The 56984-nt window shown below is 33.1% G+C and overlaps 3 protein-coding genes across 3 annotated transcripts; 2 read left to right on the forward strand and 1 right to left on the reverse strand.

The window, feature by feature from the left end:
- Positions 1-665: 665 nt before the first annotated feature.
- On the forward strand, positions 666-11002 carry LOC127701302 (uncharacterized). The gene is made up of 2 exons (XM_052205185.1): positions 666-786; positions 8614-11002. The coding sequence occupies exon 2, from the start codon at positions 8628-8630 to the stop codon at positions 10146-10148; it is 1521 nt and encodes a 506-aa protein (XP_052061145.1). The 5' UTR covers positions 666-786; positions 8614-8627; the 3' UTR covers positions 10149-11002.
- A 10642-nt stretch (positions 11003-21644) lies between these two features.
- LOC127701335 (uncharacterized) lies at positions 21645-37106 on the reverse strand. The gene is made up of 6 exons (XM_052205226.1): positions 36992-37106; positions 26376-26559; positions 25768-25929; positions 24460-24670; positions 22607-22802; positions 21645-22062 (listed from the first exon to the last, which is right to left on the reverse strand). Exons 2-6 carry the CDS (start codon positions 26547-26549, stop codon positions 21861-21863), a joined length of 945 nt encoding a protein of 314 aa, XP_052061186.1. The 5' UTR covers positions 26550-26559; positions 36992-37106; the 3' UTR covers positions 21645-21860.
- An 8872-nt stretch (positions 37107-45978) lies between these two features.
- LOC127701297 (uncharacterized) lies at positions 45979-53188 on the forward strand. The gene is made up of 2 exons (XM_052205171.1): positions 45979-45996; positions 50515-53188. The coding sequence occupies exon 2, from the start codon at positions 50519-50521 to the stop codon at positions 52169-52171; it is 1653 nt and encodes a 550-aa protein (XP_052061131.1). The 5' UTR covers positions 45979-45996; positions 50515-50518; the 3' UTR covers positions 52172-53188.
- The last annotated feature ends 3796 nt before the right edge of the window (positions 53189-56984 follow it).

Raw genomic sequence — 56984 nt, forward strand, 5'->3', positions numbered from 1 at the left:
TGTATGATGATAAAGAATTTGTATGCACACAAAAGATGGCGGCGTGCACGTGACATTTGTAAACAATCGTCGAAACGAACACGTGTCAGAAATTTCCATATCAATCCAAATTTTGAATTATTTCTTTACAGATTTTGCAAAACATACTGAATTTCCACCTATTTGTCTAACCAAATTTTTGTCTCGAACTAATATATCCATGAAACTTATTCGATGGACAATACAACATCATCTATATATTAATGATTAGTCCGAGATTACTCTGACGTCCAAAGGGTGGCAGGTATATGAAACTTACATAAATGAAGAGATAAATGAAAAAATGAACAAATTGAGGCCAGATTTATATAGATCCAAGGCCGTCAGTCGGCCCCAGAAGCAACGAAGCAGCGCATCCATTTTGGACGGGCAAATATCCACTTTTATGACAATAAAGATATTATATTAATAAACAAACGTTTGAATATAATGAATTCCTACTAATAACAGGACAATCGTCGGGTTTATGAAATGAAAAATACTATTAGGCAAACGTACTCAGCTGATCCTTTTAAATCGGTTTGAATAACACGTAACTAGAAGTATGTTTGAATGATATTTATATAGTTTAAATAATACCCTTTTCATGATTTTTTTTAAATATTTGTTATATGAATCGTATCATACTTCAAATTGGTGCATAGATTCATAACGAGGAAGTGAATATTGGAAATTCGTTGCGTTATCTCTTTTAAAAAGTGTAACTGGACCTGAACATTATAATCAACGTTGTTCTGACAGTTTGATGTAAGTGTAAATTTGATTTTTAACATAATTTATTTGATTCGGCCTTCCAATTGTTTTAATACAAGTGCGACTGATGAGTCTTATGTAGACGAAACGCCCGTCTGGCGTACTAAATTATAAGCCTGATATATTTGAAGAGTTTTACACTTAGATGTCATTAATGTACTTGGAATTTCCCGCATTTACCATGCTTTACCGTTATATTAATCAGATTGCTTAAAAATTCCCCTCTTAAATTCATTTTGTATTAACCATAATATCTGGGTGGAAATTAGATACTCATTCGGGCTCGCGGCTTCATGGATATATCATGTACGTGTACATATTCACATTTAGATAAGTTTCTTTAAAATCTGAAACCTAAATAAAAAATGAAAAATTGTGTAATCCATAAAAAAAATATGAAATAAAAAAGGCTAAGAAGCAAAATTTATTTGTTTTTATTAGGCTGACAACCAAACAAGCAAAATATACGACGTTCACAATGTGTGAATAAATCTTGTCTTATTCTCAAGATTCAGCAAAAAGTAAAATAACAAAAATACCGAATTCCAAGGAAAATTCAAATCGGAAAGTCCCTTATCAAAACTCAAACACATTAACCGAATGGAAAACAACTGTCATACTCCTGACTTGGTACATGCATTTCCTAATGTAGAAAATGGTGGATTAAAGCTGGTTTTGTAGCTAACTTAACCTCTCACTTGTATGACAGTCGCATAAAATTCCATTATATTGACAACAATGTGTGAACAAAACAAACAGACATAATAGGTAAAAATATCAAAAAGAGGGGTACAGCAGTCAAACATTGTGTTATAATCTTAATCACTATAAAAACAAACAATTATGTCGACAAAGAAAAACAAAATGGCATAAAGACAAAGCACATAAGCAAAATGAGTGACAAGAAAACAAAAAATGACCACAGAACAACAACACAATGGCGGGATGCATAAGTACCGAGGCACGCCAAAAGGAGATTACCAAAAATGAACTAAACAGTAAAAGATTTCTTGAATTTTTATCGACATGTGTAAACATTTGTTACTGTTTAGTTCATGGCGAAATATATAAAATGGTGATGGTTTGCAGAGGATTAATCAGTCATATGCTCATTGTTGAAGGTTAACTTCTTCGTCATTAGGTTTCTGGCGGAGAGTTGTCTCATTGGTAATAATACCAAATCTTCTTATTTTTATAGATAACATGTGAGTCTAAATATTCAGATTTGTATTTGTATTTTTCACCAAAATTAAATTTAATTCTATGCAAATTGGTAAGATGATGACTATGAGGTAATACGTTTTATTCTATTTCGACATTTGACAAACCAATTAATATATAATATGCCGATAACAATATTTGCTCTAATAATACTAAAATAAGGAAGTATTTAAACAAAAATCCTAACTATTCATAGATGACTTTAAATCTTTAAAAATTGAATGCATCAGTGATGATGTATTCCTATAAATAGACTTTTTTTATGGTGAAAATATTTGAGATACTCTAATTCAAAAGAAATATTGAATGATGCATAGAAAACTAAACATTCGTTGCATCAATGATATAAATTGTTCTTTTCTTAATAGCTGTCATTTGATTTATACATCTCTTCCAAATTATAGGTCTGAAAATTCCTGGTGGAGGGTAAATCGTACAAATTAACTAAAATTAGAAATTTTGAAACATTGCAAATAAAAAGTATTCAGGAAAAACAACTAATTCAACGAATAGCTTGTAATCAAGTCCGGACAATATGAAAATAAACAGAAAAAAACAAAAGAAGATGTGACGGTAACCAATAGATATATCGTTGCCATTTTGGTATCAGAAATCACAATATGACTTTAGAATATTGACCGGTCTGCCATTTTGCCAACCTAGAGACAATCTCCGACCGTCTTAAACACATTGTTCATTTAGAGTCTGTATTATTATCTTACCTCCTATACATTTCTAGGAATGTGATTGGTTAAAAGCGCCCTCGTGGAGACCGTGTATATTTCATATTAGGCTAGTAGGGAGGCGGGGCTTATCTCATACACGGTTAGTAGCGGTGTTACGTCCCTTTATATTCCTTATAAGGTAGTAGGGAGGCGGGGCTTATTTCATACACGGTTAGTAGTGGTGTTACGTCCCTTTATAAAAAACAAAACGGTACTGAGAAAAAATCGTAAAGGTTTCAACAGACGAAGAAAGTGATGATTAAGATTGAAATTAATTCATAAAACACATTTAAACCTAACAAGTTGTTATTGTTGGTATCTTTTTTTGTAGGATCAATGGAAGTAGTTTCTTAATGCTAACAGTATTGAAGACTTGCTCATTTGATAGGTCACTACATAATCTATATTTTCTATATATTTCATGTTCATATGCCGATGTAGAAGTCGATTTGTTTGTCAGAAGTAGCTTTTCATTTTTAAAGTAAAACGTAAAGGGTATAACCTGTTTAATTTAAAACAGTCGTGGTAAATAGTCATTACATGTCCTGACTGTATAACGTTATAGTGTAATTAGTAAATAGCCCCCCCCCCCAAAAAAAAACAAAAAACAAAAACAAAAAAAAACCACGCAGTCATTCATACAATCGTTCAGGAATTGACCACTATATACGCTACATACAGAGTGGTGATAATACATCTGATATGAAAAATGACATTTTACGATCTTTTTTTTCATATGCTTCAACAATGGAGAAAAAAAACCCAGTTTAATATATTGATCCTTTTAAGTGGTTCTCAAGTAGAAGTTCAAAAAGTGAAAAGTTTACGGACGACGGACGCCAAATGTAATACATCCGATATGAAATCTTTCTATCATATGCCTCAACAGGGGAGAAAAACAACAGTATAATATATTTTTATATTCACGATAAAAAAAAATCAACAAAACAAAATGAACACTGTTTGGAAAAGTCAACATTTGTAAAGCTAAATTATGCTGGAAACTTTGAAAAATGCATTTATTGTATCATTACATAATATATTTTCCTGTATCTTAGTATTTGTTTTGTACTCTACTTTGTTATGTTTTTCACTAAAACGTACCATTGAGATGTATTTTCCGGAATTTGCCGAATAACGCCGGAATGCCATGCGATAACGTTACGGAAAGGCATGCGATAATAGCCGGAAGCAGTTGATAAATTTTTCATATCATCCCGCTAAACACCATTTCGGAAGATATGGAATTCAAGTAAATTTAATGCTATTATCATACTGTAAAAATTAAAAGTTATTTACTCCAAGTATATGATAAATATATTTATCATATACTTGTAGAAAATAATAGTATAATTGTACCCCTTGATAAAATTTATTTGTACATATATTTATTCATTAAATTTGAGGAATTGTCTTAGCCGTGTGATATGACTTTCGTTATCAACTGCTTCCGGTATATATCAACTGCTTCCGGTTTATATCAACTGCTTCCTGTAATTATCGCATGCCTTTCTTTAACGTTATCGCAAAGTATTTCGACGTCATTCTGCAAATTGCGGAAAATAAACCTCAGTGGTACATTTTAGTGAAAAAAATAACCAAGTAGAATAAAAGAACGAATATTAGAAAACAGGAAAATATATTATTAAACAATGCAAAACAAATAATTATACAATAAATGAATTTTATAAAGTTTTAAAAAAGTTCTTCTTGTCTGTATGGCTTCTGCTGAAGTATATGATAAAAAGAACATAACATGTCATTTTTCATATCAGACCCCTTATCAGCCCATGGTCAAAATCATCCCTCGAGCCTGTCGGCTCTCGGGCTGATATCATGACCTAGGGCTGATACGGGGTCTGATATGAAAAATGCCATGTTATAATCTATATTTATCATATGTTTAGTACAAAATACAGCAATTTTGTATATCTAATAAAAGTTCTTTTTTCCAGTCTGTATCACCTACCCTGTATCGCATACCCCGTATCGCATAGCTAAACCCGTATCGCATACCCCGTATTTAAATATATGATAAACAGAATAATACATGAAAAAATCCGTATCGCATGCTGTATCACCACTCGACCAATATCAGCCCTCGGGACCTATATATCGGGACTGATATTGGTTCCTCGTGGTGATACAGCATGCGATACGGATTTTGCCATGTATTATTCTATAAAAGATAATTACGATTGAAAACAAGACCCTTTGATGGCCTTCGGCTGTTGTCTGTTCTTTGGTCGAGTTGTTGTCTCTTTGACATATTCCCCATTTCCATTCTCAATTTTATTCCTAATAAAACTTGACAAAATGTTTCTAATAATATCCACGTTCACGTCCTCCTATCCTTGTTCATCACTTATTACAAATTCGATTTATCACCGAACTTTTACTTATCATGAAATAACAGGGGAAAAACAGGAACTGCTTACCCTTCTGAATCACCCGAGTACATCACATTTATGTGGGGTTCCTCTTGTAAAATTTGTGCAGTGTTATGAAGACTTTGGCTTTTCGTCTTTTTCCTACTCACATTGGGTCATCTATCCTCTTTTGACCTACGATTTTGATTGCCTATTTTGTATCTTCTTACTCTCTATAGTTATAAATCTGTTTACATGTTTTATTATTTTAATTGTTTTTAAAGTATGTCATAGATATAATAAGGTCTGCTTCGTGTTTGAGCTTCAATTTATCAGTCATAATATATGAGCCACAGTACTAGTATTCAGTTTTGTTATTATATTTTTCCCCAAAATTTTATTGAATTCTTAGATCTTTTACATGAAAATTACACCTTTAAATGGGTAAGATAAAGATTATAAGGTTACAAATCTTACTTAGATATCGACATCAGACATAGGAGATGATTTCCTTCATAGAACCCTGTATGCAAAAGAGAGGCGAAGGATGCCAAAGGGACATTCAAACTCATAAGTCGAAAATAAACTGACAATGCCATGACTAAAAAAAGAAAATGACAAACAAACAACAGTACACAAAACACAACATAGAAAACTAAAGACTGAGAAAAACGAACCCCACTTAAAACTGGGAGTGATCTCAGGTGTTCCGGAAGGGTAAGCAGATCCTGTTCCACATGTGGCACCCGTCCTGTTGGTCAATTAGTACAAACCCTGTGATAAGTCTAATTCGGTAGGTCACATTCGGGAAAAATTACAATATTTGTTCTTTGTCAATATACCAAAAATAGAAAAAAATTTAAAAACAATCATAACTGTTCATATGTGACTATCAATTAAAATATTTACTGCATCAGTGATGATGTATTCCTATTCAAAGAGCTTTTTATGATGAAAATATTTAAGAAAATTTAAATAAAACAAAAGTGGATGAATGCATAGGGAACTAAACATTTGTTGCGTCAATGATATTTTTCTTTTTTTTCATAACATTTTTTACTGCATAGCTGTCATTGGATTTATAAATCTTTAGCTTTTCCAATTTATTGGCCTGAAAATTTCTGATGGAGGGTAATTCATAGAATTGAAAAATGTAAAATGAAATTAGAAATTTAAAAACATTGAAAATAAAAAGTATTTTATATGGGAAAAAATAATTCAACGAAAAGCTTTCATTCAAGTCCGAACAATATGAAAATAACCAGAAAAAAAGAAAAGATTGTAACCCATGGATATATTATTGTCATTTTGGTATGAGAAATCCCAATACGACTTTAGAACGTTGACCGGTCTTCCATATTGCCAACTTAGAGACAATCTCCGACCGTCTTAAACATAGTACTCTCATTTTTCCGTTTTGCTAAAACACATTGTGCATTTTGAGTCTATATTAGTATGAGGCAAATTCATTTAAGGACATATATAAAGCATATAATCTCTTTGCATTGATATCAACCTTTGCTAAAACGATGATGTATAAAATATCATTGTACCTTAACCTATGACTTATAACAAGTGAGTAGGTAAAATTGCTTATAGTCCAGACCGTAAAGAGCCTGTTTCATATGTTACTCATATGTATAGGTTAAAGTTAATGACCATTGAACACAGCTTCCTGACTGATAAAACATGACATAATTGCATTCTAGAAGCAACTTTCACGTATTGCTATCCTCGTTCATCACTTATTGCAAAATTTGATATATCACAGAATTTATACTTGCCGTGATATTACAGGTGAAACAAGAACTGATTACCCTTCTGAATCACATTAGGTCATCACATTTATTTGGAGTTTCTCTTGCAAAATCTGTGTAGTGTTTTGTATACTTTGGCTTATTGTCTTTTTCCTACTCACATTGGGTCATCTATCCTCCTTTGATCTATGATTTTGATTCCCTATTTTGTATCTTATTACTTTTTGTAGTTATACATTGTAGCTATATAAATCTAATAAAATATAATAAAAAATAACTTGTCTTCGTCTTTTGTTTGTTTTAGAATTATGCCACATATAGGTTGCATTTCTGTAAATATTGACAATGCAATTTCCCATAGGAACTCCTTTTACGGCTAAAACTGTACCACTCATACTATGAAGTTTTGAAAAAAATCATATCCTAGAATGGAAAGTTCATATGCACTACTATTTTTTTAAAGGTCAAAATATAGGGCTGTGCGGCATATTTTCAACGTTTATATGCCCCGAACTTCTAAGAGTTTAAACTAACACTAAATTTCTTAACTACCCCTACCTTAACTGTAGGATTACCACATATTTCAACATAAACAATATGCATATGTATATTTACTGGTAACATTCCCAAGTTATGTCTCTATGAGATGAAACATAGAGATCATAACTGGGAACCAGTATGTAAACAAAATTAATTATCTATGAATATTCTATATCTCCCCAAAAGAGGCGTGGTTTGAGAAACAGCTGTATTTACAAAGTGCAACCTATAACATGGTCTGTTTCGTGTTTGATCTTCACATTTGAAGTGACTGTTTTACCTTTTTAAGGCTGCAACTTCATGACAAAAACTATTGCCTCTTTTCGTGCAAACCTCTCATATACATTGAGCAGCGTTCCAATATTTTGACTATAAAGTAATTTTCAAGAGTTTTTGAACATGGAATTAAATGTCCAGATCACATGAGGACGAATCGATTTCCTTCTTTTAAATTGTATTACTATGTGTTTTAGGTGTCGATGCTTGAAACTCTTAACTCTAATATTTGACCAATTCTTATTTCTGCATTTTATTCTCGTAACCACTTCCCAACATTCATTTTACATATTATTTACATAATGAAATCATTCCAAAAGCACATGTACATGAAGTGTCTGTTTTCCTGTCAATACACCATAATCTGTATTTTCTGTCAGTTTTTTTCTAGATAGACAGGCGCTGTTGACAAATCCAGTTGTTATTAGCAAATTTGAAGTCATCAATGTTATAGTTGCAACCCTTAGCTAGTTTGTTAATCATTATAAGATATGTGAGTCTGATATTATCAATATAGGCAACGAGAGTTTACGATGTTCAAACCTCTGAGGCAATGGCAAACTCCAAAACGCTTTTCGTTTGTAATAGTCTTCGTTTAAGATTGATTAGTTGAATTTATCATAAAAAAACCGTGGAACAAATGTGTCTTACTTTTCAACTTAGTATTCTGGTACGTGTCACTAGATCTTGAATTTTAATAGTTCTTTTTATTTGATCAATTTGTTTTAATCTGCGTTTTTTTTCGACTATGGTCTTGTTTTCCAAATTACGGATTGAATTACATTGACTACATGTATTTAGATACTTGTATGTATGTGTAAAGAAGTCGTGAAGTCCTTTCAACTTCTCACGCGTTCGTGTACCGTGTGATGTTGCTTTAAACAAATTTTGTTCTGCATTTATCTGTATGTATTGATTTGGGTTTTTTTTCAGATAAAAATTTTTCAATGGCAGAGAAAAAGGGAAATCACAGCGAATTCACTTTTTTAAACAACCCATCGACTGAATCTGACGAATTGTTGTGCAAGATACACCAGAAGGAAATAGTCTTCTTTTGTCGATGTCATGATAGATTACTGTGCATGGTGTGTAATCGTTTGGATCATGCAAAATGTAAAGGCCAAATCATTGAAATTACAGTTGCAGCACAAAAAGTAAAAACATCAACAGCAATGGCCAAACTTGAACAGGACATATCAGATCTTTTGCAAAATATAAAAGAAGGTCTACAAATCCAGAAAAATAATTTATTAAGCTTACAAGAAGGTGAAGAAACAATTCAAAAGGAAGTACAGAATGTTTTGGTACGTATTTATCAACAACAAGAAAGTCTTCTGTGTGAATTGAAAACCCGTAATGCAAAAGTGAAACAGACAGAACAAGACTTATTACAACAGGAATCGAGAATTTGTAAATTACAGAAAAAAGTTTCCACCATTAAGCAATCTGGTACAGATACACAAATTTTTATTGAAATGAAACTGGCTGAAGAAAATGCATTCAGAGAAAAAAATTCCTTTTTGGAAGAAAGTAATAATATAAAATATAAAATCGGTTTCCAAGTTAATCCACTCTTTTCTTTGATGGAATATACATTGGGAGAGATCAAACTTATGTCAAAATTAAGATCATACTCTGCTTCCTCAACACAGGAAGCACAGATAGAGCTGCCGATGGCTCAAGATATTACCAAAAATGTATTAAAATGTGAACACACTTTTAATATACACCCATCAAAACACCTGATGGAATTATACGGCTGCGTTATATTACCTAATAAACATGCAGTATTTATTGACAGTAGTAATAAGCGACTTGTTATACATCATGAGAACGGAGCATATTTAAAGGATGTACCGCTAATTGAAAAGCCATTTTATATAACAGCTGTTGGTATGGATGAGGTTGCTGTGTCTTATTCGTCAAGACTGATAAGCATAATAAACATAAAAACCAAACAATCCGAGTCAAAATTGAGGAAGTATATTGAAAATTATAGTCGTGGTATCTGCTATGATGAAGGAAAGCTCTATTTTGTAGATCATAATGTTGGAATAAAGGAAGTAAGCATTGACAAAGAAGTGGTACGTAAAATACAAGTGGATTTAGCGGGAATGGGGAACATTGCTGTATATAAAAACAGGATATACTACACAGCTGATCACAACAATAAACTGTACTGTTGTGATACATCAGGAAAACAAATATGGATGATAAGTGACGAAAGACTCAAAGCAAAACAAAATTCAGCTCCGATAGCCGTAGATAATGATGGAAATATTTTCGTAGCAGGACCGGATACCGGGGTCGTTATAATGATTTCATATGATGGTAAGCATCAGAAGGTACTTGTTGACAAGACTGATGCGATACGACATCCACGTGGACTTTTCTATGACAAGCAACACAAGAAACTACTATTATGTTATAAGAAAAATGGATTGGCCCACCTATTTCGTCTTCAATAAATGATTACGAGTTAGAAGAACAAAGAGAGAAGAAAGCTTTAAACCAAATTCGTTACCCTTTTACTGTCAGTATAGTTCAGAAAGAATTACGATATTTTTTTTTACAAAAACAATATTTTAAGCCACTAGATTAGTTTTGAAATCAACACTTCCCAAAATTCTAAATAATGAATTAGCTAAAAAGCGTTTGTACATATTTATTTAAGCTACACACTGCTGTAAACAAAAATGCATTTCAGTTCAACGACAACCTGTCTTAAAATTTACGAAACTAGGTTTTTCACGCCTCTTTTTTTTACTGTTGTATATGTAACAGTACAAATTGGAATTCAGTAGAATCCAGAATCATCTGAATTCCAATATCTACTAGTAGAAATTAGGATATCTAGATATGTACTAAGAGGATCTTGGATTGTACTGGATGATTACTAAAGAAGACGCAAAAAAGAAATATTTTGTTTTTCATTATAATGAAATACACTAATATAATCAAACTTGTTTGAATAAAAAAAAAAGTACAGTCAATTTCATATGAATTTATTTCACAGCGGAGACTTTTGCTAAAAGTCCTACAATCTTTACCAAATTCACAGTAAATAAAGGCAACAGTTGTATACCGCTGTTCAATAGTCATAATTCGATTAAGCAAAAACAAATCCGGGTATCAAACTAAAACCGAGGGAAACACATCAACTATAAGAGGAAAACAACGGAACAACAGAAACACTGAACTACAACAAAAGCAAACGCCAAATACATAGAAACAGATTGTATGATAACAACTGCCATATTCCTGACTTGGTACAGGACATTTAAAGAAAAAAAATGGTGGGTTGAACCTGGTTTAATGGCTAGCCAAACCTCTGGCTTATATGGCAATGTTAAAAATGCCGCTAAAATGACAACACTTCATGACAGGAATACAGTACAAACAACCGCAAGAACACTCAGCACAGAGAAATACATTAATAAATAATATAATAATACATTACAACATGTAAACAGCAGAATAACAACGGACACCTCCCATGAATTTACGACAGCACACCAGGACACCATAAACGAAATATAAACTGCGCGTCACATGAATGGATCAACGTCACAAAAAGTGACGTATTTTTTTGTGACGTTTATATTATCACAGGTAAATTTCTAAAAATAACTTCTAAATAAAAAAAGCGGGATCGGTATACCTGTGTTCATACATCAGACCGTATTGCACTGGTTACCGGAATTTTGGATACACCAAACCAGGCACTTTATATCTGAGAAACTGGCAATATATGCCCTCAATTTTATAATTCATTCATACATTTTTGTATTATTCAAAATTATCAGTAAATTATGTGTTCTACAAGGATCACCAGTCCTTCACCATTCATCTGATACCTTAATTACTTAAATATATGCTACATAGTTTTAGATTAACACCTGTGCGTAGGAACTTTTTTGTTTTAAATGTGTATTACTTTACAGTATGTTCTTTTTTTGACCGGGCCCGATTAGGTGGTGTTACATCTTACAAAGTCTATCCAAATTTATATTTGCAAAGAATTCCTCTCATCACTACTGTAACAACAGCCCATGAAAAGGCCGTGAAATGTCTGTGAAATATCATATTTCTAAAGGCCGTGAAAAATATTTGATGTTAGAAAAAGACCGTGAAATTTCAATATCCCGTGAAAAGGCCGTGATAATTTGTCCTTTCATGCTTAATAAAAAATATCACGGCCTTTTCACTGGTTGTTGAAACCAGTGAAAAGGCCGTGATATTTTTTCATGTCAATTTTTTCTTATCCGAATTCAGATTTAAAACATCCCATGTGATTATTGTAATATGGTCTAACTATTTCCACTCACATTTTTCTAAATATCCTATAAACTTTTCATTATAAATATATGTCTGTTTAAATATTATTATATGCAATACTACTGTACAGGACTGACTTTTAAATGGAACCATTCATTGTTATAATTAATGACTTTGTGCCAATAAATATTTTGTATTTAAAGAAAAAGTATTTTGCTTCTCGTCTGTACATTATTATAAACAATGTAAACATTAATTTTAATTGGAGCCGAAACATGTAAAAACGAGAACTTCCCGGAATATCAGACCGTATCCGGATTCGTGTTTCTTTTAGAGTAATTGTAACATTTCCGCAAGGTTGGGAATTTGAAAGACGCCGAAGGTCGATAAATATTTACTTTATAGATGCAAGACGAGTGACAGCAGGTTTGAGGTAAGTTAAGTTATTAATATTTTATTCTTTTATGCATCATATCAGCAAAATGTTGATGACGTTTGTGAGCATTTCCATTGAACGGATTTTCACTGAATTTGCAGAAACCGCGCAAACATGCATGTGATATATTCACTTATATTTGAGTCTGTTGCACTTGATTCCTTTAATCATTTCTAAGACTTACCGGATCCGTTAAATTCGATTACGGTTTGTTTTGTTTATGTATTTGGGAAAAAAAGGGGGGTCCTTTTTCCCCACACTGGCCACATAAAAAAAATGACATTTATGTACAGTATACTACGTAGACATAGACATAGATAATTGGAAACGATTATAATAGCAATAAGTATCTCTGAAATGGAGTTCACTCTCACAATCAGAGGCGTAACCCCCTTTGAATGTGTCGGGAGCTATTTAAGTATTTTCTGACTTGGCCGTCGCGACACAGAGTTCAAAAGGGATTAATCAGATGCGTAGCAGGGAAAGTATTTAATATTTGTACGGCAAAATGACCTTTCTAGAAGGGTTTGTGCCATATCATAAGAATAATTGGTATGGCAATGAGGTGTTTAAAAAATAATTGGTATGGCGAATGTGCCTGCAGTAAAAGTTGCTACGCCCCTGGCCCCTTGTAAAATAAATAGCTGTGATTCATTACGGCCACTCAGTCTAGACAAGTTTGGCTTTAGCCATACATATTATTACTTCAAAGAAACATTTAAATTTAATAGTCTGTCTTAAAAGTGTCTTTAGTCTTTAAAAAAATCTAAAAAAAATAATATAAGTTGACAATACAGAACTTCGTTAACTAATGATGCCATATTGGATAGGGGCAGATTTTCTGGAAAATGGTATGAAAATATGGGAAAACCTATGCATGTTTCCAAGTGGCTGTTCTGTTTCAATGATGTTTTTTAGTATTTTTCATACCATTTTTACCTCCAGTATGAAAATCTGCCCCCTATTCAATATGGGGTCATTAACCGTGAAGTCCTGTATTGCATGGAATAATATTGTAGCTGTTTTAAGTACATGTATGTACATAAATGCCAAAAATTAATTTGAATATATAAATAGTTTTTTATATACATGTATAATATATGTAATGTTTCTTTATTTATTCTAGGAATGAAGAGCAAAAGGATATAGCAGTCTTTATATAAATAGTTCAGGAATCCAGTTGGAAAGAAGAGCTTTTCAGTTAAAAGTATTTCCTGGGAATTAACAGGAACTTCTATAAATGTTTTTCTGGAATAGTTATTCAAAAGGGCAGTGAAGTGAAGGATTATATTAGACAAATATTGCTGAAGTGGTAAAATCAGACCCAAGAGATGTACAAAATTTCTACAATACATGTTACAGCTGACTTTAGCTACTTAATCACATTGACATTTGTGTGCTTTTATGTTTTCTTTACATAATTACTACAGTTCTATTAAAATTAATATTTTTATTCTTTGTCACAATTATAACTAAAAAATAATACAGCATTTTAATATGGTTTTTCATAGTCTCACTTGCATTGTACTTAAATAAGTTGTCTGTAGATGTTTACACTAGGTTTTCAGGCATTTCACTTCACTTGATTGAAACAGCATTTAAATTTTTTGTTAAATTATGGCCTGAAAAATACATTTAATATTTTACAGGAGTTTTCACAATCAGTGAATGGCTGTTTATCACAGTAGTACATGTACATTTCACGGTCTTTTCACAATGGGCACATGATTTATCACGACTTTTTCACGGTGTACATTTTTGTTTTTTACAGGGTTTCTACGGTCTCTTTACCCAAGTTTTCAGTTGGCACCTTTTCACGGCCTTTTCACGACAAATAAAGGCATATACTGTACTATATCTACATTTCACGGTCTTTTCACAATGGGCACATAATGCATTATCACGACTTTTTCACGGTGTACATTTTTTTTCACAGGGTTTCTACGGTCTTTTCACCCAAGTTTTTTTGTGGCACCTCTTCACGGCCTTTTCACAAACTTTTCAAAGCCTTTTCACGACAGTCATTCCACGGCATTGTCACGGATAAGTTTCACGGCCCACCGTAAATTAACCGTGACAAACACTGAAAAAATCACCAGCATTTTTACGGACATTTTCACGGCCAATCTACGGGGCATTGTTCCAGTAGTGCAAGCTGGTGCTAGGGGCCGTCTCAAACTTGCAGTGAGGTGAGTTTTTTTTTGCTTCGTGTTGAAGGCCTCACTGTGACTTTGAGATGAAGAACAGCAATAAAAGCGCTGTTCCTTTGCTTATTGTGTGTTTTTTTTTGCTGTGCATGTACTGATTTTGTGTTATGGATGGATACCCCATATCCTTTGTTTTTCTATTGTGTATAAATAAAAAAATCCTGTGCATATAGTTTCTTTAAACTTAAAATCATAAAAATGAAGTAGCTGATTAATTATCTTAACTTTTACATACATATAGAAAATGAAAATAAAATAACTGTAATATAAGGCAAGATCTTGTAAAACCAAACAGAAAACACACATGAAAACAAACAACATAAAACAAAAACCCTGTAGATGAACCACGAGTAACTCGACTATACTGACAAATAAGACATACGTGAAATGTACCGAAAATACAGAATTCAAACAACAACTCAGCACAAAATGACCCACTGGACCCATATGTATAAGAAAGTAACAACAAAATGCCCGAAAGCGTGATATAAATACCGAACCACGTCATCTCAAACAGCGAATATAAGACATAACAAAATATCTAACTGGACTAAACATCGTAACTAAATACATGAATGTTGGATATATAAATACCGAGACACGTCTAATAGCATTGCGAATTCACACTCGGCAAAACAGTCATATTTGGAAATAGGTCAAGTTCGGTAATAAGCAGACCAGACGACGTAGATGGTAAACCACAATCTAAGACGTGATAAAAATGTCGTTAGTTAGTTTAGACACGGACACATCGTATAGACCAACCAATTCGTGATGGTGTCCAAAAACTTTACGGAGTGTCATTTTTAATCTTTCCTCCTCATAACTCTGTTGGAGCAGTTTCTGCGGAAGGAGCACACTCCTGTATATGAAGTCCGTATAGTGTGAACATGAACAAGCATAACGTATAAATTGAGATATGTAAACAACATATGACGGGGCAGAGGGTATGTTACTGCTGAGAAACGGGAAATTGATAATTGGGAAGCTGAAATCCTCCCGTGTGTCATTGATTTTAGAGTGAAGTCGTCCATCTGTGTCAATATTGAGGAAAAAATCAAGGTATGAAACAGTCCTTCTAGTATCAGTAGTATCCTTAACTTCAAGTTCACTGGGATACATGAGATGCAAGTACTGACTGAAATATGGATTATTCAGTGATAGGACATCATCAATATATCTGAGAGTAGAATGAAAGAATTTCGCAAGGTGCTTTTTCTTTCTGTCTTTAAGAAGGTTCTGAATGAATTCTGCTTCATACGAGTACAAAACCAAATCGATCAGTAGAGGTGCACAATTAGTACCCATTGGAAAACCGACTGTCTGTTGAAATATCAATCCTCCAAACTCCACAAATATATTGTCGATCAAAAATCCAGTATTTTCATATCATCTTCAGTGTATTTTCTGATAGAATCAGTGTGGTTCTTCACAAAATAAGAATTATTATAACCCAAAACAAGAAATTTATATCTACGATTCCCATTTTCATAGAAAAATCTATGTTTAATGAGATGGTGAAGGCGATCTTTCAATTGAGTAAAGGGAATAGTAGTGTAAAGCGTAGACAAATCAAAGGTCTTAATGTTGTTGCAAATTGCAGAGATTGTGATCTAAGATTTAGCATACGTTCATAAAAGGTACTTTAAGATTTTAACAATACTTTGGTGTACATGTATTCCATCACATATGATCAAATTATAGATACCTATATATGAGGACATAAGGACATTCTTAAAGAAATCCAAAATTTTATAAGAAGTCTTAAATATCGTCTATCAGATAAAAAAAATCATTCAATTATGTGATACAGAATTGAACAAAAACATGTTTAATTTTAATTAACGTCTCAAAATGAATATTCTCTAGAAAATTGCAATCTTGTTAATTTACGAAATATCTGTTTATGTTGTAAAGTCAAAATTGTCTGCTTTTGAAATCAATGTGAAACAAACTTTAACATTTTGGTTAATGCATGAGATTGCATGTTAGTTACGTAAGCGCGTCACTGTGATATCCTGTGGTGTCTGTGGTTGATGGAATATGTTCGTTGTTGTTCTGTGGTTTGCATGTTCTGTCGACTGTCATATTACTTCTTTGTGCGTTTCTCTGTGATGAAAGTTCTTACGTGCGTTTGTGCTGTATTTCTGTCACGTAGTGTTGTCATTTTAGCGATATTTTTTATATTGTCATAAAGCGGGAGGTTTGGCTAGCCATTAAACCAGGTTCAACCCACCATTTTTACTTAAAATGTCCTGTATCAAGTCAGGAATATGGCAGTTGTTATCAAATAGTTCGTTTCTATGTATGTTGGCGTTTGTTTTTGTTGCACTCCAGTGTTCATGTTGTTGCTTTGTTTTCCTCTTATAGTTGATGTGTTTCACTCGGTTTTAGTTTGTAACCCTGATTTGCTTTCTCTCAATCGATTTATGACTTTTGAACAACGGTATACTACTGTTGCCTTTATTTAACCCTAGACTGTATCTACTTGTGAGCTGTAAAAATAACTAAGTCCATTTATCAGTAAAATACGGAAAAATGAAAATAAATATTTTAAAAATTTTGCTCTGGATACTGTATTTTGGTCATTTACAAGCTTCTGTCCAAATTTCATAAAATTCCATGAAGGTTTGACAAAGTCTAAAAAACTTGAACCACTGACTGAACCTAAATGTTGACGCCGACGACGGAATCTAGGATCGCTATGTCTCGCTGTCGCAGGCTCGACAAAAATATGGAAGTTTGTATGTGATACTGAATGTATTATTATCATTATTATTATTAATATTATTACTCCCATTCCTCTTGGCATAGATAACTAGAAATAATGTCATTCGAGAGAATATCTGGGACAGTCGTTGTTTTAGCTCACCTTGCCGAAAGACCAGTGCAAGCTTTTTGATATCATGTGGCGTTTATAGTCGCCCATTCACTTCTATTTAAAATCTTCTTCTCTGAAACTACTGTACATAAAAAACCAAACTTGACCACAATCATCATTGGCGTATCTAAAAAGCTTTTAGTGTCTCATGATCCTGTCGGCCAACTTTCACGGCCATAAGGCTTAAAAAGTAAATGGTAAAAATGCAAGTGTTTTGTATTATTTTGAAAACTTTATAGATAAAGAAAATATGACAAGGCAAAAATGTTAAGAATACACATGCCTGATTTTTACAAGGGCAGGTTGAGGTTATCTCCGAGGGAATTACCAGCCCGGTAGTCAGCACTTTTGTGTTGACGTGAAATATCAATGATATGGTCATATTTAAAAATAAACTGTTTTCAAAACTTTGAATTGTTCGAAATACTTAAGATTTTCTACTCCGTGAATATATTACCTCAGATGTTTTTGGCAAAACCTTTCGAAATTTTGGGTTCTCATTGCTCTTCAAACTTCGTTCTTGATTTGATCTTTCAACTTTGTTAGTCTTTTGTAGACTGGCGTATAGAATTATATGCCTGGTATCTTTGAAGGTTTATTTAACCAAAATTGTCAGATGATGTCTTACAGTAAGTATTGCCCTAAAATGACAATTTTTTCAAAGTTTTTAAAAAAATAATATAGATAGAAACTACATAACGGAAAAATAATCAGCTAGATCAGATTTACAAATTAGTCAACTACCCGACATTGTCAGCCGACACCTTATAGGATTAAATGCTCCTAAATGACGATTTTTACTAGCTTTTTGTTTTATCTAAGAACAATATTAGACAAGAGAAACTTTATTGAACATAATCAGAAGGACAAGATCTATGAATAATTCAAATAGCTAAAATTGTTATAAATTATATGTAGACTCTTTTCAGCAGTTTTTTTTTATTATCTTAAATAACGTTTTTACACTACTATTCCCCATGCTCAATTGACATATCGACTATATCATCTCATTGAACGTAGGTACACATCATATTGCTTTGTGAAAAACCAAACTGGTTCATATAATGAATACAAGGAATATAATATAATTAAAATGCGATTTTTTTTTATCCACATAAAATTTGTTGAGTTCGGTGGATTGAAATTTCAGCAGTCAGTCGGTATTCCAATGGGTACAAATGTGCAACGCTACTGGTAGATAGTTTATATACTATCTGTAGCAGAATTCATACACAACATTCTCAAAGACAATAAACTGCTTCGCTGAGCGCAGCTGGATACGCCCGCAGAGGTCCAACCCTGAACAGTTGGGGCAAAAATGGACACAATATTCAAGCTTGATACAGGTCTGAATTTGGATTGTATTAAATATTTGACATATTATAGGTTTCTGAATAAATGTAGTCAAATAACTTGAAATTGGTTATATGAATTGAATTTATATTCAATTAAAGATTTCTTGCTGTTGTGCAATACACTGTGCTGTTGCGCAATACTTAGTAAATATGCTGTCAGACTATAAACAATTAAAGTTCAATTAATTCTCAATGTCATATTAGAAATTTATGAAAATGTAAATCAATAAATATAAACAATTCACCAAAGTTTCATGAGAATTGCTGACAGCATTTTTAAGTTATTGTCCGAAAACTGGAAAATCCCCCCTTTTTTAATGAATAAAACCCCATAACTCAGAAATATAAAATGTAAAATTTATAAAATTCTAAACGGAGCTTACATCAATAGATATAAACAATTCACCAAAGTTTCATAAGAACTGCTGAAAGCATTTTTGATTTTTTGTCCGAAAACTGGAAAATCCCCCCTTTTTTATGAATAAAACCCTGTAACTCGGAAACGTAAAATCTAAAATATTTAAAAATCGAAAGGGAGCTCATGTCAATAGATATTAACAATTCACCACAATTTCTTGCAAGTTGGTGAAAGCATTCTTGAGTTATTGTCCAAAAACTGGAAAATCCCCCTTTTTTAATGAATAAAACCCCATAACTCGGAAACGTAAAATCTAAAATTTATAAAAAACGAAAGGGAGCTCACGTCAATATATATAAACAATTCACCAAAGTTTTATGCAAATTGGTTCAAGCGTTTTTGAGTTAATGTCCGACATGTTGACGACGGACGGACGGACAACGATATACCATAATACGTCCCGTAAACGGGCGTATTAAAAGATAACAAATATCTTGCAAAGTTAATTAATTTCACTTTCAGATATATTAACGATGTCTTGTTAATCAATAACCCACATTTCAATGAGTGCTTACATCTCATATATCCCAGTGAACTTGATGTTAAGGATACTACCGTAGAAGGTATGCTTCATATCTTAATCTTTTCCAAGATATTGACAAATATGGACGACTTCAAACTAGAATCCATGACAAACGTGATGATTTCAACTTCCCATCTCTCAACAGAAACATACCCTATGCTCCGTTGTATGGAGTTTTTATAAATAAATATTAGATAATTCGTTACGCTCGTGCACGAGTGGGTGTCCTCTTACACAAAAACTACTTATACAGGAGATATGTTGAAGAATGATTGAATTCGACACAACACAAGTTTTACGGACACCATCACAAATTGGTTGACCAAAACGTTGTGTCGGTGTCTTAACAAAGTAGCGACAAGTTTTTGCGGTCTAATATCTTTAAATACTACTAAAGTCGTTTGATTTGTAATACTACCGATTGTGACATTTTGAGTGAGTGTTGATTCGAATGGCGGTTGATGCATGCATAGCAGTAGAGGCTAACCCTATCGAGGCACCCGAACTTGCTCCTTATGGAGTTCATCCGATACCTTCAGTTTTTGTTTGTTATATTGATAGGCTCTTCTTAATCGATTACAAAGACTTGAGCATTGGTAAACTACTATCGCAGTAATTTAGTGTGTTCAACCTTATTTGTGTATTGAGAAAGACAGTTTCGTTTTACTTCATTTTATCTGAGTATTGTGTATTCCTATAATGACAATTAATCATTTCTATTCTCTACTTGGGTCTCCATACTCTATCACTATAATGGACCAGTAGCAAATTACAAGATGCATTGATCATCATAAAAAGAAACCATGTGCTTAAATTGCATATTATTATATAATAAATTGTTAACACAGAGATATGTCTTGCCTATTTGTTATTTTGATAATGCAAATGTTGAAATTAAAATAACAATACTTTAACATGAAAGTTATGAAAATATTCAAAGTCAATGAACCATGACTAAAGTTACAGGGCTAAACAATCTCAATGGAAATGAGATGTGCCAATGCTAATACAACTGCATACCAAATACCATTGACTTTTAATAATTCGTTCATTTTAAAGAAACCTAAACACAAACATTAACTTGTAAACTAAGCAAAGGTTTGAAAGTCAATAGACTATGACTGAAGGGGCAGGGCAATATAATCTCCATGGAAATGAGATATGTTAATGCTTATACAACTGCATACCAAATATCATTGACCTACCACTAGTGGTTCCCCATAAACTGACCTAATCACAAACTAATACATGTAAACTAAGCAAAGTTTCAATGTCAATAAACCATGACTGAGGGGGCGGGGCAAAATAATCTCCATGGTAATGAGATGTGCCAATGCTAATACAACTGCATACCAAATATCATTGACCTACCACTAGTGGTTCACCATAAACTAGACCTAATCACAAACTAATACATTGTTGACTCCGCCACCGCCGACGCCGGAAACAGCATACCTATGTCTCGCTTTTTGACTCCGTCAAGGCGAGACAAAAATATGTTAGTCAACAAGACACCCTTGTACTTTCTAATATTGTCCATTTAATAAAATGCAAAAAAGAAAGGATATATCAAGAGAGCAATCAACAGCCATAACTGAAAAGAACAGACATCACCAGTACTAGACTTATTATATTAGAAATGATAATGAAATGGAGGTTGCAACGCATGCAGTGAATTATATTAGAAATGATAATGAAATGGAGGTTGCAACGCATGCAGTGAACTCTCTTAACAAAACACACATTATCTTGCGTTGAGCTAGTCACCACTACATAACCAAACTTTCTTATAAGCTTCACGTTGGAGATATATATATGTACACATACTAATGCAAAAATGCAATGAAAGAAGTTAATATGCTTAAATAATGAAGTTACATATATTTAATTATAACTCTCAACTTGTTCTAAGAACTGATAACATCCAAATGGCACTACAAATGTTTTATAAAAATATGTATAGTAGTTAATAAATGATCGTTGTTCGCATATGCTCCCCATAATAGGAATATTTGTCCTTCGGCATGTTTCAACTCTAATTCCAGGTACTTACTGGCACAATAAACGAAGTTTTGGCCATTATCAAGTCTTGATTTCAATGGAATCTGGTTCTATGTTATCAGATTTGATTTCAATTTTCTCATTTTCTTCATTCATGTGGTCATATAACGGAAACTCACAACAACAAAGACATTTCAGAAAATTCGGACACGCTCCATAGCATGACTGAGGTGAAGGCACTAAAGGACTTGTTCGGTTCTTGTATTCAATATATGACTCATTTCTGTAATTAAAAGAAAACAATTATTCAGTAAAAGAAAGATACAAATTTACATACATGACAAATTTAAGATGGAATCGTGTGATAACATACACAGAATTAGATCAAAACGTTATAATGGTATTATCTCATTCAACAATAAGAAAATAACATGTTCACTTCAAATGCAAATTTTTATTCCAATGGTTCAAAATACTAGTGTTTGAAGGGACAAATACATATGTACTAATATGGCTATTTTTCACCTTTATAAATATTTACAATTCATAGTGGGAAACCATCCCGAAACAAACGTAATTCAATGTACTAAACAGCAAGCAAAAATGAATATCACACTGTAAAAATGAATTAGGTCAAGAATTCTGAGGTAAGGTGGTGATCTGGTCCAGTCGAAACGGTACTTGTCTTATTGGCAATCATACCACATCTCCATAGTTTATATTGTTTCATACAGTTGACACGATTAATCCGTTTAAAAACAAATAATATGATTTCCTTGCCTTCCACACGTGTTTGTGAAATATTTAACTTTGAAATCTTTACTTACTTTCTATACCGTTCATCCGACTTCTTTTCCAAAAGAGGTATTCCACTAAGGAATAACAGTATGGTCATTGTGAAAAGTGGGCTTAATATCGCAGCCCACTGACCATATGTTAGTACACTTGTACTAATGATAAATACTCCCCACCAGATTACTATTTCTCCAAAATAGTTAGGATGTCTGCTGTATTTCCACAAACCTGAAATTAAAGCTAAACTAAAAGCACCTGAACACATACACAAAAGAAACAATAAACACACAATGGATATAACCTTTGCTCAAAGGATGACTTTTTTTTTTTCAAGCGTCTGCAGAATGAAATTTCAATGTCAGTTCAAAGTTTTTTACCTGATACAAAAGAAATTAAAAAAGCTGTCGTAAATTTTCTTGTCCTATTTTCGGAAGAGGTTGCAGCTTGGAATCCGCAAAATATCCATACACATGTAAATCGATATTTATTTCGAAATATATATTTGCAGTTATTGAACATGTTGGAATTGTAAATCAATTGTAATCAATGTAATCCATTCTGCAAGGGAATAAACATCTTGGAATTAAAAAAAATAGTATTTTTTCCCATTTTATTTAGATAGCATAGGGGGGAAATTGTAGTCCATTGTACACATTTTATGGACAGTATATTTTTTTACTGAAAAGAGCACAATTCAAAATAGACATGCAGTTTTCTTTAAAATCAGTTTTCGTTGAAATATTTCTATTATTATATCTCCATACAAAGATTTTTTATAAGTTAGAAAATAAAAAGAGGCAAATAAAGACAGACAGCACCATGACCAAAAGGAATAAAGGACGGAAAGACTAACAACAATCCATAAGGTACTAAAGAGATCCCTCTCCTCGAGCGATAAGAAGATACTAATTGGGAATCATATCAGAATCAGAAGTCGAATATTAAAAGAAAACACTGCGGCCTAAAAATTGGACAACACGAACACACAAAACAAAAGATGGTGAACCTAAAATTTGGACAGCTTGAACACACAAAACAAACGATGGTGAACCCAATAGCTTTTTAGGGGAATTCTTTCCTGTTCCACTGGTGCAACCCGTCTTGTCGTTCAAGACAGGTTACAGTCTGGTCATATATCACATTTGTCGATAGTCACAAACCAGGATCTCAAGATGATTAGGATAGATACTTTCATGATAGGCATTACACTTTTGATTTATTTAAGGAGTGGACATTATTTATACGGCAGAAGATCGAACTGAAGGATAATGCTAGCTTTGTTTCATTCATCTTGCGAAGCCTTGTTTGATTATGAATAAGATAACACATGGAGTATACTTCATCTAGACAGCAATCGAAGGACAAAAACAATCAGTAGGCAGTAGAACAACATACAGCCGTCTTCAGTATTAGACAGGTACAATATGCCAAGTTCTTTATCGGCCTGAGTTGAAAAAGTTTTACTGAGAATATCAAACATCTACTTTCAACATAAAATCCGCAAATAACAAAAACATTAAGTCATGAAAAAAGGCAACCATTGTCGAAGTCTGACTCACACATATATGATTAAAGGACAAGTCGGGCAAGAACAAAAGTGCGGTTGTTTCCCATTGAAATATCAACCTTCTGTTAAAAATATGTCACACTAAACATTACAGAAATGTTGCCATTCAAGTGTTTACTAATATATAAACAGTTTCAATTTACTCAATGAATAATTCTGCCAAAGAAATTGATGAATTCATGGTGATAACTTCCATTCAAACTTTAATGTTAACAGTTTTAATGACAGTAATCTTTCAATGATTTCTCCCTTCACATAAGTGCTCTCACAAAATTAAAAGAATTTCATCATGTCATTATCTACTTATAATATATTTACCAGTATCGCACCATTTTCCTTTGTTTATAGGATTGTTACGAAAATTAAACTTCTGTATATCAGCAAAAGCTTCACATAACAATCCTACAATAAAGAAGATACCGCCAACTATATCTTGTGGGGTCCAATTGTCATCTGGATTTAACTTAGTTGCACTAGCTGGTGCATTTACAAAGATAACTGGTAAACTTACTGTGAACACCCAAACTGCCTGGAAGATATTGAATACTATTAATTCTTTATACAGTACATTTATTGTGTCGAGATTATTTAAGGTCCAGTCAATTTCTTTGCCAGATTGTCAAGTGTGTGTGTTTTTTTTTAATACTTGAATATGCATGCGTTAGTCGGCATCTTAATGATTTTGAAACACGGTGCAAAGCGCAATAACACATTCTGTCAGGCTACACTTTCAACTTATTCTTAAGCACGCGGAAAAGTTACAAAAAAAACTAAAACACATAAACAGCATAAAATGACATTCCTCGGTACACTTTTTTTTTGTGAATTTTCGCGTACAAGGAAAGGAACTAAATCGAGTTATTTTTTCTCACTTATGAAACCACCGCTTTTATTATTTGGTAAATCAAAAAATGAAGAGCAAAAGCATCACACAGTATAGCATATTCACATGAGGCCTGATAACACATTTATAAGGAAGCTCTTATTTATAGTTCCCTAGAAAAATACGATCGAAAATTTCATACATGGCCACTATGTGTTAGAAAATACAAGTATTTGGTAAAGAGATGATGAGAAATGAATCTGAAAACGCGTGCTAACATAAAGCCTGATCTCGAATTTTAAGAAGCTCTGATTCGTAGTTTCTGAGGAATATGCAACGGAAGTTTCATGTGACGGACAGACAGACAGGTGTATAACAGTATCGTAATTGTATTGTTCTTAAAATGTTATAATTAATTAAAAACACTCAAAGTTCTACTACTCCTATCAAGAATCATGTTGATTCTTTTGTAGAAATAAATAAAAGGAAATTATATAGGCCCTTTATATAATCTATTACACTGCCCAGGTGCCAAAGTGAAAATCTAACTTGATTCAAACAAACTTCTAATACCGGCTACATGTATCATTACGGCAGATACAATATTATATGTGTTCCGATTGCAATAAAAACATTGTTTTTGCTATCGGGTATAGTAGGTTTTTGTCTGCTGTTCCGAATGCTATTGAAATACAACTGCTTTTGCTATCAAGTACAGCCGAGTTTGATCCGTGGTACCTAAAACATCTGCAGTACCGATAGCCTGTCATAGGCTGTGAACAACTACATGGTTCATTTAGTACCTGGAAAGTCCAAAATCCCGCAAAAGCTAGACAGTTTTCTCTTTTGTCATCAAATCTTTTATCTTCTCCAATTTTTATAATTCTGTATAGTAGATAACCAGACAATCGTAAACCCCAAATTACTATAAATGCCGTAAGCATAATTTGACGCCAATTCCATGTCTGCAAATTAAATGATACACATTTGATTTTATATATAAAAATTCACCATTCTATTGAAAAAAATAAAAAAAACCTAGCAAAGGTAGTTTGCGATTACAATAGCAAATTGCTTCTGTAACCTAATTTAGTGATTAAAGTCATTCAACTATTACGGAATTAACATGTATCTTGTGAGAAGGAGTCAAGAAATGAATGTCATCGGGACTGCATTTGAAGGAAATTGAAATCAAATTTACACACACGGATATAGTGGATTCTATAACGGTATTCAACCAAAATTATGTCTCTCAGTGGTCTACATTTCATGTATCACTGACTTAGTACTAAATAAATACTGAACTTACATGGGCGAAATAGAAAAGTAATGTAAACAAGCTCAATGAGCAGTGAAGTTCATAAAATTAACTACTTAAACATGATTACTATTAGCAATAATGTTAACTTACTGTTGCTAGACAAAATGTAAACACCGCTAAAACAACAAAATTTGTTCCACCAGCAAAATCTGTAACTTTGTCAAATTTACATGTACATGCAATCAAGAAGAACACGAACTGCATCACGACAGTTATTATGGCACAGATTGCCAAGTTGTTTTCATCGACGTCGAAGATAATCATGATTGTAATTCTGAAATTAAAAAAAAATTAAACTTGGATGCGAGTCATCAATAAAAGATATGTTTGTCATCGCAGCTGATCTTTGAATGACACAAACAAAAAAGTGTTACAAAGGACAAAGTCCATGTTTTAGTTTAGGGTACGCCTTAACATACATTCCCCCAAACTCAACTACAATAGCCTATGTATGGTAGAATATAGGTATTAAAAGAGTTGCCATATGTGTATATGCAAAAGTTCTACGTTTATACATAAGTAATATTTTTTACGCCATAATCATCTAAAATAAAAATGATTGACAATTTAAAACGTCCAGTGGAAAGTTTAACGTTCATATTCAGGTCGAGATTCAAAACGTGTATGAATGTTAACACTGCTTTGTACGAAACACTGAGCCAAGATGATAAAAAAAGAATTGGAGATGATATAAATTCCTTCATAGTTATGACTTTTGAACTTCCAGAAAAGTAATATGGCCAATTTCTCAGATGCTGCTCTTTTCTAGGGTTTTGTAATTCTATCGAAACTATTTTAGGAAACATTCACCAAAACTGAACCACAATAACCTATATATGATAAAATAAAGGTACAACATGTATATTAACGAGTTGCCTTAATAAAATATTCTTCAAATTTATACAAAAGTGGTATTTTTATGAGAAAATCTTACAATTACGACCAACTTGTTCTTCCCCAGCTTAAATATGCATCAATGTCAATTCCAAGTAATTTCAAAGAAAAACATTCCTAATACAAATTTCATTTGTGGTAATAAACAATTCTTGTATGGTTTTGTAAGTTTTTGTTTCGAGATATGTTTCATACACTTTGTTTTCTGGTGCTCTTTTAACCAAAACTCTAACGATAAAAATTGATCGTCAGTTGTACTGAAATGTTTTTGTAATTTTTTCTCGTAATTTTTTTTATGAAATAAGTCGCTGTGCATTTATTTTCATACTGTTGTACCATGATTCCAAATCATTTTGCAGTGTGTTGTTAATATCTTCAATGTTTTCATCATAAATATGCAATGCTAATTCATCAGGATATAATCTACATATGAATTTTTAAAATGAAATGGTAAATCATTTATTTAAGTAAAAAATAATAGACGACATAAAAGGGTCCTTGAGGCACTCCATTTTTACATCGCGATGACCGTGAGGGCATTCCTATGTATTGCTATCCGTCGCCTAGATTTCCATTACGTAACTTACGTTTTGGGTTTGTAACCGATCTATAAACATGATAAATACGCGGATATTAAAGAGTGCAAAATAACATTCCTTATCGTTTGTTATAAATACATCTCTTCAATGAATACTGATAACAATATTTTTGTTTAGAACATAAATTAATAATATGAAAATGTTTTGTCGTTAGATATATATATATAAGTAAATCAAAGCACCAAGGGCGCTATGGGCAGTTAATTAAATAAAATGCTCCGCTGGGGCGCAGCTTGATACGACCGCAGAGGTCGAACCCTGAACAGTTGGGGCAAGTATGGACCCAACATTCAAGCTTGATACAGCACTGAATTTGGATTGTAATTATATATTTGACACAGCATAGGTTTCTGACACAGAATGAATGTGGTCTAAGAACTTAAAATTTTTTAATTTACCAATTCAAACCATATCATTATTATTTGCTTTTATATATAAATCAGAAATAACCAATTTAAAATGGAAAATTTTAAAGAAAACAAAATCCCCCCCCCCCAAATTTTTTGAACCCCCTTATGATTCATCACTCCCAAACTCAATCCCAGCCTTCCCTTTGTGGTATGGTACCTTGCAGTACAATTTCAGAGAGATCCATACACTTGAACACAAGTTATTGTCTGGAAACTAGAAAAATGCTTGTTTTTTGGCCCCTTTTTGGCCCAAAATTCCTAAACGTTTAGGGCAGTTACCCCCAAACTCAAACCCAGCTTTCCCTTTGTGATATGGAACCTTGTAGTACAATTTCATAAAGATCAATACATTTACACACAAGTTATTGTCCTGAAACTAGAAAAATGCTTGTTTTTTGCCCCTTTTTTGGCCCCTAATTCCTAAAATTTTGAGGCAATTACCCCAAAATCAATCCCAACCTTCCCTTTGTGGTATGGTACCTTGCAGTACAATTTCAGAGAGATCCATACACTTGAACACAAGTTATTGTCTGGAAACTAGAAAAATGCTTATTTTTGGCCCCTTATTCCTAAACGTTTTGGGCAATTACCCCCAAACTCAATTCCAGCTTTCCCTTTGTGATATGGAACATTGTAGTACAATTTCATAAAGATCCATACACTTACACACAAGTTATTGTCATGAAACTAGAAAAATGCTAGTTTTTTTGCCCCTTTTTGGCCCCTAATTCCTAAAATTTGGAGGCAATTACCCCCAAAATCAATCCAAGCATTCCCTTTGTGATATGTAACCTTGTGGTACAATGTCAGAGAGATCCATACACTTACACACAAGTTATTGTCATGAAACTAGAAAAATGCTTGTTTTTTGCCCCTTTTTGGCCCCTAATTCCCAAAATTTGGAGGCAATTACCCCCAAAATCAATCCCAACCTTCCTTTTGTGGTATTGAACCTTATGGTAAAATTTCATAGAGATCCATTCACTTAAACTAAAGTTAGAGTGCGAAAACTAATGTTTGCAACCATAACTACCCATTTAAATTTACCATAGTGCTAACTTAATCTTTTTTATAATAGAATTTAAAATATAGTGTCAAATCTTTCATATGGATTTTTTTGTAAAAAAAAAAGATGCAACATTTGCAGATATTTTTACTGGTCTTCCTTTATAAATATGCATTTCTTTAAACATAATTTAAAAGCAGTGTAAGGGAAGTAACCAAAACGTTGTATTTGGATTACCTCCCTTACACTGTTTTAAATTATCTTAATTGTTCATTAACCATTACTTTATACATAATTTAAAAGCAGTGTAAGGGAGATAATTTCAATGATGTATTTGATTTATCTCCCTTACACTGCTTTAAATTATGTTTTGTACTAAAGTATTTGTCCATTAACCAGGACAACCTTGTTTTCCCCCTTTTTTGCCCCTAATTCCTTAACGGTTTGAGCAATAACCCCCCAAAGCAAATCCTAACCATCCCTTTGTGGTATGGAAACTTGTAGTATAATTTCAGAGAGATCCATACACCGTTCCACAGTTATTGTCTGGAAACTAGAAAATGCTTATTTTTGGCCCCTTTTTGGCCCCTAATTCCTTAACTGTTGGTACCATAACCCCCAAAATCAATCCCCAACTTCCTTTTGTGGTATTGAACCTTATGGTAAAATTTCATAGAGATCCATTCACTTAAACTAAAGTTAGAGTGCGAAAACCAATGTGTCTTCGGACGACGACGGCGACGACGCCGGACGACGACGACGACGACGACGACGCCAACGTCATACCAATATACGACCACACAATTTTTTTGCGGTCGTATAAAAACCCCAAGGCAAATGTGGCAGAAGCTTAAATTAAGATTAATATTGTAGAATTGGTTTAATTTTTTATCTCAGCTATTTCAAGTTAAAAAAATGTTTGTACCTTAATGTTTCCGCTATCCAATCCTACCATTTTCAAAAGTTATTTCTAATTTATCTTAAATATGTTTCCTGTAAAATGAGCCTTAAATGAAAATTTTTATAGGCCCAGACATAACTCAAAAAAATAATTAAAGTAAATTCAACCTAGACTTATTTCTTGCATCAATTAAATTCTATAATTAACAAGAAATAATTGTAACAGGATACTGTTACGAAGTCTCCAAACAAAGCTCAGATAATTCGTTGCCTGACATTGGGCCGAGTCCAGTACAAATTGGTTTGGTCAAGTAAAGTGATATGCATATGTAACGCCTAGGAGATTGACCCTGTATGTCATTCAAACATTATTGGGTTGACGAACAGGAATATATATGGTTTAGGGGTGGGGATCTCGACCTTTTTCAAGTTCTCAAAAGGTGGGGTTGATCCCCAGGGGACTCTCCCTTTATTTCATTTGATCCGTTTTAATGTCCCATACAAGAATATATATGGTTTCCGGGTGGGGATCTCGACCGTTTGCAAATTTTCAAAAAGAAGAGGGGTGGGGTGACCCCCATGGACTAATCCCCTATATTTTATTTTATTTGTTTTATTGTCCCATATATGAATATATATGGTGTAGGGGTGGGGATCTCAACCGTTTACAAGTTCTCAAACAGGAGGGGATGGCGTGACCCCTAGGGTCTCCCCTATATTTAATTTGATTTGTTTTATTGTTCCATACTAGAATATGTATAGTTTAGGGGTGGGGATTTCGACCGTTAACAAGTTCTCAAACAGGAGGGGGTGGAGTTGACCCCCGTGGACTTCCTCTATATTTCATTTCATTTGTTTTATTGTACCATACAAGAATATGTATGGTTTAGGGGTAGGGATCTCGACCATTAACAAAAATTCACAAACAGGAAGGGGTGGGGTTGACCCCCTGTGGACTCCACCTATATTTCATTTTATTTGTTTTATTGTACCATACAAGACTATGTATGGTTTAGGGGTGGGGATCTCAACCGTTAACAAGTTCTAACAGAAGGGGATGGGGTTGACCCCCAGGGACTCCCCCCTTTATTTCATTTGATTTGTTATATTGTCCCATACATGAATATATATGGTTTAGGGGTGTGGATCGCGACCATTTTCAAGATAAAATAAACTGCTTCGCTGCGCACAGCTGGATACGCCCGCAGAGGTCCAACCCTGAACAGTTGGGGCAAAAATGGACACAATATTCAAGCTTGATACAGGTCTGAATTTGGATTGTAATTAAATATTTTACATATTATAGGTTTCTGAATAAATGTAGCCAAAGAGCTTGAAATTGGTTATATGAATTGAATTTATATTCAATTAAAGATTTCTTGCTGTTGTGCAATACTTAGTAAATCTGTTGTCAGACTATAAACAAATAAAGTTCAATTTCTTCTCAATGTCATATTTGAAATATATGAAAATCAATAGGGAGATTATATTAATAGCTTTAAATAATTCACCAAAGTTTCATGAACTAAACCCCATAACTCGGAAATGTAAAATCTAAAATTTATAAAATTCTAAAGGGAGCTTACATCAACAGATATTAACAATTCACCAAAGTTTCATGAGAACTGCTGAAAGCATTTTTGAGTTATTGTCCAAAACAATGCTTCGCTGAGCGCAGCTGGATACGCCCGCAGAGGTCAAACCCTGAACAGTTGGGGTAAAAATGGACACAATATTCCAAGCTTGATACAGATCTGAATTTGGATTGTAATTAAATATTTGACATATTATAGGTTTCTGGATAAATGTAGTCAAAGAACTTGAAATTGGTTATATGAATTGAATTTATATTCAATTAAAGATTTCTTGCTGTTGTGCAATACACTATGCTGTTGCGCAATACTTAGTAAATCTGTTGTCAGACTATAAACAAATAAAATTTATAAAATTCTAAAGGGAGCTTACATCAATAGATATAAACAATTCACCAAAGTTTCATAAGAATTGCTGAAAGCATTTTTGAGTAATGGTCTGAAAACTGGAAAATCCTCCCTTTTTTAATGAATAAAACCCCATTACTCAGAAATGTAAAATCTAAAATTTATAAAATTCTAAATGGAGCTAACATCAGTAGATATCAACAATTCATCAAAGTTTCATGAGAACTGCTGAAAGCATTTTTGAGTTATTGTCTGAAAACTAGAAAATCCCCCTTTTTTATGAATAAAACCCTGTAACTTGGAAACGTAAAATCTAAAATTTATAAAAATCAAAAGGGAGCTCATGTCAATAGATATAAACAATTAATCAAAATTTCTTGCAAGTTGGTGAAAGCATTCTTGAGTTATTGTCCGAAAAAACTGGAAAATCCCCCTTTTTTTAATGAATAAAACCCCATAACTCAAAAACGTAAAATTTAAAATTTATAAAAAACGAAAGGGAGCTCACGTCAATAGATATAAACAATTCACCAAAGTTTTATGCAAATTGGTTAAAAAGTTTTTGAGTTAATGTCCGACATGTTGACGACGGACGGACAGACGGATAGACAGACGGACAGACGGACAACGGTATACCATAATACGTCCCGTAAACGGGCGTATAAAAACTGGAAAATCCCCCCTTTTTTAATGAATAAAACCCCATAACTTAGAAACGTAAAATCAAAAATTTATAAAATTTTAAAGGGAGCTTACATCAATAGATATAAACAATTCACCAAAGTTTCATAAGAACTGCTGAAAGCATTTTTTGAGTTTTTGTCCGAAAACTGGAAAATCCCCCTTTTTTTATGAATAAAACCCTGCAACTCGGAAACGTAAAATTTATTAAAATTTATAAAAATCAAAAGGGAGCTCATGTCAATAGATATAAACAATTTACCACAATTTCTTGCAAGTTGGTGAAAGCATTCTTGAGTTATTGTCCGAAAACTGGAAAATCCCCCTTTTTTTAATGAATAAAACCCCATAACTCGGAAATGCAAAATCTAAAATTTATAAAAAACGAAAGGGAGCTCACGTCAATAGATATAAACAATTCACCAAAGTTTTATGCAAATTGGTTAAAGCATTTTTGAGTTTATGTCCGACATGTTGACGACGGACGGACGGACGGACAGACGGACAACGGTATACCATAATACGTCCCGTAAACGGGTGTATAAAAATGCTTATTTGGGCCCCTTTTTGGCCCCTAATTCCTAAACTGTTAGGACCATAACCCCCAAAATCAATCCCAACCTTCCTTTTGTGGATATAAACCTTGTGTTTAAATTTCATAGATTTCTATTTACATATACTAAAGTTATTGTCCGGAAACCAAATGCCTTCGGACGACGACGACCAATAAACGACCGCAAAATTTTTTGCGGTCGTATAAAAACAAACTAAGCAGATGTCTCACCTGGAATTCTTCTTTTTGTAAAAATTTATTTTGTCCTAAAGCGTGTTAAAAGCAATATAATTTCTGGTGTTGACGCTTTACATCGAAATCGTATCTTTGACGTCACACTATCAAGGTTCCAAAAACGAGTACAATGGTTCGCGAAATTTTCGAGTTATGATATTTTTAACCCGAAATCATGTGTCTTCAATTTAGTATCTGTTAATTGTGCACTCCTAAAGTGAGAAGGAGATCAAAACTATGTTTTGGTCAACTCCTTCGTCACTGTAGGGAAATGAATTTAGCTTAAAACTTGTCCCCTATGGCCCGGTCAATAAGTTGCAAGGATTCCTGAACGTGCAGACAACATGGGACTCTCCCCACACGAGGCTTCGTCGGATTGTAGAAGCTCCCTACACGAGGCTTCGTCGGATTGTAGAAGCATATATATATATATATATATGTGTGTGTGAGACTATATTTCCATATTTTATACCGTTTCAGTTCACCAATGTTTTTTTTTTCTGTACGAGATGTAACAAGTGTATTCATATTGTTTGTACCGACATGCCTGTGAAGTTATAGAAACTTTAATATTCTATTTAATCCATGTCAATAACCTGACAAATACTTCGACTGATTTTCAACAGTGAAGTCATTACCGTTCCTTGATGCTGTAAGCACTTATCATTTCAATAAAATATATGCCGTCTCGGTTTTGGACTCTCGCTAACATTTCCTGTTACTTATGTTAATCTTCTAATGTTGGTCATTTTTCGATTATTTGCAAAGACATTGTCAGTTCGTTTTCGACTAATGAGTTATGAATATTACTTTGATATCTTTCGCCTCTCAGCTTGGACGAAAGAAAAACACTGAAACGTTATCCATGTATAAGACATGACTTAAATATTTTCAGGTTTACATGATTTTAATGATTTCAGCAAAATTGGATTGTACATTGCAACAAGCTTATAACCTTAAATTGATTGACACTTTGACAGCAGATTTATGTTTTAATTTTCCGGTCCTTTAGTTCACCTTCCGGTCACATCCTTCCGACTGACATGGAGTCAAGCGTTTCAGTCATGAGGTACTGCTCCACTAATCGTTCCGCTGAAGGTTTAGGATGTTCTCTTTATGTAATATACGGATTACGGCATCTGGTTTACCATTCAATACATCTTGTAAACTTATGGCTTAAAATTTAGTCATAAAAATCACTTAACACACGGTATTTTTGATATTTTTAAGCCCCAATATGTTACAGAAGATAATTTTATTTCTTATCTACGTGTTTTGACTAAATATTTGCTATGCCATAATAATCTCGCTGCATATAATAGTATATAAAAACGGACCGATAGTAAATCAAATCATGTCAATATAATATTTCCATGATCAAATCAACTAGATTAGACTTCTTATCATAGGTACCCGAGATATATTATTGCTACTACCAGATAAGTGATATTACTATAGAAAATACGTATATGTATACATGGATGAAACTTACAATAAATAAGATCCTTTTTTACGTATTTCTTCAGAAAACATTTATTGCTTAGATTGAGTCTTCAATCATGTCAATTCTCTTCAACTTCGTACTTTATTTTGTATTTTTAACTTTTTTATTAGAGAGCCACTAATGAGTCTTTTCGTCTCGAAAAGCGCGTCTGGCGTACACAAATTTAATCCTGGTATCTATGATGAGATTATTGACCTCTACCACTAAAAATACGTTGTACATTTATCAACACTTGCATACTAATTATCACTGAGAACAGTTAAATTTATTGGGGGTCTATTATTAATACCGAAAGCAAACGTGACTTAAATCAATATATCGCTTGAATGTAGTCTATAAAAGAATAAAATTCATAACTTCCGATTAAGTACCATCTAGAACATGTAGAACGGCAACAATTTGAGATACCCTATAAGCATGACATGTATGATCACTCAAATGTTACGAAATAAAACTGCTACAATAAATAATACATGTATATACATGTAATAGAAAAACAAAAGATATGGGGTATCCATCAATGAGACAAAATCAGTATATGCACAGCAAAAAAAAAAAAAACCACACAAAAAGCACAGGAACAGCGCATATGCCTATATGTAGCTGCTTGAAAACCTTTCGTTTGCCGAATTTTTCGGGTTCATTTAATATCGAATGTTAAAAAAGAACATGGAATTAATTTTCATTTATAGATGTTGACAAGTATGGGGAAACTGAGCAAAGTGTTTTTGTATGTTTCAGGTTTACAAGGTCTCAGAATTTCATAGTTACGACTAGCTGAGACTACTATAATACTGTGTTAATGTAGTCTCAGATTAGGGGTATTGAATTTTACACTTTTCAAATTTAGTATTATGTATCATGTTTATTTTGAAGGGCTATGGTGCAGAAAAAAAAACAGTCATTCCATTATGGTCGTATTATATGTTTTTGTGTGTGTGTAAAATTTCATGGATATGGAATATAATGGCGGAGAGAGAAAAAATTAAAAGAAACACACATTTACTATATTGAAAGTCGATTAAATTAACATAGACTTTAGTTATCTACTATGTACATGCTAGTTCTTTTTTTAGGGTGGGGGTGGGGGGCAACAGTCAAATACAAACGTTACCCCTTAAAGTTCATGTGGACCCTTTAGCTTAAATTGATGCATTTTCACCTCAAAATTTACTCATAGGACAGACAAACCTATGTATCTGGAAAAAAATTATGGCATGGCATGCTCTAGATAAATAAAATTCAAATACATTTTATGTTTTAGAAAAATAAAAACTTAACTGGATTTTGCAGTGAACTTTTTACATTCCTCCAGAAGGTGCCAAAATTAACGAAGTTAGGAAAGAGGTTTGAGAACTTCCCAAAGGTAATTTTTAAAATGAACTGTATTGATTGACATGGACAATAGAAGGACAATATATACCTGACAATAACTGGTGATTTAAACTATGTACCTGAGTGGACCATATCAAGTGAAACTCAACTGTTTGTTAATTTTATCATCTTCTGCAGGGACGAAATAAAAGTGTACAGCAAAATCCAGTTAAGTTTTAAATTTTCCAAAAGCATTTGAATTTTATTTATCTCGGGCATGATATGCCTTAAAACTTTTCCAGATGCACCGGTTAGTCTGTAGTCGGGAGTAAATTTTGAGGTCCTTTTAGCCAAAGGGTCCACATGAACCTTAAAAAGTTTTTTTTATTTATCTCCATGAAGCTTTCATGGTACTGTCAAATAAAAACTAAAGTTGTAGTGCGACATATCACAATTCGGTATCTGAACTCTCGCCTCCCTTCGTCATTTTCTTCAAAATACACATCTCTCTGCACATCATCTCAATTAAGTTCATTTATCACAGAAAAATAATAGATAAAAATAAAATATTATAGCACTACAGTGACTAGACTACACATGCAACAAGAAATCCTTTACCCACAGCAAATTCATCAAATTAAATCTTAAATTATATAGAAATAAAGACCTACCTTTAAACCGGTTAAACAAAATATTATATATGAAGTTGTTGACATTAAAGTTGTGTAACGATAAACATGTGTGTAAATACACGTGATTATCGTACTTCAAGTAACTGGTATCTTACTACCTAGCTAAAAGGTAACAATAAAAATAACAGGGAACGAGTATAATATTTACATAACAACATCGGGTCAGCTCGTTTGGATGAAAACGGCGTGGTTTAAAACACCAAAACAAAGATTTGTTTAATATTTTGCTTTATTTATCACAACTTGTTCTAGTTTTGAAAACCAAGTGGGCAAATATGAACAAGAGCCATAGCTTTATATAAACATTGAAAACAATAAAACTTACGAACACCATCAGAGAAATATGATATTTTCCCATATTAACTCATTTTCCAAGACAGTATTATAGCATATGTCATGACAGTTTACCGAGCGACTTTCACAATAAAAAACCAACAAAACTTTCAATGAAGACTTACAGGAAAAATGTTGGATGGATACCCCGTATCCTTTCTTTTCTATTATATGTGGTCCTATGTGGTAGAGTGGAATTTGATATAATTATGTTTAATTTTTTTTTGTAATTGTGTATGTACTGATGATTTGATTTCAATTGATATTTTAATGAATGTGATTGTATAGTCTCACAATAGTTTCAAATTAGTATTTTCTTACAGGGGCATTAGCTGTCAAATTCATCTTCACCGATTTGACTCAAATTATCATATTTGATTTATAACATACTAAAACGTATATCTAAATTACAAAAAGTCCAAAATAAACAATTAACAATGCATGGACTCGATAATATGTATCAACATTTCGTGTGTATTTTTGTCTAGACGTCATCTAATCAACCATCGAGATGACCTCCGAAGATTGCCGGCGGTCATATAACCCGATATAAACATAAATATAAATATAAACAGATATCGTCCACGTGCATATTTGATTTCAAATTGTAGGTTAAAAAGTATGTTTATCGTCGTTTTTACCTGTGTAAGAATCGAATCAGTCAACCAATTGATTCATCCTTGTTTCACTTTCAATGTTGACATTATTTTCCTTTTAAAAGCTGAATACATGCGTAACCCATCTCCAGCTAAGGGGTTAAATTAAAGGTCACACGAATACTGATTCAATGAGGTCGAATTATTCACTTGCGAGTGAATAATTCATCAGCGATGTTTCTTATTTTATTTTGACAAACCTGAACCAAATTGGTTGCTAAAAGCTTATTAGTATTTCACTATATCACTTTCTATAATTATTGAACAAAAACAAAATCATATTTTATTTTTTTTATCTCGAAGCTTATGCTATTAAATTTACTATTTTTATTTGATTACATTTGACTTGAAATAATATTCTTTTTAATTTCATTTGACTGTGTTTTATTTGAAAGTTGTACATTCCGTGTAAATAAATTGTTAAGTTCCATTTCATTTCAAGTTGTGTCTCTGTTCAGCCAAAATTTGATATCAGGTAACCCGATGATCGAATATGGACGAAGTACTAGCCACTACACGTCCTAGGAGATGTAGACACCGACCCCCTCCTGTTACAATATATTTTCAAATATTGTTAGTTGAATTTATTCAAATAAAATGAATTATGTTATTTTCTGTATATTTTCACATGTAGTAACAAATTGAATGATTTTCAATTTGCCCAGTATACATGTATATGGGTGCAGCATATTTTAGAAGAAAGAAAAAAAAGAATTGTGCAGGTGGTGTTCCAAGAGCTCATCACGTACAGGACATAAATTGACAATTACCGACTATACAGTGTGGGATTTTCTCATTGTTGAAGGCCGTACTGCTGCCTATAATTGCTTACATCCACTTCATTTGAATGTGGGTGGATAGTTGTCTCATTGGCAATCATACGACATCTCCTTATTTTAAATTAAACTTTTGATATACATTTTAGACTTTTAGTGCAGACGCTTTTTTTTTTTTTGCAAAGTGTAAAATTCCATTGCTGAATTGCTATAATTCGTTGGTTATTGCTGTATCTCGGAGAAACCTCTATTTTATTCTTAAGTCAATTGTGTATAATAATTCATTTCTCAAATTATTTCAATAGTCTAAGATATTCTACAGAGTATGCAAGATTTTGTAAAAATAACTGAGTGATTGGAGGAAGGAATCAGTGCATGGAGTGAGTCACTGACCTTCATGAATAATAAATACAATTAAATCACCATAAAATGCTAAAAGCTTAATGAATTATCAAAATACTAAATAATCCTAATCAAAAGATTATTATGGAGGAAAATAATATAAAACCGAAAGAAAGAATATTCTTATATATAAATGACATCTAAATAGTTAAACATTCATTTTAAAACCTTTATCCTTTTTAGCATCTGTGAAAATAGATTTTTATATAAAATAAAAGAAACTTGACTCATCAAACATACCATGCTTATAATTTTGTACGACAGAAGCGGGTTTCGTCTAAAAAACACCAAAAAAACTCACCAGTAACGCTCGAATAAAACAATTGAAAAGGCCAAATAAAGTACAAAGTTGGAGAGCATATTTATGTTTAATTTTGTTTATATATGTTTATTCTGTGGTCATATTATGAGGCCATATTTTAAACACTGAATACACCAGTTATAAACCATGATTTGATGTAAATATGAGTATTTATAGTGTTTTAGCCTTCAAATAAGCACGTCAGGTAAGAAAAGACTTGAATTATATGTTTTTTTTTATAATTTAATTAGTTGTTTGCTTATTTTGCTTACTAGACTTTGCTAAGTTGCTGCATGTAGTTATTTTAATGCTTTGAAGTATAATTTTGTATGAAATTAGAATATTTATTACCAATAAGTTTATGAGATGCATAAACAAATACATGTAAGAAACAAGTTTCATTTGAGTCTTGATGCAGAAAATACAGATGTATAAAATAAGAAGATGTGGTATGATTGCAAATGAGACCCCTCTCCACCAGAGACCAAATGACATAGAAGTTTACAACTATAGGTCACCGTACGACCTTCAACAATGATCTGATTACAATCTTATAAGGGTCTATGTAATACTGATTAAACTGAAATTAATGAGTGGTATCACTGATGCAGTTATTGCTACCTGAGTATCTATGTGTGAACATTTTCCTGAACTTTTGTGTCTATATTTTAATGTACAATTTGTGTCTATAAAAATAAGAATATGTGGTACTATTGCCAATGAGACAACTCCCAACAAGAGACCAAATGACACAGAAATTAACAACTAAAGGTCACCGTACGACCTTCAACAATGAGCAAAACCCATACCTCATAGTTAGCTATAAAAGGCCCCAAAATGACAAATGTAAAATAATTCAAACGAGAAAGATTTATGCACAAAACACTGAACGAAAAAAAAAAATGATATGCAACAACACACGACAACCACTGAATTACAGGCTACTGACTTGGGACAGGCACATACAGAATGTGGCCGGGGTTTAATACAATGTATGTTTGCGGGCGACCAACCCTCCCATAACCTGGACACTGGTGTAACAGCACACTATATGAACAAACTATAAAAATCAGTTGAAAAGGATTTAACTCATCAGATCGATACATGATAATGACCATATATTAGTTTTACTTAAAATGTTGTGTAGTGCTAAGTACTAGTACTTGTTTCATATGGGATGTCAGAGTTATCTTTCTTTTCACCAAGTATTTATAGTATTTTGTAGTTGATAATAATCTGAATCCTCTACTAATAAAGAATCTATTTATTCAACCGCTGTTCAATAGTCATAAATCGACGAAGCGAAAACAGATCCGGGTCACAAACCAAAACCGAGGGAAACACATCAACTATAAGAGACAACAGAAACACTGAACTGCTACAAAAACAAACGCCAACATACATAGAAACGGATTATTTGATAACAACTGCCATATTCCTGACCTGGTACAGGATATTTGAAGAAAAAAATGATGGGTTGAACCTGGTTTTATGGCTAGCCAAACCTCCCGCTTATATGGCACTGTTAAAAATACCGCTAAAATGACAACATTACGTGACAGGATTACAGTACAAATAAATGCAAGAACACTCAGGACAGAGAAATACATAAATAAATAATATAATAGTACATTATAACATGTAAACCACAGAATAAAAACGGACACCTCCCATGAATTTACGACAGTACACCAGAACACCACAATAGAATTATAAACTGTGCGTCACACGAATGTATCAACGCCACAAAAAGTGACGTATTTTTTATGACCGTTTATTCTATCCCAGTTAAATTTCTAAAAATAGAATATAAAATTGGGATTGAGTTTGTAATGGTGTTTTTTTTAATGTATTTTCTAACAATGACAAGAATTTTAAAATGGAATTGTGTTTGCAATGGTGTTATTATTTGTATTTTCTAACCATGTCGGTCTAAGTTATTTGATTCTTTGTCCTTATAGTTTCATTACAAAAGACGAAAATGAAGATATTGAGACGAATTTTGGACGGCACAAGAAACTTACAAAATGATATTGGGTGTTTTCTGGAAATCCTTCAATCTGAAGACATTAAATATTCCACGTTCATCTTTTTTCGTCTGTCTCTGCATTTTCCCGGGTTAATAGAAACCATGTGAAAGATAGACGGATGATAGTAAGTATCAACTACCAATCGACAATGTCTTTAAAATGAAAGAAAAATAAATAAAACTCCAGACAATAAACGAGGCAGTTTAAGTTTGGTTTGGGTGGTTTGACAGTAAAGTTTAAAATGAATCTTCGTTGTCATTCAAATGTTGAGAGGAGCGGGGGACCTGTAGCTGGTATTAAAGCAAAACGCTTTCCGATTACTTAAAGCTTAAGTCTAATCTAACAACTGGCACGCATATATCATAATTTCTTAATGTTTTCTAACTTTGATATGCGAATATCTACAAGTGATTTTAACCGAAGTTTTCAGTTATTAAGAACATTCTACCCCAGAAATATATTACCTTGGCCGTATTTGCCATAACCTGTCGGAATTTTGAGTCATCAATGCTCTTCAACATCGTACTTTATTTGGTCTTTTTAACCTTTTCGATTCGAGCGCAACTATCGAGTCTTTTTGTAGACGAAACGTGCGTCTGGCGTACACAATTTTAATTCTGGTATCTGTGATGAGTTTATTTACAACCACATGGTCGATTTCACTGCTGGTGGAGGACCCCCCCCCCCCCCCCCCCCCATGTTTCACAGATTGTCCGCCAAAGAATGAGTTACAAATGTTACATCCAAACTAGTTATTTTAAATCGTTAATGTATAATAACAGCCTGTAGGGCTCTGTTTAATTATTTTATATTCTATTTGAATTGATGTCGATATAATACTAACAAAAATCAAATTATAGAGATCTGCGGCAATATTATTTTACATAGACATATTTAGATACATTTTATTCAATTTTTCCAGTTTTAGATGATTGTTTTTTAAAAGGAAGCTTTCGAATAAGATATCAGAAATATATTTTTCAATATTTAGAATATATTTTGAGTAATGTTGACAAAAAAACCTTCAAGTAAGTTTGCATTACAGTTGACAAATTTTCCGTTTTTCTCAGTGTTTTTGGAGATTTTATGATTTTTTTTAATGTTTTTTCCTCAAATTATTAGCTTAATAATTTTTTGATATGGACTTTTGTTAGCTTCCTCATATACACTCATGTTTGTGGTGTTTCAAATATAGTTACATTAGACAAATTATTCAGCTTCCTCTTTTCGGAGATTTTATAATAAAAATCTTAGTATTAACATCAAACCACTTACTTAATAGTTTTTGGTAATGAACTGTAAAAAATTTATCAATTTCCTTATATACAATATCTTGTTTGCGATGTTTCAAAAATAGCTACGTTTGACAAATTTTCCGGTTTCCTGTTTTCGGAGATTTTATGATATAAATTTTAGTTTTCATCTCCAAATTTTTATTTCTGGTAATTAAATTTTATCATTTCCTTTGTGCAATCATGTTTGTAATGTTTCAAAAAAAGTTACATTGCAATAAAAAATGTTGCTTCATTAAAGACATTAATATTAAAATTTCTTAATTTTCATTGATTTTTTTAATTGAAAAACGACGAGTTTAACCCAAAATCATCAATGTAAACCATTGTTATCTATTATCTTGGTGGACATGTTGAAGGCCGTACTTTGACCTAAAATTGTTGACTTTTTACACATTGTGACTTGGATGGAATGTTGTCTCATTGGCACTCATACCACATCTTCTTATTTCTAAGTATATCAAATATGATCACACCCTTGACACAAACACACTTGAGTAGTTGTCAGCCTGCTATTCAGAACAAATGTAAAAAGTTTCCATACAGACGAAACAAAAGAATCTCAATGTTAAAAAAAACGGCCTCACAAAAGATGAATGGTTGGTGCCTTACAACTTTTTTTCTGATCGTCATGATTGTGGTACATCATCAAGTTAATTCAAATTATATGCTGTATGTACCTAGATATTTTTTCATATTTCAAAAGTTAAATACACAAATGAATCTCAATGTTAAAAAACCGGCCTCACAAAAAATGAATGGTTGGTGCCTAACAACCTTTTTTCTGATCGTCATGATTGTGGCACACCATCAAGTTAATTTTAATTATATGCTGTATATACCTAGATATTTTTTTTTCATATTTCAAACTTTAAATACATACACAAATGAATCTCAATGTTAAAACACCATCCTTACAAAAGATGAATGGTTGGTGCCTTACAACCTTTTTCTGATCGTCATGATTGTGGCCCATCATCAAGTTAATTTTAAGAGCTTTTGATATTGCCATTTGATTAAGGACTTTCCATTTTGAATTTTCCTCGAAGTTCAGTATTTTTGTGATTTTACCTTTTAATGTATGTACCTAGATGATCTTTTTCATATTTCAAACTTTAAATACATACAATGTATGTTCATCAGTGTATAACTTGAGGAAGTAAATATTCATAAGAAACGTAATTTCCCTTACGATCTCACGGAAAATAAAATACGAAACGTTTGACTTGCACAATTACGTATATGAGAGATACTGAATGTGAGTACATGTATATTTATTATATCTGTCCGGAAAGACGTTCTGAAAATATTTTGAATTTGTTTTGATAGCCAATCTTTAACAGCCGATGCTAGATTTCAATATATGACATAGTGAAGTTTGGATATTTTCGTATATTGAGTTACATGTAATGATAAGAAGACCTGATATCATAAAATTTCGTTATGCTCATATTAGTAAAGGAGTTACGGTAGATCTGAATTTTGATCAGATTGGACTTCCACACTTAAGAGCAATGTTTAAGGACTTGAACAACTAAAGGTCACCAGTCTGGTCTATTTTTTTAATCACAACCCATGAATTGATTAAACATGCCGAAAACAGAAAATAACAATTGTATTTATTTATTTTTTGGCCCATTATTCTTCAATATGTTGTCGATATGAAGGACACTTTAAATATATATTCATGTGTCATATTATCAATTATGTGCAGGTAAAAAAAAAGACGAAAATGATTAGTTTCTGAAATTTTGTACAAATTTCCTTTGGACATAGTATAAATTAATGCCTTCTTGTGGTGTTTATGAAGTTTGTGTATCGAATTTACTCAGAAGAACAGTGGTCGATATTAGAGTATAAGTCCAGAAGGCATAATTGACCGCTATATGTCTTTTGGATACTTGTGATTACCTGCTGCTTTATTATTGACACATACCAATAGATATAAGAAGATGTGGTATGAGTGCCAATGAGACAACTCTCCATCCATGGTTATCAGCATGATATATCATGATAATTACTTTGAGCTTGTTTATGTGCCTGTACGAATTCAGGAACCAGTGGTGTCATTATTTATATTTGTCGATTATTTTGTCCTGCAACGAATATAAAATAAGGGGATGTAGTATAATTGCCAATGATATAACTATCCTGCAAGCAGAGACCAAATAGCAACTATATGTCGCGATACAGCCTTCAACAATGAGCAAAACCCATAACGCTTAGAAAACTATAAAATGCCCTGACATTACAAAATGTAAAACAATCCAAATGAAAATTATATACAACAACAAACGACAACCACTACATTACAGCGACTCATTTCACAAAAAATCTTACGAGAAAAATACTCGTAAGTCATGAAAATTTCAGTATAACTTACGATAGATTTTTATCGTTGGATTTTTTGTGAAAAGAGCCCCTGGCTCTTGACATCAAGTTGCGAAAGGAATGCGACAGGGATAAACATGCGTTGGTTTTGATTGGAGTCTTTGGTACTCAAAGTTGCATACAACAGTCATCTCTTTTTACTCAAAAATTAACTTAAATTCTCCCTCGTCATGCTCGTCCATTCCTTTACCACAATTCTTGGTATAATAAATAAAACAAAATTATAGTTATATGTTTGGTTGCTCGCAGTAACTTCTTTTTTCTAGCAAAAATGTTTAATAACATTATAAACCAATATTCTATATAACAACAATATACAATTTTTTCATACAAAATGTCCAATACATTTTAATGAACTGAAATCAAACTAATATTATAATCATACATTAATATGCGAAATTAAACGGCGAACTGACTGACTGTCGTAGTTACTTTGAGCCTCTTCGATAAACTGACACCCAAACAATTGCATAACGGAACCCACCTTTTAAACTACTTAAGTATTTCACGTTCATATATTACCAATATATATTTATATCCAAAAAAAAAAGAACTCGTTATACAACTACTATAAACAGTTGAGAACATTTAAATAGTATAACTCATAGCACAGGAAAAACCCAAGTCTCAACGAAAAGAAATTCAATTACTGATCCAAAAGGTTGTAAGAGAGGTAATTTGATCAATACTATTGAAAAGGGTATAAAAGCACGTGATGTGCACATGGAAAACATATCATTTGTTTTTTTTTACCTTATATTTCTATTTTTGTATAAATTGATCTTCCTTGTTGGCCTCAACAGGTAAGAGTTTTATTTTAGATTTTTAGATTTTTATATAAAGTCCCCGATCATTTATATAGAGATAAAACCATTTCCAATGTATTTATTTCACAGCTTGATCATTTTCAAATTGTCATTCAATTCAATTTTTACTCAAATTTATTGTTTTAAAGGTTCATATGCGTCTTTTGAAGTCTTGTCTTATCTGCAAAACGTGAAAGTAAATGATTCATAAACTTGAAACATTACTTTAAAATTCCGATGGATTCCGTCGAGAATTATCCAAGATAATGCACAAGAAGTGAAAGAAAAGACCAATGAGGTAGGAGCGTAAAAGGGGGGGGGGGGGGGGGGGGTGGTATCTGCACGGAAGAACGCGAAATAAAATTGCCATTTCACGATGAACGAACAATTAAAAAATTTCTTGCACGTTGATCTTTTTACCGATTTCACGAAACACGGTGAATAACGAACCTTTTTCACGGCTGCACGTGAAATAAAAATGGCAAAACACGTTGCACGAAAATAACCCTTTACCACCCTCCTTGAAAAGACTAAAATACTCCGCCGACCGATTTGTTAAAGGTTGCAGGCCAGTGATTGTTATTATAATTAAAAAAAAAAAAAAAAAAAAAATGAACATGTCTTCAAACGCCCAAATGTTGCGTCATGGACAACCCTTAAAGTTGCCCGTGGTTGACATACCCCGTGCTGCAATCGAAAACATACTTAGGAGGCGACCATTTGCTGTTTGGGGTGTATAAATACTAATGCACGTTCGATCGAAATATGGTTGTTGAATCCGTAGCCCTGTGTTCGGAGTGTCAAACTCTCTGAAGAGAAGAACCCATACAATTTGGAATAGTTGGGATTTTTATACTATTGAACTCAGATTTAGTGTCATTTTTTTCTCATCCTGAATAGGTATGAAATCAGTAGCGTAGCAGTAGACTTAAAAGTGTGTGCGTTTGTGTGTATGTGTGTGGGGGGGGGGGGGTCAAATTTCTGAAAGTGACAAGCAAAAACATTAGCCCCTGAAATGTTTGCCAATAGACGTTAAGCAAATAATCAATTATAGTAAGTCATACATTCATTACAAATATTTAATTGTCCCATCAGACAAGTGTTTAAACAATCTCGTATTGCGTGTTAATCGCATTATATCCGCCAAAAGTTAAGCACCACCTATTTTTATTCCATCGAAATTTTTTTCATTTAAAAAAATCAGTTAATCCTCGAAAAAGAGAAAATATTCATGTAGCAATTTTGCTAACATATACCATAAACAAACCGTAGACTTAAGTTTGTTCACGTATGCAGGTTCTATGAATTTGAAATTTGCGTTCATAGAAATAGTGAAAATTACACAAATCAGAAACGGAATTTAAGTTTCACTTTGATTTTATTTTTTACAACAATTAATCACCCAATATCATTAAAAGTCTCTACAAATAATTTTTGGTATGTTCGGCAAATTTAATGTCAATATTTGAGTCAATAGAATGTGTAACACCCTCTCTTCCGGTACAGTTCATACTCTGTACAAGCCTTCTGAACTTTAGTTGAGCAAATTTATTCCATTCAGCAACAACTGCGCTTCTTAAATCGCTAAGATTTTGCAAAGATGGATCTCTGCGATTGAGATTTCTGCCAATGGCATCCCAGACATGTTCGATAAGGTTCATGTCTGGAGACATGGAAGGCCAAAAGATAGTGTCAATGGCTTCTTGCTCTTTGTACTCTTTGTACTCGGTTACAGTCCTTGCCATGTGTGGTCTAGCATTGTCGTACATGCACAAGGGTCTTGAAGCAAGTGGAGGATTATCAAAATGAGGGACTACAATGTTTCTAAGCACAAAATCCCTGTATGTCTGTCCGTTCATGTTACCCTGCAGAATATGCATACTCACCTTACAACAGTATGAGAAGAAGCCCCATACTGTAACACCACCAGCAACGTATGAAGTCGTTGGGCAAATGTTGTTTTGATCATTAGCAGTTTTATTTCCACGACAAACTCGTATTCTGCCGTCTATTGGTCGTAACAGAAACTGACTCTCATTTGACCAATGAACATTTTGCCAGCTTCTCATGTTCTAGCGTCGATGGTCATTAGCCCTTTGAAACATGATTATACGGTGCCTGGCTGTTAGGGCAGGTCTCTTGACAACACGACGTGCTCTTATGTAGTCTCTATGAAGTCGACGGACCAATGTTCGAACACTAACATGACCACCTTGACGCCAGTGGTGTCTAAGTTGTGGGGCAGGAGTAAATGGGTTGGCTTTAGCACAACCAATAAGGAGTCTGTCATTACGATCGGTAGTTAAACGGGGTCTTCCGGACCTTGCATGGTCTATCATTTACAGTTCCTGTGTCAACATGACGTTGTAAAAATCTGACAATGACGGTGTGTTTAACATTGAAATGGTTACCTATGCATCTAGTGCTCCTACCGACATTTGACATGTCAATTGCTTGTGAAGGTTCAGTCACATATAACTTACCTCTTGCCATATTTCACAGTGACTTGGTGAAGGTCAAATTTCACCTGTACGCGTGACAGTAGGAAGATGATTTAAAGGCATCGAAACAGTGTATTCGAAAAAGTGCAGATGACCTTTAATAAAAAATTGCTTGGCGTATTTATCGGAGTTTATTTTTTTTTGGTCGTAATGAATTTTCTTAGTGTATGTTATAGGCAATTCATAACACCAAACATAAATATTTTTTTCGCAATAGTTAAAAAAATATTGCCAGTTATATTTAGGTGGTGCTTAACTTTTGGCGGACTGTATATAAAGTGCTTGATAAGTACTTATCAATTTACATGAAAATCCAGCATATACCGTTTCCTGTATATTCCTTCTCTCTACTGGATACTAACTACATAATTGTTCTGATATTCAACGTTATGATTTCAAATTCAAATTCGTTTACTTTATTTTTATAATCACAGGTCCCTTTAAGGAATTACTCATTTTGACAATATCGTTCACACTTTCATACAATTCTTTTTCGCTCCGCTCACTCTGAATATGTAAATTAGGTACAGCACAATAAAACTTACATAAAAGTCATCATTGCATCACTGGTGATATGAACGGTTCGGTAAACATTTTCCAAACACCTTTCATTTATGGTATCAGCAATCAAAGCGAGCTGCAAAGATACTGTGAAACTATCTACTCATGGATCTAGACAGAAGATGATTCTAAAAAATCAAAAGACCTGTTGGATTATACACAATCAGCATTCCTCTCCTTGACTCCCCTGTACTGATTTAAAAACGAACTCCTTATTTAAAACTTATTAAAATGGAAGAACAAATCAAACTTTGTATCATTAAATATATTGGATAACGTAGAAATCTTTATTGGACATAATCATCAAAACGAATGATTATAAAAAATAAGAAGATGTGGTATGATTGCCAATGAGACAATTCTCCACAGGAGACCACATGGCTCAGAAATTTTACAACTATAGGTCACCATACGACCTTCAACAATGAGCAAAACCCATACCGCATAGTCAGCTATATGATTAAAATTGAGAATGGAAATGGGGAATGTGTCAAAGAGACAACAACCCGACCAAAGAGCAGAAAACAGCCGAAGGCCACCAATGGGTCTTCAACACAGCGAGAAAATCCCGCACCCGGAGTCGGGCTTCGGCTGGCCACTAAACAAAAATGTGTACTAGTTCATTGAAAATGGGCGTCACACTAAACTCCAAAACATATAAATGAACTAAAATTAAAAAACATACAAGACTAACAAAGGCCAGAGGCTCCAGACTTGGGACAGGCGCAAAAATGCGGCGGGGTTAAACATGTTTTGTGAGACCTCAACCCTCCCCTATACCTCTAGCCAATGTAGAATAAACAAACACACAGCAATACGCACAGTAAAACTCAGTTTAAAAGAAGTTCGAGTCCGATGTCAGAATAGGTAACAAAAGAAACTAAGCAAAATGACAATGATACATAAATTAACAAAGGACTACTAGCAGTTACTGACATGCCAGCTCCAGACCTCAATTAAACTGATTGAAAGATTATGTCTTCATCATATGAAAATCAAGCACAATCATTATCTTTTTGATCACATGTTTGTTATATTTGGTTTGACAGATAGTCGGCGTTCCTGTGAAATTTGGTCAAGAATTAGCTGTTACATTTGGTCAAGTGTTACGGTTACAGAATGTACATGTACCGATGCTTTTTAGTTTGGTAATACCATCATTTATCAGCCCGGCATTGAGAATTGATGAACTGATGCTTTATTACTAAACGATCTTGACTTACCATTGGATTATATCATGAATATCATAACTAATGTAACTATAGTAAAGAGAGAAATTGCTTACTCTTCTGGAGCAGCAAAGTTCAACCTAATTTTTGGTTGAGTTCTTTTAAAATAATCAAATTTATTGTTTGTAACATTCATCATATAGGACAGGGAGAGAAAGAAAGAAAGAAAGAGATGTTTAATATATTAGAATATTTCTTATATATTTGTTTATTAATATTTATAGAAATATGGCAGAGGTCAGTCATTGTGCTGACTGTATTAGATCTGACAAGAAGTCGAATGCAACAGAATGGTGCCAAAACTGTTCAGAAAAGATTTGCTTAGCGTGCTCAAGAATTCATCGCCAGTTTATACCTCCACACAAAGTTGTGCGCACAGAAGAAGTTGCTAATCTTCTAAGCTCCATCACAAAAGAATCCAAATTCTGTGAATATCATCCAGATGAAAAGGCTGTTTTATTTTGTTGTCAGCACGATTCAATAATATGCAGTCTATGTGTACATCAGACGCATCAAAATTGCGATCGTATTATATCCATTGAAAGAGCATCAAAGGGTGTTAAGTCTGCCACAGCATTAGAGGACATAGAGAGACGAATTAAGCATATACATGAAGTAATGTTAAGAATTTCAACTGAATTAAAAAATTCACGCTCCCGCCTAATTGACAAAGAAGAAAAAATCAAATCAACTGTTAAAGATTTCCGAAAAAAGGTTAATGAATATTTCGATAAAATTGAAAGAGAACTTATTGAAGAAATGGATAAAATATGCAATCATTGTCAAACAAGTATGAGTCAACAGATATCAAAATTAGAAGCAGAATGTGCAGAATTAACAGGTTATAGTGATATTATTTCAGATCTGAAAAAGCAAGGATCTGAAATTAATTTGTTCCAGACAATTAAGATGTTAGACAGAAAAACACATGAGCAGGAAATACATATTCAAGAGCGAGCGACAGTCTATAATACATTCGAATTTTTGCCGCTGGAAAAGCTTACCGAATTTAACACAACTATTCCGTCATTTGGAAGTGTACATTGCACAACTGAACCATTAATAATACCGTCCATTATGCAAACTGAACAACAAGGCCAATATCCTGCTCATCCTGTGAACCATAAAATTCAAATGATTTCAACATTGAATATGGAGAAGTTACCGGGTGAAAATTTAATAGTTTTAGAGTCACGTTTTTTACCAGAAGGAAACATAATTCTATGTTTTATGAATAAAAAATTTGTTCTCGTTTGCAAAATTGACGGGTCTGGTTTAGAAAAATTAGAATTAGATTATGAACCAAAAAGAGTAGCAGTGGTCGATAGCAAAAGGGTCTATACTTTAAATGAAAAAGGTATAGATATGATTCTACTGAAACCATTGGAATCGGGCAAAGAAATCCTACGAAGTGGTAATTTATATGCAATATCGTGCTCAAAAGACCTTATTTGTGTAAGCAGCCACCTCAAGTTAACATTAGTTAATATTGATGGCCAAATCATTCGAGAAATGAAAATTAATTTCGATCCAAGGGACATCTTCCTATGTGAAGACCGACATATTTACTGCTCCCTTGCTATACATCCTATCATTAACGTTGTAGATCCGAACGGAAAATCTAGATACTTCCACCGTGATAAATATCTTTTGAATGCAATAGGCATTGTTGTCAATGATAATGGTGACGTGTTTTCATGTAGCAGTAAATACAATTGTGTCTTTAAGATTTGTCAAGATCGAAGTAAAAGCACCGTGATTTTAAATGTGGCAGATGGTGTTTCTAATCTTACTGGGTTTGATTTCTGCATTGAGTCGAAAGAGGTCTTAGTCATAAGTAATAATGGCAAATCTGTCAGTATTTTCAAAAGCCGAACTTAAGGGAAGATAGAATACAACAGTTACCAAACCTCACCACTTTTACCATTAAAAGGAAGTGTCATCGAATCAAGTGCACGTAGAAAATAATGAAGTATTATAATTCATTATTTATTAAACAACGTTCATCAACATTGTCTTATGAAATGAGTTTCGTTTCAGTAAATTGAAAAATCATGTACAGAATAACAGAAAAAAACGGGCGTGTGTACGCACAAGAAACACAGTCGTGAGAGGACACAAAATGTGTGTCCTGTATTCATCCGTCCTTCCTCTAAAGGAGTACATTCATTATTCACCCAAATTCGTCTTCTCCATGAATCAAGGTAGAATGTGTTATCTTGTAAAATACCTACACATACTTCTATTGAACCAGTTTCAGGATTTTTATTATTATGCACCAAAATGACGAATGGTAAAATTGAGTCAATTTTGTGAAAATTTAAATATACAGTGCACTGTTTGTCCTCTCATGTCCTCCTATAGATTTTAGCTACAAAGTTTATGCACATACTGAAGGTGTTCCTATTGTTACGATTTTTAGTTAAGTGAATAAATGATCATTAACAAAAGAGGAGCATTTGAATTTTGTAGCCCTTTTGAAAGAACACGTGCACTGATTGTCCACTAAACTCCGCAAACAGTTGTCCATAAAGAAGGTTTTTTTATTTTGCGGATAACATATTTAGAAACATGTTATATCTTTTGTCTTTTGCAATTTGTGCACTAGTGTTCACTCGACTTTTACAGTTGTTTAAAATTTTGCAGAATGTATATACACATCATAATGATGAGCACATTGTCAAGATTTTTATTTTACTGAATTATTAACAGACTCAGAATAATTTAACTTAGTCAATTTTGGCTAAATATTTCATATAAGGTACACATTTTATCCGCTCAACTCTTGCAGTTTCCAACAATGGCTTGCAGTTAAAAGCAACTGTTGTTTATAGAAGGAACATGCAGTATATCGTTTTGATCATTTTTTCATTTCTTAATAAAAATTCAAACACATTTTGCAAGCTTATAAAAGAGAATGGTGACGTATGTGAACATCGCGATTTACGGATTTGAATTATCAGTCATAAGCAGCTGCATATAAATCGATCAATAGTACCATAAGCACTCTTAACCAGGGATTTTTGTTTGAATGACAACATTTAAAAAAGTATTCTGCTGGAGATGTGGATGCTAAGACAATAAAGATCTGTTACAGTACAGTATAATTCTCTTTCCTCTTGCATTAGTATAAACACATTTGACGTCTTTACCGTTACACTTCTATACCACATTCTAACTTTTGATATAAAAGTAAGGAGATTTGGTATAATTGCCAATGAGACAACTATCCACCAAATGAAGTGGATGTAAGTAATTATAGGGACTGTAAGACCTTAAAACATTGCCTGTCAAGAAATTCCAGTTTCGCCGTCGATTGAAACTGTACAAGGGACAAATAAATGTAAATAAAAAATATTTCTATATTCATATACAAAGTTGGAACACAACATTGAATAAACTATTTAATAAAACCAAACAAGGCAGTATAAAAGTTTGGCGCGTATTCAGGATATCTCTTTTAACAAAACTAATAAACCAAGAAATACGTTCACCCAATCAAATATAATTATGATATACATACTAACATTCATCAGTGTACACAATGACACCAATGCTGTTTTAACTGATAACAATCTAATAGGCTGTTTTCATCAAATTAAGCTTTTTTGTCTAAATGAATGAATGCTGTTAAATGTGTCAGCCTAAAAATCATTCGGGCTTCTTCCCTTTACTAGCCCATGGAATTTGCACATGGTTCAATCGCTTTTATACCTACAATCAACAACACTTGTAACGAATACCAAATGTCCGTAAGTACTTGGCATCCGTTTTTCTTCTTCTTGTGATAGCAAGACGGTATTTTCTAGTGTACGCAGGTGACCCGAATGATGCACAATTAAACGCGATGTATAATTCCGTATTTTATTTCAAAATTATATGACATCAACTATATAGAGTTCGTGCAATTTTTGTTTAACGTATTTCATTGTTAATTCGTATTCGTTTTATCGAAAACGAAGGTTCCATCTCCCTCGGGCAAAGTTGACCTTACAATTAAGTTATTTTTTTTATGTCCTTTTTGTCACATCTTCTACCGTATCTAGATATTTAGACATCCCAGGCTTTCAAATTTTTGGATTGGTTCCTAATGCAGATAAATCATGAAAAGTGCTCCGGACATGCGAAATTCATAAAGTGTTATTTTAAATTCTATTGTAGGGTACACACCCATTGGAAATATGCAAATGTCAAATCTGATAATGTTTGGAAGAATGGAGGAAATATGGAAAAAAGTCCATAAACGTTAACACAGATCTGTTGATACGATGATGCGATTTTTAGCACTCCGAAAGTGTTAATGACACGCGATGTTAGAACTTTAATTATTAAAATAAATGTTTATTTTACCTTGTAAAACTGTTTAAATTGGACAAGAATTTGCACAAACTATGTTCTTCTTGGAAATTAACATTATTACAAAACATTTTAAACTGAATGAAAATATCTGATATGTGTGATGGCCGGATGCGGCTATTTCCTGTTGAAAATAAATGGTTTTCGTTTCCGATATAATAATAGTCGCAAAACACGCCAATTGGCCACACAGACATGCTAAATGATGTAGTTTTTTTAATTAATTACTAATTGTTTCAGTTAGTAAGTTAAAACCTACATGAAACGATAACTATGTGTGCGTCTCTGTCGTGTTATTACTAGTTACGTGATTTTGATAGTACACCTGGGGGAAAAAAGAAAGAAAACGCACGCACACAAGCACACACAGGCACACATTTTGACAAAATTACTTTGTTATAGAATTACTTTTGCTAACAGAAGTGTCAAGTTTGAGTTGTCATGGCTTTGCTTTCTATGCCTCTCGCGATCTTTTTAAAGAAAAAAAAACCGACAATTGTTCTGTGGAACTAAGATATAACCACAGCAGTTACAGCACAGATAAAACTGTTGAATAAGCTTGCGAAGCAGTGGTTGACAGGAAATTCGACGTGACCTGTCCTATCAACTGTAGTATAACTAATGAAATGTGAGTTGTAAGTTGATAGAACTTGGGGGATAAAAAATTGTCATTTAAAAGACTGACCAGTGATAAACAATGCAATGAATGGCCATTGCTCAGATTATATATGAGAAAAAAAATATATATATGAGCTGAGTAATCCCCCAAGTTGTAAGATATTAAGTGAGGTGGAATTCAAAAGGGGGTATAAAGTGAGCCATCAAGTCGCATGTGGCAAAAATGTAAAAGAGAGAGAGAGAAAAACAAAATGAATATACAAAATATGATGCACAATAACATAATTGTAAAGTTTAAATGTATCTAGAAAAATAAAACAGCAACTCGTCACATGGCTGAATATTAAGAAAACTATAAAGTTCACATGTGTTACTTTTCACGTTCCCTGCAGGCTCTAAATTGAAATACGCATTTCTCGGCAAAAACTCAACGATACAAGTTCCGTAAATTACAGTAAAATATAAGTCCGCATGTATCAGGGGAAAAAAGCAACTCTTCGAACGGCTCAATATTCTATGAAATCGGTTAATTCGAATTCAAATAATTGTCACTATAGATAAAGCTTAAAGTTAAAATACATTGTTTCTTCTGCTAAACGATATTGTATAAAGATATGTCCAAGTGTCCACTCTTCGAATGGCTGAATACTTCATAACAAGTAAAATTAATTCACATAAAAGTTCAATTATGGTCAACAAGTTCACAGCTAAAGTACATTGTTCTTTGGTAAAATGACATACATTCAAGTTCGATAATATCCAAATATCAAATATGACTCAGATATTATTAGACAATGTCAAAGACTTCTGTGCTTTTCGAATCGTGTCCTTGGAATTACGAATATAACGACAATAACTGTCTGATGTCCACCGACCAAGTGTTTTCAAATTGATAAGATGATCTTGAATATGAACAGATCCTGCCGATGTACTGGCACCAATTCTAAAGGAATAACCATTGTAAAAGCTTGAGTTGTACCCACAAATATGTAGTACATGTCTTAGACTTCTGATGAAAAAGTCCCTGTCTAAAGCGCTGACAAACAATGGATCTGAAAAACAAAAAAGATGCTTCTCTACCCTTCCTGATTGCGATATACTTTTGAACAGCAGAGAAAGGACAAATGGTATGATCGGATTTGTGAAGCTGTATACTGACACCTTTACGAAAAGGGTCTGTCTTTGAGGTTTTAAGGTGTAGAATAGCATTAGAATCGAGAATCTCAACATCCGTTACACTTAGATTTACAGTAGAATCAAAATGTTTTGAAACTGTAAATTCACCACACCTAAGAAATCCAAAAAAGGGTACTGTACAAGCCGTTTCTAACATACAATCAGCAAATTCTCCCAAGTACCTGAAAAGTAATAGGAAGACGTGGTTTTGGATTATGCTCTCCTTGTATACGTTTGACGGCGCGCATTACCATATTGAGTCTATAGAGTGTCGATTCATTTGTATAATCAAACGGATGGTCACAGTTACTTTGGATATAATAAAACCGAATTCCACATAAATACAATTTAATGGTTGTATGTAAAAGTCTCGAGTTTTTGTAACAATATGCGACAAAATAAATCAAAATATCCTCAGAAATCGGAGGCATGGGTTTACCTAACCAGACAACCCCGTTGCTAGCAAGAAATGCAGTATAAGCTCGATATCCAACTTTATAAGTCTGAGATGTTCTAGTTGATAACACATGTCGCAATAAATCCG

Source organism: Mytilus californianus, unplaced genomic scaffold (genome assembly GCF_021869535.1).
Source record: "Mytilus californianus isolate M0D057914Y unplaced genomic scaffold, xbMytCali1.0.p SCAF_5, whole genome shotgun sequence".
NCBI classification, from domain to species: Eukaryota; Metazoa; Mollusca; class Bivalvia; order Mytilida; family Mytilidae; genus Mytilus; species Mytilus californianus.

Coding starts and splice junctions, on each gene's coding strand:
- LOC127701302 (XM_052205185.1), top strand. CDS start 8,628: ATGGCAGAGAAAAAGGGAAATCACAGCGAATTCACTTTTTTAAACAAC.
- LOC127701297 (XM_052205171.1), top strand. CDS start 50,519: ATGGCAGAGGTCAGTCATTGTGCTGACTGTATTAGATCTGACAAGAAG.
- LOC127701335 (XM_052205226.1), bottom strand. CDS start 26,549: ATGATTATCTTCGACGTCGATGAAAACAACTTGGCAATCTGTGCCATA. Junction 25,930..26,375: donor TTACATTTTGTCTAGCAACA/GTAAGTTAACAT, acceptor TTTAATTTGCAG/ACATGGAATTGGCGTCAAAT. Junction 22,063..22,606: donor TCGGATGAACGGTATAGAAA/GTAAGTAAAGAT, acceptor TTTTAATTACAG/AAATGAGTCATATATTGAAT.